Source organism: Mauremys reevesii, linkage group 2, assembly GCF_016161935.1.
Source record: "Mauremys reevesii isolate NIE-2019 linkage group 2, ASM1616193v1, whole genome shotgun sequence".
In the NCBI taxonomy this organism is placed as follows: Eukaryota; Metazoa; Chordata; order Testudines; family Geoemydidae; genus Mauremys; species Mauremys reevesii.
Window position 1 is genome coordinate 255,104,225 of NC_052624.1, and position 72,089 is coordinate 255,176,313.

Sequence of the window (72,089 nt, forward strand, 5' to 3'; positions counted from 1 at the left end):
AGCACAATGGAGTCCTCAATCTTCTTTGTGTTCACCAGGCGCTACTATGATATTTCATCCCCCAAAACCCCTGCATTAAAAGAATGTTAATGTTGCAATATCAAGCACTCAAAAAGTAGGAAAAATCATAATTAACATTGCCTGGACAACCTCAATTTGCCCCCTCATGGGTAAGCATTGAGATACAGTTTTAAATTACAGCAACTCTTCACTTAAAGTCATCCCGATTAACGTTGTTTTGTTGTTACGTTGCTGATCAATTAGAGAACATGCTCGTTTAAAGTTGTGCAATGCTCCCTTATAGCGTCGTTTGGCAGCCACCTGCTTTGTCCACTGCTTGCAGGAAGAGCAGCCCGTTGGAGCTAGCTGGTGGGGGCTTGAAACCAGGGTGGATTGGCAGTCCCCCCATCAGCTACGCTAAGTTCCCTGTGGGGCAGCCAATTGGCTATCAATTGCCGGCAGTTCAGTTGTCCCTCCCTCCACTGCCATGTTCTGCTCCTGCCCTTTGCCTTGGAGCTGCTCTCCAGAGCCTCCTGCTTGCTGGGCAAGGGGGGAGAGGAAAAGGGGGTCTAATGTCAGGGTGTCCCCCTACCCCCTGCTCCTGGACCCCGCTTACCCCATTTCCAAAGAGCAGCGAGGACACACAGCAGGGCTCAGGACAGAGGGAGCTTGCTGGCAGCAGCTGCTGTCTCAACTTGCTGATCTATTTAAAAAGGCAATGTACTTAGAGTGGGGTCAGCTCACAGGAACTGAACAAAGATCCTCAGAATCCTATTTCAGAGCCTTAACCACAAGATCGTCCTGTATCTCAAATTAACCCTCACTGCAGGGCTGTCTTTTTTATTTGTTCTGTAAAGGTCTTGGCACCCTTTAGCTTCTGAATTGATAATAAATAATAGAAATACAACACCTCTTCCCCCTATGGATTATTACTGCTATTGCATAATAATAGTATTTCACTGCTGCTGCATAAGCAGCAACTATAGAAACCTCACTCCAGGTAACTACTGAGAGGTGCATATTTCAGAACCTGAATAAAAAACAAGTTATAACCAACAAACATCTTTTTTTTTAAAGTCTTCTCTTTGTTAAGAATGTGACAACAGATGGTTACCATTTCAGCATCAGATGGCAACAAGCACCATAACTAAGCAATTACAGAGCTTTTTTGATACAGAACCAACTGAATAGACTGGCAGACTCTAGTAATTTCTCCCAAATTAGACACACCTGGCCCACCAGAAGGTGTTGCAAGTTGTATGGTGGAGGTGTGTGATGAAAATATATTCTTTGTGCCACCAGCCACTTCTTGAGGTCAAAGGCCTTAATTTAAGTGGCAGAATACTTAAAAATTACCTTTTTGTTTTACCGTCTCAATGCAATGAAATGTTGTAAACTGACCAGTAAAATAATTTAAGAAATGCTTAAATAGGCCAGATTGTGTTGTTTTTATCTGTCATTTCCAAAATATTTCACCACCTTTTGAGGAAAGCTTGGCAGCATGTGCTTTTTCTGCAGCTCTAGCTTAGGACCTCAGCTTAGGACCGATTGCCTTGGTAAGGGATCTGACTTGGATCTGTAATGTATCCGACTGGACTTGTAAAATGTAACTTTGCCTCTATCTCTTTTTTCCTAATTTATTTACTTGCTGCATAGTAAACTCCAAGTGGCTGGAGCCAGTGGGATTTTACAAACACTGCGGTCAAAACACCAGGGATGCTGTGGCTGGTTCTGAAAATGGGGACAATCCAGGATTTTGGGGCTTCATGTTCACCATAGTTGGCTATTTAAATAGCCAAAAAGTGCAGTTAGACTAACTTGGTTCCCCACTTCCAAATTCTTAGGGCTCATAAACCCAGATAGGAGAGTTCTGTATTGGGGATGCACAATAAAGTTGGCTGAGGGATATGTTTTGTTTAACTTGGCCATTGAAATGGCTAATTCTTGTCTCACGTGGCTGATGTTGTGGTTATCTCATCCTTATAGACAGCATGGCCAAGACAATATTTTTTTCTAGCTTGGCTACTTTCATATGTTTAGGATCAGATTTCAGTTTCATGAAAATCAAATTCAGAAGAACTCTCTGTGTATAAATGATACAAACTTAGACAGCTGATATCTGTACTTTTTCATTTCCCTTGTCCAAATTATATTTGACTTACTTATTTTACGTTATATAAAATAACCTTTTACACTGAATACATGGCAGAGAGATGCATCAAATTGAATGCAATAAACATTGCAATGTAATTGTTTGCTTTGGTTTGAGATTTGGGAATTAGTTATGTTTAAGTGGACTGGATTTCAAGACATGGAGTTGCATGCTTTTGTCTGTTCACTGGAACAACCTCAATAACACAGTAAATTTGTGCTTAGTACATTGTAACTCAATTTGCTCGTTATTTTCTCAAAAAAATCAAATGTATCTGTATACATGTTTTTACTGTCCGAACAAAATAATGCAGGAGGTGGTCAGGCATTCGTCTCATCTCAGTTCTAGGAAGATGCTTAAACACAAATAGGGAAAATTTAAAGGAAACTAACCCAGTGTTACACTGCAACATATTTCCAAACCCATCTTTCACCCCTATTCCAAAGAAGCCCAACCAACCAAAAAACCCTCTACAGAAACAATATGCCTCTATTTCTCCTTAATCTTTTAAACTCCACTACAGTGCTTGCTACTTTTGTCTTTCATGCTTTTCTTTCAACCCAGCATTTTCTTTGAGATAAGATAAAGTATTTGATTTCTGTTCTCAGGATTAGACATTTTGAGATTGTGTGATGTCAAGGCACAGATGATGTTAGCCATTTTGTGATGTGATTAAGTGCCATGATATTGCAGAGCCTGGGGTTTAACCATGAATGCCTGCACTTCCTGATGCAGAGAAGATAGTGCTGTTGAAAGAAAAGCATTTGGAAATCCCCATTAAGGGAGAAGGGATTAAGAAGCAATTGGAGATTTGTTCTTTGAATGAGGTGCAGTTAATGGTGCATATAAATTGAAAGAATCTGCAATGCTGTAGTTTGCTGCTTAAGTCACCAGTTCTCTCATAAAGCAGGTTGAATGAGTAGGGGGAAAAGAAACTTATATTGCTTCCGCAGCAGTCCACATTGATAAAAATAATTGGGAATGGCAGCTTTAGACAGGTGTCAGGCATTGCTGGGGTGACTTGTATTGAATGACAGGTGACAAATCTGCCTGGTGAAATCTGACTATGTTATGATCACAAAACTACAGCAAAGAGATAAGTAACAATCATGCAAGGTCTAAATTGTGTGCACTCATTTTCTTATACCTGGTAGCAGATGCCGTGTCTGACTGGCAAAAAACACTGTTTGTTCTGCTTCCATTTCAAGGATGGTAAATTAGTAATCTAGCAAATTTGCATGATTAACTATGGAACTGGACTGTTATAGCAGCAGCAAGTGAGACATTGCTGGTTTGCATATCTACCAAATGTAATTAGACAAACATCATTGTCCCACTTATCTTTTATCAGAGTGACCCTTCTGCTTCATAAATGATGTCAGCTGTATCGCCATATTTGGTCCACTTCTCCCACAACTGTGTCTGTGCTTGTTTGTGTGGTGCTCCCTCTATGACCAGAATGCTCTTCCTGAGCTGTTCTCCAAAGCTGCTACACTCTCCCCATTTAAATCTTTCCTGAAGATCCACTTCCTCTAGGAATCCTACAAGAAAGTACTTGCTTAAATTATCCAGATTAATACATTAATATATATATTTAATCATGAATGAACTGCTGATACATAGGCTGTGAAGGGTTAGAGGTCCACATCGGCACTGAATGTGAAGAAGAGAGTTAGTCTGGTGAAAAGATGACAGCTGAATTGTGATGGGGAGAGGAGGATTTAGTATATTTAGCTAACTAAAAGAAAACCATATAATTATGAAAATAAGCCTATCATCACCCAAGATGACCTGGCATGTATGTTATACGCTTGTCCCTCATTCTTTGCCTGTGATTGTGAATAGCGTAGCTGAATTTGAAGTACCCTAGTTCGAACTACTCACCCGTCCAGACGCCGCGGAATCGAAGTCCGCGGCTCCAAGGTCGACTCCGCCACTGCCTTTTGCAGTGGTGGAGTACCGGAGTCGACCTTGGCGCTTCCGGAGTTCGAACTATCGCGTCCAGATTAGACGCGATAGTTCGAACTCCGAGAAGTCGAACTCACCGCGTCGACCCGGCTCGTAAGTGTAGACTAGCCCTCAGTGGTTGATCTTGCTTAGCCTAACTAGCAGTAAAAGCCACAACACCTTACCTCACTAGGATTTTACCAGTGGAACAGCTAATGCGCATTAGTTATCCCGCAGTAAAAATATATATTTTTCACTGAAGACCTAGCTTCAAAGTTTTCTTTTCATCTCCATATCTCTTCTATTGAATTTAAAGGTCCTGAAGTTGCTGATTGTAATCTGCTTGGTTCTTAGCTTTGCTGAAATGGTCCATCTGTGGCAATGCCATTTCTTGCAGAATAGACGTCAGAACACTAGGGCAGAAGGGCATTTGCAATAAGAGAATTTTTAACAGCTTATCTAATACCTAGTCCTAACGAGTACAAGGTTTGGTTCCAAATATGAGCAAAGCTTGCTCAAGTCTTCTCTTACTATCAGAAGCACTTCATCCGTCCATATGTGAAAATAAATTTGAATATACAGGACCTGATTTTCCTCTGCCTTGCATCTTGTATGGTCATTCACACCTTTTCAAAGTAAGTGTTAAACATACCAAATTGGAATTTGAAATATGGCCCATTAAATTCTGCCAACTCCTAAAATTCAAGGCCTATTTAAGTGGGTAATTGGGGCTGTTCTCGCATCAAAACTCCCTCCTGGGTCCTATATTGGAAAGATGGCAGGATTGTCATTCATCTTGCATCATGTGTTGCTTGTGACATTCTAGTTTCCTAAAAGCAAACTGAGTAGATTGTATGTCTGTGGCAGAATCTTCTGCCCTTAAAGTCCAAACCAGGGCATGTGTCATATAAAGATCAGGGAAGAACTGGTTACAGAATTATTGGCATTACTCCTGCTTTAAAGTTTAATCTCTACGAAGGAGAGTTGAGTTGGTGCTGTCTCCACACTGATCCTAGTGAAAAGGAATACTTTTTCTTTAGTCCATTAAAACTCACCTGCAGGCAAAATCCAGAGGAAGGCACACTTCAACTGCTCTAACTCCACTTCCATATGCTATGGATTTTTTTTATTCTTAACTTAAAGAATGCTTGATTGTTGTTTGCCCCTCTGATATGTGCATTTTTCTTGGAAGCTGTTCAACATGGAGAACAGCCCCTGTGTTGTTTATGCTTAAGGGACAATGTCAACTTCTCCAGTTACAAAAATCTCAAGCGAGATCACTGGAGAAAGTTTTTAATAGACAACGAAAATAAAGACTTCAGTGTTGTTAGGAAAAATCCAGAATGATTACTAAACTATTAAGAAAAACAGGAGTACTTGTGGCACCTTAAAGACTAACAAATTTATTTAAGCATGAAGGTACATTTAACATTAATGTATTCAAAGCCTCCTTCAGGGAGGCTGCCTGCTTCCCTTAAGAAGTTAAGAGTGGCACTGGAAGCCTAAAGAAGTTGACGGTGTCTCATAAAAGGAGGCAAGTGGTAGGAGACTCAGGTCCTGATCCAGCAAACCACTTAAGCACATGCTTAACCTTACATACATGTGTATTGCCCATGTGTATGTGGAGCACATGCTTAAGAGCTTTGCTGGATTGGGGCCTTAGAAACAAGGTAAAGTAGTCTGGACAAAAGTCTAATTAGGTCTTGCAATTAATCACCAAAGGCTAGAGGTAGCTTAATAGAACGCTACCACGGCAGCTATCTGCTCTCATAAAGCTCCTATGTAAGTCTGATTATACACATAAACATTTCCTTGTCCCGCAATAAACTTTTAATCCAGCAAAGCAGAAATCAAAATAACACACAACAAATAGAGAAATTAGCAAGTACACCTCTACCCCGATATAATGCTGTCCTCCGGAGCCAAAAAATCTTACCGTGTTATAGGTGAAACCGCATTATATTGAACTTGCTTTGATCCGCCAGAGCGCACAGCCCCGCCCCCCCTGGAGCACTGCTTTACCGCATTATATCCAAATTCATGTTATATCGGGGTAGAGGTATAACTAGTAGTTGAAAGCCCATGCTGTCACATGGGTGGCAGTTAGGCCAAGTAATCTACCATCTGTGCAGTCTCCTTCATACAACCAGTGAAACTGTTACATGCAAATAACTTAAGAATAAGGGTGATGATTGGTTGAGTTGCCTCTGATGTCACAAAGGTCTAAGACTCTTGGCATGGCATAGATACATGCCTTACTGTAGCAGTACACTGCATGAGTATAATTCATAAAGTCAAAATGGTGGATAACTTAAAAATTAGACAGTAACAGACCATGAATCCCAGTGTTGATTGAACTTGGTGATATTCTGAACAAAAAGTTCTCAACCATGTTTGTAGCTGTTGCCATAGCTTCACGCTGACAACATATAGTCCAGGCTTCAGAGTGACAATCCTGGAATCTTATTATATGGAGAATATACTTGCTGCTCTTAAAAAAAAAAACCCACCGATTCCTCTCTGTGGGAAAAATGGGTGGACTAGGACTCATTTTCAATAAGCTAGCAGTGTCCCAACAATACCTTGAAAATCCAATGAAGGAAAGAATAGCATTGCTTAATTTTATGAGCAGTGTAACATGCAGTAAATATGAAGAAGTACCAGATATAGTAAACACTCTAGATATAGACTTTAACTTTGTTTAATTTTTTTTGTCTTGCCTCCCATTCTCCCATGAAAGAATGAAATAAAATTCTGGCACCAAGTATTACAGTTATACTGATAAAAAGCTATTGTTTAAAAATGTGGAACTAATAAGTATATGCTAAACAACATAATTCAGTCATCTTGCTTAAATTACATCCATTCCCTGTCTTTATCTGCTTACAATGTAAACTCTTTGTCTACAGGCCTAGACAAGACCATCAGCTACATCGTAAGAAAAGCTGATATGATGCCAACTGACCCTGCTCTTAGAGTATTCCTTAAGCATGGAAGAATCCTATAGTGGCATAGACCCACCACAGTAGCGCCTATGCTGGCTCCTGTGTAGATTGTAGTCTCTGGCCAGCCCCAGGAGCAGATGGCATAAAGCCACATTTACCCTCACCCACCTCCTAAGATGAGCTCTGCTTGGCTGAAATGCAGCCCCTGATAATAATACCTGGTTCCTATATAGTGTTTTTCATCAGTAGATCTTAAAGCATTTTAGAAAGGAAGTCAGAAATAAATGGTCGAAAGATAAAAGTTCCTCTGATCAGTATCAAAGCATCTTGGCAAATAACATCCCCTCTTGTGAGACTGCAGGCAAGGCAAGCTACAGGAATGAAAATCAATAGAGATGGAACCAATCTATCCACTCAGCAAGCTGTGATGGGAACAGGCATTAACATCTGCTTTTGACTGTGTTGCTGTAAGGAAAGTGATGCACTTTGGATTTGACACCTTGAATCAAGCTCTTACACAGGACCCTGTAATAGTCACCAAATTCATTCTTGAACTTCATGGCATGATACAAAGGTGCCAACTTTCTAATGTGCTTAACCTTCCCCACCCCCCGCTTTCCCCCAGGGCCCACCCCAACTCCATCCCTTCCCCAAACCCCCACCTTGCCCCCCACTCCACCTCTGCCCTGCCTGTTCCTGCCCCGTTCCACCCACTCCTCCAAGCGTGCCCCACCCTCGCTCCTTCCTCTTCCCCCAGCGCCTCCTGCACGCCACAGAACAGCTGATCTGCGGCAGCCGGGAGGCACTGTTAGGGAGGGCAAGGCGCTGATCAGTAGGGCATGCTGCTTGGCTGGGGGAAAGACGGGAACTAACTGCTGATGGGTGCTCAGCACCCACCATTTTTTTCCCATGGGTGCTCCAGCCCTAGAGCACCCATTGAGTCAGCACTCATGGCATGATATGATTGTTGTGGGACAAGATGACAACAAAGAGGTCAGTATCATTATTCACATTTTACAGATGGGTAAACTGAGTCACAAAGAGGCAGATGACTTCTCCAAAGTCATCCAGTAGGCCAGTGGCAGAGCTAATAATAAAAGCCAGGATTCCCACATCCCAGCCCAGTGCTCTGTCCACTAGGCCACACTGTTTCCCACAGGCTGAAAGCCAAAGTCAAATTCTCTGTTTTCCACCTAATGTACTGATGGTGCTAGTCAGATCCCTTTGGCTCATTTATAACTTTTAATAAATACAAATAATTGTGCAAACAGCACACTTCCAAAATAGTGGACAGTAAAATGTGTGAAGATTCCAATAATAGCTATTCTGTTGCATAATTTTGTTTTTGTTTTTTAATGTATTGTCCTCCTCTGCCAAATGTAGTTGATTACCGTAGTATTAAACACATTTTAGAAAACCAGTAATAACAGAATCCTTAGATGCTGCTCAAAAACAACAAACAAGTCCCTCCTAAAACTTTCCCAATTAATTATCTCTTGTCATATTTTAATCTACTAGGACTTTTTAATAGTGTTATCATTTCATGTGCACTAATGGACGTCTGGCAATAGATATGTTTGTATTCTAACCTTTTTTGGCAATAATATTTTCTTATTTGAGGAACTGCAGTAAATTCCCTCCCTCTCTCTCATGGAGACAGGGATGAAGTCACAGCATCATGGGCAGTCTCTTAGGCTACAAATCCATTTGTAAGCTATTATTTATACAGAAATTGCGTGCATTTTGTTTTCAGCAGGGAAGGGCAGGCAGAAGGAATTTCCTCCCAGAAAGAAAAAAGAAGTGTAAGGCATCTTTGTTTTAATTAAGCAATAAGTAGCACAGCTGTGGTGACACAATTTATGTTGTAAATGCATGTGAAATAATCATAGTAATTAAAATGCAATAGCTGTAATATGGGACTCAGTTTACTAAAGATTTATTGTAGTGCCTTGCTCCGTCTGGTGTCCACCTGTCCAGGCAGTTATGTACCAGATACATGCTGCGAGTTCCTTAAAGTTTAATGAAATATTATTAACAGCAGGAATTCTTGACTGATGTCAAATTGATCCCAGCTTTTGCTGCCAAAGCACCTCCTGTAATACAGAGTAAGACTTAAAATGAGCACCTCTGGTTGTGCATAGAAGCCCAAGAATGATATTTTGATTATATTTTCCAACTCTGGCCTGAGCCATAAATCTTACCCATACTGAACTCTGTAAATCTGCAAGATAATTCAAAGAAATCACTGCTATATTCAGGCAAGTGTTTTCTCCCCTGCCGCACTATATTGAATTTAGTGTTGAAAGGTGTGGGATTGACTGCTTGACCTCAGCAACACTCCCCTGTCAGGCCTCAAGACCTCCCCTTAATTGTCTGAAAGTTTATAGAAAGAACATCAGAAACAATCTTTGTTTCTGAGAGACACAAATTCATGGTATTTAATGCAGGTGCCAAGCTGCTTTTTCAAAACAACTGGTTGGTGTACCTTGCCCTGCTGATGCTACCAGTCTGCTGATGGGTGTTTGCAGCACTTTTTTATAGACCTTCACAGACATATACTGTAACTCATTGTATAGGACATAGAGTTGATTCCTTGCAGACTGAGAATTTTGAGTACAGTTCTCTGGAAGTCCCATCCCTATGTTTCTGTGCCTTTAATAACAGGAGTGTCTCTTCAATGTCTGCCCACATGACAGAGAGACACCCATTACCCTCCTCTCCCATAGATCAGAACTCATCGGTGTCCCCATATTCAGTATGATGTTTGGACCAAGATGCAGCTGACAATGGATGTTCCTGATGTGTCCTTGTAATTTTATCTGAAACATCATCAGTTTGGGGTAGCAGAATGCTGCAGTAGCCTCACCTGGAGTACAGTCCTGTCCTAAAACTTTTCTTCAGGAGATCCTTTCAGCAGGTGTAACAACCATCCACAACTCACTCAAGAAGCATCTGCATTTTTGGTATCATGTATGGTTCTAGGGTATGACCAAGAGCCTTCTTGGCTTTCTGATGAGGGTTCAAGAGCAGTGAAGGAACATTTTTGCATTTGGCACCTAGTGGGTATAGCAGTAGCTGGGTACCATACCCTATTGTGACAGATTTCTTTTGAAAATTCCCAAGACTAAAACTAGATGACTGTTCAGAGTGACCAGGAGCTCTGGTGGCTAGAGCATGTTCAGAACTTCTGGACCACCAAATCTCAGCTTTGAGAATTCCCTGAAGTTTAAGTGTTTCCATGTAATAACTGTGATTTATATTAAAATGGTGCTGTGAGACCCCAGATAAGATTGGGGCCCAGATGTGCTATACTTTGATATAGTCCCTGCCCTGAAGGCAAGGCAGACAAAGGGTGGTGGTGGGGAAATTGAGGCAGAGAGAGGTGAAGTGACTTGCTCAAGGTCACACAGCAAATCAGTGGCAGTGCCAGGAACGGAACCCAGATCTCCTGACTCCTAGTCCAATGCTGGGCCTGACTCCTAGTCCAATGCTAGGAACACTGGTTCTCTTTCCACAACTGAGTGCTCCAATTCTATGTTATATGCCCCTTTGACAATTGCCTTACATGTGATTTACTCAGGAATCCTGTGGCAGACCTAGCAATGGAACTCAAGCCTTCCCATTCCTGTGGTTAAAGCACAAGACCATGCTTCATCCCACTAGCACAAGAGCTTTGTAAAATAAGAGAATAGGAGATGAACATGCATACATAAAAATATAAATGCATAAGGGTTAGAGATGTGTAAAACTGCCCAGATAACTGACCCACAAATAAGACCTTAACCAAATCTAATTCAGACTGAACCTGGCAGATCGAATTTGATGGTTCAAAATACCTTCACATAATACAAACGAGTAGAGGTGCAATTTTTCATTTCCATGTGGCAGCTCCACTTCTTGGCTGTAGGTGGGGTCAAAAGTAGAAGTGCCAAACACTGCCTAGATCTGCTTCCATGATATGTTCACCCCAATCAGAAGCAGAAAGTGATGGGATTATTCACAGATTAAAATGATACCCGAGGTCATTCATACTTACAGGAGGCAACACTGTGACCAATATGGGCACGGTTATGGAAACAAGATATTAATTGAATTTATTGAGAGATTTATGGTTAAAGCCAGAGATGAAAAATCCTACTCAAAATATTATTATTCTTATGCTGCTGTGGACAGTCCCATAGGTGCTCCTGTGAGAACATCCCCAAAAGGTGTAGCAATGTGATTAGTTGCAACCTATATAAATTATAGTACTGACATATGTTTTTTAATACACTCTTCCGCACTCTTTATTTCTGTTGCTGAGTACAATGACTGTTTTTTTCCTATGGAAACTTTGTCAGACAGTACAAATATTAAGTGGAATGTGAAATATAATGAAAATATAATTTAGTTATGCTTGGCACCAGTGGGTTAAAGAATATCAAGCAGTATCAGCAAGAGATTTTCCTTTTTTGATGGAACATGATATGGTTGTAGAAGAAGGCATGGTAGGAATAGTTTGAAATAACTAGATTGGCTACAGCACTTTAATTACAGATTTGATTTGAAAATAGTATATTTTTAAATTAAGTTTGTGCCTATTTTTAACAACTCCATGTGCTTTTATCTCTGTTTAATGAATCAGAAGTTTTATAGGCATGGGTTATGTACTACAACATATTTATTGCTGAAACTCAGCAGATTCCCTGCCAAATAACATCCCTAGTTGTTATAAGTGCCAATAAGTAACAGATATGCTTTTTCAATGACTTTTTCTCCACTGTTTGGGCCACTGAAAACTTCATAAAGTGAATATAGTTCTCCACTCCAAGTGGAGGTCTCATTAGTCAGAATCCAGATGTTTGCTACTTCAGACCAGCATATCTTAATATTTTCAGTAACATCAAATAGAGCTTTGGTGTGTGTCTCTTCACTGTTTTGCACCTTGTGCAGTAATTTATGCTTGACAAACCCATATTTGAATATGCAGATTAACTGCATATGTAAACAAATACTTATCCACTGAACTCTGGTCTCCAATTAACTTTTTGTCTGCAGAAAGAGGGTTTGTGCACACAAATGTAGGTGCATGTGTGCTCAGATGAGTTGGGGTATTTTGCATTTTAATCTCAGACTTTGGAAGATTTTGCCTTGTAATAATAGCAAATGCATAAATTTAGGGTAGTGCTACATTGCATTTGAAAAATTAAATATATATGTCAGGAAATTCTAAAGTTGTAGTTCAGGTCCCAAATCTGTCTTGTTTATCAGCAGCATATTTTGTTAACCTTACACTTTTTCATTTCCTACTTTTGTGTGCTTGATTTCTCACGCATGCTGTATGATCACTTAATTCCTTCCTTAGAGAAGGAGAAAGGAGATGAGAAAAGCATAACTGAAGTGCTCAAAAGATGCCTCATTTCTGCTTAATGTGATCAAGGGCTTGTCAACATGGTGAGCTAGTATGCATTAAGCTGGTGCGTGACAGCTTTACATGTTGGCATGCTAACACGCTAACTCACAATGGAGGCACGTCACATTGCTAATTCCTTTTACCAGTGCATCCTTAACTTATTAAGTTTATGGAACTCTTAGCAGTTCACATTTCTTCAGCTGTAGATTGATCTTGTTTTATCATTGAGGATTATAATCCTACTAATTTGAAGTTTCTAATTTCAGCTGTTTTTGAGTTATTTGACCACAGAATTTAGGAAAATATTTTGTCATACCTGCATAGTATTATTATTTATTAACAATCTGAGTTATAACAGCACCCATGATGAACTGGGCAAGGATGAAGATATAGTCCCTGCTCTGAAGAACATTTTCTAATGCAAAAAAATGTCTGCATCAGTTTTATTCAAAATGAGACCAAATATAGAATTATAGGACTGGGAGGGACCTCAAGAGGTCATCTAGTCCAGTCCCCTGCACTCATGGCAGGACTAAGTATTATCTAGACAATCACTGACAGGTGTTTGTCTAACCTACTCTTAAAAATCTCCAGTGATGAAGATTCCACAACCTTCCCAGGCAATTTATTCCAGGGCTTAACATGGAAATATTTAGACTAAAAGAGAGCTTTTTTTTCAGAAAGTTACTAGCAAAGGAGGAAGAGGTTTAGTATGGAAACAGCTCTTCAGAGTCAAGTGTTATAATTAACAACTAAAAGGTTGAGCCTTCTAAATATCAGATTTAATAACATGTGGGATTATTTAGCATTTTAAGGGCCTGATCCCAAAGCCCACTGAGATCAGTGGAAAGAATACCATTGATGTCCCTGGGCTTTGGATAATGCCCTAAGAGGGTAAACTAGCATCTGGATTTTTGTTGCATGCCTGCCATTATGTATGTTGTTCCTTCATTTTGAACCTTCAAATTGATATCCACATCACTGCTCAGAATTTCACCGCCACTTGCATTTACTTCAAGGGATTGGTAGGGAGCTGAGAAGTACTAAGACAATCAGCAGTTTTCACTACCTTAGGTTGTGGTTTGCACAGAGCACTAGGTGGTTCTTTCCTCTGTGTACGTGGGTATGCCTGTCTTTGTAACATGCAGTAAATTGAGTGCTTTGCACTGGCTTTTTGTCTAATACCTCCACAAGTGTGTTTAGAGCTCTTCCCCTATAAGTATTCACCTTTTGAAATTAGTTTTTAATTGTTTGTTGTTGCTAGCCTAAAGTCTACAAATAGCATGTAATGTAACTATAGCTTCTGGTCTTTCATCTGTGCTGATGGGGATCACCGTGTAGACTGTTTTATTACCAAACTTGTGGTCTTGTTTGGGGAAGATGGTTATCGGCAGTAATGTGACACCAGGGTCAGTAAGTGAACAGCTCCACTGAATGCGGGTCAGAGATCTGGTTTCTTCAAACCAAGAATGCCCTTGAAAACATTTTTTGCTAACGTTGTGGTCATTGTAAATCACAACCCTGAAGTTTCAATGTTTAAAAACATGCACGTGGGGATCTGCAATAATCACCGAGCAGGATTTTTCTCCTAATCACTATAATAGTTAATCTGTTCATTCTGGAGAGCCCAGCCTTTTCAGCTGGATGGTTGAACATTTATTCCAGAAAGATCCATGTTCTGTCCTGCAGGTGTTCTGTCTTACTCTGTTCCCTTTGTTCGCTCTGGCATCCACTCCCACAGGTTCTTACTTAGGACTTCCCTGGTGTGAGGAAGTCTGCCCAAACTGCTGTAACCTTGGCTGGGTCAGAGACTCAGGAAGCCTCAACTCATTGTTGAGTCTCAACTTCTCCTCTTTTTCCCTCTCTCTTGGGTTGCGGCCTGGGTGAAGGGAGTCATACTTTTTTAGGCACTCTCCTAGCTTGGACAGAGTCATATATTCTGCTCTCCCTGGGATCCTGCAGATCAGCAGGGAAGCAGACAGTGGAGCAACCAGAACTACTATCTTTCCTCCAGAAGGTGGTCAGTGGGGAAACTGGTGAGGTGAGCAGCTGCAGCGGGGAAGGGACATCAGTGGCTCTGAGCACTCCCAATTCACACTAGTACTGCCCCTCTTGGGTCTGCAGGGAAGTGGTGGGAAACCACTGGAGAGGAAATCCCAGGTTGTTAAAGGCATTTGTGTGTTGCTGCGTTCAGCTTTGTGACACCTAATTGATTTAGGAGCCTAAATCTTATTTCCAAACAGGATTTAGGAACTTTGGAACCTAAATCCCATTGATAGCTGATAGGATGTAGGCTCCTAAGTGCCTAAATTACTTTTAAAAATGAAATTTAGGCTCCTAAATCAGTTAGGAATTGCAACATCAAGTGCCGTAACACCTAAATACGTTTAAAAAATCCTGGCCTTAGTGAAGTGACCCCTGTCTTCTCCATGTAGTGACAGGGCAGATCCAGACTCTGCACTTTAACAGTCACAGAGTGAGGTGCAAGGGACACATTTTCAATTCATTATCAAATCTACATTTTCTTCTTAACACAGTCTCCCTTAAGGGCAACAAATTGGACACCATTGATTTATGCAATCAAGTTATTGGCATCTTGATCACTTTTTCATTGGTTAGCTTGCCAGAAGCCAAGCAGGCATTGTTTTTTTAGGAGAAATTTGTAGTTATGAAAAACAGTTAAGAGGTTGTAAACGTCAGCAATTAAGATAATTGTACTTCACCATAGAATTCAAAATCCAGATCCGTATTAGTGTTTGTTAGATTTAGAAAATGAATGTTATGAAAAAACGTGTATTATTGTTAACATTCACAATCACTGGTTAGTATTTTAGACTGTTATAAAAAGGCAGTCAGCAGCGAACCAGCTGAGTGTCGGACAGTGGAGGCTAACAGAGGGAGTTTGTCTGAGAGTTCACCTGGGGAGAGCCCACTGAGGCTTTCATCTTGCAGGCTTCTCTGAGTAGTTACTGCAACAGCTGAGGATGCTCTTAGAAGGAAGGTAATTTGGAAGGTGAGTGATTGGCTGTTGTGACCTGTACAGGATGTGCCATGTTTGTCTTTCTTCCACAGGACAAAAGCGACTTTGTCTGTACAAAGTGCAAGCTTGTCTCCATATTGGAAGAGAAGGTTTGAGGTCTGGAGAAACAAGTATCGACCCTGCGTTGCGTAAGAGAAAATGAAGATTTCCTGGACAGATGTCAGGATATGCTTCTATGGGCACAACGTTCTGAAGAATCAGAGCAGGCTGCGCAGTGGCGACAGATGGACGGTGAAGAAATTTGGCAGCATGTGACCTCCAGGAGAAGAAAGAGGAGCATCCATGTACCAGCAATAGAGACACAGGTGAGCAAATGTTTTCATGTACTCTCCCCAGGTACTAATGCGGAGAGTGTACTAGATGATACATCTGAGGGAAGGGAGCAGAAGGACACACCACTGATTGGCAGACATGAGATGCACTGTCCTAGGGATGGGGGTTCCACGACCACCGCTCACAAGAGAAGGAGGAGGGTGGTGGTGGTCGGGGGCTCCCTCCTCAGGGGGACTGAGTCATCCATCTGCCGGCCTGACTGGGAAAACCAAGAGGTCTGCTGCTTGCCAGGAGCTAGGATTCACAATGTGGTGGAGAGACTGCCAAAACTCATCAAGCCCTTGGATTGCTGCCCCTTCCTGCTTCTCCGCGTGGGCACCAATGATCCTGCCAAGAATGAACTTGAATGGATCGCTGCAGACTACGTGGCTCTGGGAAGAAGGATAAAGGAGTTTGAGTTACAAATGGTGTTCTCATCCATTCTTCCTGTGCAAGGAAAAGGCTGGGGTAGAGACCGTCGAATCGTGGAAGTCAACGAATGGCTACACAGGTGGTGTCGGAGAGAAGGCTTTAGATTCTTTGACCATGGGATGGTGTTCCAGGAAGGAGGAGTGCTAGGCAGAGACGGGCTCCACCTAATGAAGAGAGGGAAGAGCACCTGTGCAAGCAGGCTGGCTAACCTAGTGAGGAGGGCTTTAAACTAGGTTCACCGGGGGAAGGAGACCAAAGCCCTAAGGTAAGTGGGGAAATGGGATACCAGGAGGAAGCACGAGCAGGAGAGCACAAGACGGGAGGACTCCTGTCTCATACTGAGAAAACGGGACAATCAGCGAATTATCTTAAGTGCCAATATACAAATACAAAAAGCCTGGGAAACAAGCAGGGAGAACTGGAAGTCCTGGCACAATCAAGGAACTATGATGTGATTGGAATAACAGAGACTTGGTGGGATAACTTACATACTGGAGTACTGTCATGGATGGATAAAAACTGTTCAGGAAGGACAGGGGGCAGAAAAGGTGGGGGAGTTGCACTGAATGTAGGAGAGCAGTATGACTGCTCAGAGCTCTGGTATGAAACTGCAGAGTCTCTGGATTAAGTTTAGAGGTGTGAGCAACAAAGGTGATGTCATGGTGGGAGTTTGCTATAGGCTACCAGACTAGGGGGATGAGGCTTTCTTCTGGCAACTAACAGAAGTTGCTAGATTGGAGGCCCTGGTTCTCATGGGGGACTTTAATCACAAGAAGATCATCTAGTCTAACCCCTGCTCAAAGCAGAACAAATCCTCAGACAGATTTTTGCCCCAGATCCCTAAATGGCCCCCTCAAGGATTGAACTTACAAACCTGGGTTTAGTAGGCCAAAGCTCAAACCACTGAGCTATCCCACCCCATATCTACTGGGAGAGCAATACTGCGGTGCACAGATAATCAAGGAAGTTTTTGGAAAATGTAGGGGACAATTTCCTGGTGCAAGTGCTGGAGGAACCAACTAGGGGAAAAACTCTTCTTGACCTGCTGCTCACAAACTGGGAAGAATTAGTAGGGGAAGCAAAAGTGGATGGGAATCTGGGAGGAAGTGACCATGAGATGGTTGAGTTCAGGATTCTGACGTAAGAAAGAAAGAGGAGCAGCAGAATACAGACCCTGGACTTCAGAAAAGCAGACTTTGACTCCTTCAGGGGACTGATGGGCAGGATCCCCTGGGAGAATAAAATAAGAGGCAAAGGAGTCCAGGAGAGCTGACTGTATTTTAAAGAATCCTTATTGAGGTTGTAGGAACAAACCATCCCAATGTGTAGAAAGAATAGTAAATATGGCAGGCAACCAGCTTGGCTTAACAGTGGAATCCTTGCTGATTTTAAACACAAAAAAGAAACTTACAAGAAGTGGAAGATTGGACAAATGACCAGGGAGGAGTATAAAAATATTGCTCAGGCATGCAGGAGTGAAATCAGGAAGGCCAAGTCACACTTGGAATTGCAGCTAGCAAGAGATGTTAAGAGTAACAAGAAGGGTTTCTTCAGGTATGTTAGCAACAAGAAGAAAGTCAAGGAAAGTGTGGGCCCCTTACTGAATGAGGGAGGCAACCTAGTGACAGAGGATGTGGAAAAAGCTAATGTACTCAATGCTTATTTTCCCTCTGTCTTCATAAACAAGATCAGCTCCCAGACTGCTGCACTGGGCAGCACAGCATGGGGAGGAGGTGACCATGCCTCTGTGGAGAAAGAAGTGGTTCGGGACTATTTAGAAAAGCTAGCTGAGCACAAATCCATGGGACCGGATGTGCTGCATCCGAGGGTGCTAAAGGAGTGGGCAGATGTGATTGCAGAGCCATTGGCCATTATCTTTGAAAACTTATGACGATCGGGGGACGTCCTGGATGACTGGAAAAAGGCTAATGTAGTGCCCATCTTTAAAAAAGGGAAGGTTGGACTAGATGACCTCCTGAGGCCCCTTCCAACCCTGATATTCTATGATTCTATTCCATTTCAAATAGAAATGTCCGAATATAGGTAAGTATTTTTCTTTGTCAAGTTTCCTCTGCATATTTCCACTCTTGGGATATGCATTGACCAGGGCTGTTGAACGGTGCAGTGTTCTACTAGAAGTGCCTAGTCAATTGCTCACTCACCCCTCTTCACCTCCTCTCTCAGTCACTGAGCACGTTCTGAGGGCATGTCTATGAAACGGGATGTGCTAGCAGTTACCACCTCAGGGTCCTTCCAACTGTTGACACAGATGGATATGATTATTCTATGGATCAAAATTCTTCAGATAGTTATAGTGTCTTGTTCCTTGTTTTATAGATGGTGTTAGATATATTTTAATGTTAGTGTTGTTCTTATGGATGAATCTGAAGAGCAGAAAACATGGATTTAAGAGATATGTGTCATGTTCATCAGTTTCCCAGATTTGGATGCCTATGCTCGCTGCCTAAAGTGCTTAGTAGAAGGACAATCTCCTTCCAATTGTTCGATCTGCAGCACTTTCATACCACGAGCCAGAAAGCAGAAGCAGAATAGAGCCCAAGCTCTCTTTCTACAGTTAAGCCTGATCAAGAAGAACTTCTGGATGCAAGGTTTCTATGGCCCTGGAAGATAAAAACAAGAAGCCTGGATCAGATTTTAAGCCCGTCTGCTTCCAGGAAGGCTTTTCAACATTAACTGTCTAACTTGGCACCAAGCTCCAGTTCTAAAGAGAATGAGCGCTTGGTATCAAAGTCATCTGATCCAATACCAAAGAAGGTGCTAGAGTCAAGGAAAACAGGCATGGAAGATACACGATCAATGCCTAGAACTTCCACAGAACCAGGGCCTTGGGTTCCAAGGAATCAAAAAACCAAGACTGAACACTTGTCTGTAGACTGATTGGATCCTTTGGATTGTGAGCTGGCAGATCAGGGACGCATGGAGTGGAACTTGAAATCCACCAAGCAATCTCTTTGCACAGTTCTGAAATCATCTATGGACCTGGGTATTATACCAGTACCAAAGGCATCTAATGCAGAAGAGCATGGACAGATAGGTTTTGGACACTATGAAGAACAGTTACACCATCCAGTTTGACACCCTCTCTTCAAACCAACTTTCTCTTCCCTTTCATTTGTTTGTGTTAAGAACAGAAATCAATTTTCTGTTAGCAGAGGGAGCAATAAAGGATGTTCCCATAAATCTCAGGAATCAAGGGTTCTATTCCCAGTATTTCCTAATTCCAAAGAAAGATGGAGGACTCGTCCAATTTTGGAACTAAGGAAGCTAGATAAATACATTCCAAGGATTTGCTTCAGAATGGTGACACTAGGTTCCATTATTCCTTCTTTGTCCTATCTAAAGTGGTTTAATGCTCTTAATCACAAAGATCCTTACTTTCATATTTGATTAAGACTGTCACACAGAAAATATCTTTACTTTGCTTCACCAAATGCAAGACCGTTTTCAAGAGAGGGACCTCCCCTTTTGCCATTCCATGGCACTCTGTGTCCTTACAAGTGTTTCTCAGGAGACAAGGGATTTTCATGTTTCTATATTTAGATGACTGGATCCTAAAAGCCGCATCAGAGGGTAAGCTGAAAGAAATCACAAAAATCACATGCTCTCTATTCCAAAGTTGGGTTTCTTAATAAATTAGAAGAAATCTGTACTAACTCCATCACAGAAAATCCTATTCATAGGAGCTCTTCTTGATTCCATAAGAGCAATGGCTTACCTTCCAGAGTAAAATTTCCCGAAGATGAAATATATCATTCAGTCTGTACTGCAGAGTCTGTATCAGAAAGTAAAGTTCTTCCTATCACTAGTGGGTCTGATGGTGTTAACTACATATGTTACACATTATGCAAGATTAAGGATAAGACTACTGCAAAACTGGTTCTCAAAAAACTTCACTGGTAGTTTACAGTATGGATTGATATTTAACATTTCCAGAGAAATCTAAAGATCCCTCTGGTGGTGGATGGATCAGGGTAATCTTCTGAGCGGGTTATGTTCAGTCCTCTCTCCCCATCTATGGTCATCACAACAGATGCCTCAAAAATAGGCACACCTCAACAAGCTTGTAACAAGGGGTCTCTGGAGTTGACAAGAAGATGGTCTTCATATCAACATGCTGAAGTTCATGGCAATTTGGTTGGCATTCAGATTTTCTTCCCAAGATACAAGGGTTAGTGGTTCAAGTGGTCAGAGACAGCATGACAGCAATGTACTATGTAAACAAACAGGAAAGAGCCTGATCATCACAACTCTACCAAGAGGCAATTAAACTTTGGGATTGGTATTATGATGGAGCAAGGCCAGATGGCTATAGAAAAGTAGTGGGAGATAGATATATTAGCCCTAGGTTAAACAAATCCCTGGTATCAGGATAAGTAAATGGCAGTTGCTCCAAGTCAATTCAGACACCTGGGGCCAATTAAGATCTTTCCAGAAGGCAGTGGAGATTGCTAGGTTGATTGGGACACCTGAAGCCAATCAGGGGTTGGCTGAAACTAGTTAAAAAGGCTCCCAGTTAGTCAGGTGGGTGCGCATGTCAGGAGCTGTGATAAGTTGCGCTGTTGGAGAGACTGAGCTGTACACACCATACTAGGTACAAGGAAGGAGGCCCTGAGGTAAGGGTGAAGTGGAGCTTGAGGAAGTGGGGGCTGCTGTGGGGAAGCAGCCCAGGGAATTGTACGTGTCCTGTTCCTAAAAGGTCAGCTACCATAGCTGATACTATTAGGGTCCCTGGCCTGGAGCCCAGAGTAGAGGGCGGGCCCAGGCTCCCCCCCCCCCGTTTGCCCCCTGATTAATCACTGAGGCCTGGTCTACACTAGGACTTTAATTCGAATTTATCAGCGTTAATTCGAACTAACCGCTCAACCGTCCACACCAGGAAGCCATTTAATTCGAACTAGAGGGCTCTTTAGTTCGAATTTGGTACTCCACCCCGGCAGGTGGAGTAACGCTAAATTCGAACTTGCTAGCTCGAATTAGGCTTGGTGTGGATGCTAATCAAACTTAGCAGCTCCGGGAGCTATCCCACAGTGCACCACTCTGTTGACGCTCTGGACAGCAGTCCGAGCTTGGATTCTCTGGCCAGCCACACAGGAAATGACCCGCGAAAATTTGAATTCATTTTCCTGTCTGGGCGGTTTGAATCTGACGTTCTGGTTGCACATCGGGGCGAGCTCCGCAGCACCTGCAACGATGCAGAGCTCTCCAGCAGAGGAGTCTGGGCAATCCCAGAATAGAAAGAGGTCCCCAGCATGGACTGACCGGGAAGTCCAGGATCTGATCGCTGTGTGGGGCGAGGAGTCTGTGCTCGGAGCTGCGCTCCAACAAGCGGAACGCGAAGACCTTCGAGAAGGTCTCTAAAGCCATGAAAGACAAAGGATACAGCCGGGATGCGATGCAGTGCCGCGTGAAAGTGAAGGACCTAAGACAAGGGTATCAAAAAGTCAGAGCGGCAAACGGACGCTCCGGAGCCCAGCCCCAGACATGCCGCTTCTACGAGGCACTGCATGCCATTCTAGGTGGCTCTGCCACCAGTGCCCCACCAGTGACGGTGGACTCCGAGGACGGAATAGTGTACCGGGACAGTTCCCCCTCCCTGTTCGCCGATGGGGAAGATGAGGAAGGGTCTTTTGAGGACGGCGCAGGCGACATCGAACCCACTCCCGCTTTCCCTGACAGCCAGGATCTCTTCATCACCCTCACAGAGATCCCCTACCAACCGTCCCCGCCCGTTAACCCGGACTCGGAATCAGGGGAAGGATCAGGCGGTAAGTGCTACAAACAGGGAAACATTTATTTTTTTAAGAAACAGGGATATATATAAAAAATAGAAATACTATATAAAAATTTTTAAATATGAAACTATACAAACAGCAGGTCTACACAGATAGGAATGGAGCAATAGTCCTCTGGGGACAGTTCAAAAAAGCTCTCAGAGAGCAGCTGGAAAAGCCTCAGCAAGAGGTTTCTTGGGAGAGGTGCTTTATTGGGTGCTCCGTTGAAGCACACTCTTCCGCGCCAGGCCATCCTCAGGTACAGGGGGACCATCGCCTCTACGAGCATGGCAGCGTATGGTCCTGGTCTGTGCAGGGCTTCTGTTAGCATCCGCTCTCTCTGTGTGCGCCTGACACGCCTCAGGGTGATGTCATTGTGGAAGTGCTGCATCTAATTAGTGGAATTAGTGTACTGTTACTATTGTGCATGGTAGACTTTTACTTTGCATAAGAATGACCCTCGCTTAACAGGCATAAGAATGACCTCGCTAACAGCCACGTGTTGCAGGCCACAGAGGAAAAGCATACAGGGGTCTTTCCCGTTCACTGGCGGGAGGTGCCGCATAACGCTCATCTTTTCTGCTTTGCACATTGCCTCCAGCAGGAGAGCACAGCTAAGCACTAACTGATAAGCACTCTGTACTGTAAGGCTTACCAGGACTTTGTGCAAGAGGGATGCAGCTGTCTCTCCTCGCTTGTGCGCTATCCAGTGCAATCGCGCTGCCAATGAGAGCGTATTCCGAAATCTCGGACTAGTTCCGAGATCTCCTGAGACTTGGTTCCGTGTTTGGTCTTCTTAACTGAAACAAACTAGACTGTGTTTACTGTTGGCAAACATGTATTTGTTCAAGGAAATCACCTACTTTTTCGCATCACACAGCTTCGGCTCCTTCCCGGACTGCCCCGCCATCCCCCTCGCAGAGGCTGGCTCAGATTAGACGCCGAAAGAAAAAGACAAGGGATGACATGTTCCAGGAACTGATGGCCAGCTCCAGAGCGGAGGCGGCAGAGCAGAGACAGTTGAGGGAGAGCCTGTGTCAGCAGCATCGCACACACATGGAACGGGAGGATAGGTGGTGGCAGGAAGACCAGCAGGCGACTCAAACGCTGCTTGGTCTAATGAGGGAGCAAACGGACATGCTCCGGCGCCTTGTAGATGTTCTGCAAGACCGCAGTCAGGAGGAGAGAGCCCCCCTGCAGTGCATCTGCAACTGCCCTCCAACGCCAAGAAGTCCTGTCCCCCCCTCACCCAAAGTGACAAGACGGAGGGGCGGTAGGGGCCGTGAGAACTGTCCCTGCACCGCAGCACACCGATAATGTTCGAGACAACTGTCGCGCTGTAAATTTGTACAAGCTCTTTCCTTAAAGCATCAACCAGTCCCAACTCCAAGTTCAAACCCCCCACTGTTTACTACATTATTAAAAGCGGTTTTGTGTTACTGACTGTTTCCGTCACGTTTCTGGTGTCAGAAGACTTTCTGTTGTTCTGTGTGTGTGTGTGGGGGGGGGATTGTAATTTCACTGCATAGCCCACAGTGCCATGCTACAGACTTGGCTGCAGGGTCAACTGCAGGGCACACACAGACTGTAGTCACTAGGCACCAGGGACAGTCTGTGTGGTGTATGCTGCCCCGGGTCTTTCCTTGATGTGTATGCTTGTGCAGGGTCCTGGTGCCTGACATCCCAGAATGTAAAGGCAGGCTTCCCTTCACATGCACTTGGACCGTAGTCACGATCCTCCCCGGTGCCCTGAGCCCCAAAAAGAGACCTCATCCAGGGGCAGATACTCACCCTTCCCCCACACCCCTCACCCCTTCCAACGCCCAAACCCACAGCCGTCATGTTAACCCCTATCCAAAGACGGCACCCCTCGCCCCTTCCTGCAAACCCACCCATCAGTGCACACCTTAACCAGCACAGAATGCTTCCATGTTTCAACGAAGAAAGACAAATGCAAAGTCAACGAAAGATTTATTATTAATTACTAAAACATGTCCTTAGTTTTAAAACGTCCTTCGGAAGTGGGGGAAACTTGGTTTATGATCAGGCTCTCTTAAAATCAAGTGGACAGTCACAGGTTACCCTGCTCTGCGAGGAAACTCGCTTTCAAAGCCTCCCTGATACATATCGCTTCCCGCTGGGATATTCTCTCAGCACGGGTGTCTGGCTGATCGTAAACAGCAGCCAGGCGATTTGCCTCAACCTCCCAAGTGGCCAAAAAGGTCTCGCCCTTGCTCTCACAGAGATTGTGGAGCACACAGCAAGCAGCAATAACTAAGGGGATATTCTTTTCGCTGATGTCCGAGCGAGTCAGTAAGGTCCGCCATCTCCCCTTGAGACGTCCGAAAGCACACTCCACCACCATTCTGCACTTGCTCAGCCGGTAGTTGAAGAGTTCCTTTTCACTGTCCAAGGCGCCTGTATAGGGCTTCATGAGCCAGGGCATTAGCGGGTAGGCCGGGTCCCCGAGGATCACTGTAGGCATCTGCACATCCCCAACCGTTATTTTGTGGTCCGGGAACAAAGTGCCTGCCTGGAGGCGTCTAAACAGACCAGAGTTCCTGAACACACGCGCGTCATGAACCTTGCCCGCCCACCCAACGTTGATGTTGGTAAAACGTCCCCTATGGTCCACCACAGCTTGCAGCACCATTGAAAAGTAGCCCTTTCGGTTAATGTACTCGCTGGCCTGGTGGGCTGGTGCCAGGATAGGGATGTGAGTCCCATCTATAGCCCCACCGCAGTTTGGGAATCCCATCGCGGCGAAGCCATCTATGATGACCTGGACATTTCCGAGAGTCACTACCTTTGAGAGCAGATGCTCAACGATTGCGTGGGCTACTTGAATCACAGCAATCCCCACGGTAGATTTGCCCACGCCAAAGTGGTTCGCTACTGACCGGTAGCTGTCTGGCGTGGCAAGTTTCCAGAGGGCTATGGCCACTCGCTTCTGCACACTCAGGGCTGCTCGCATCCTTGTGTCCTGGCGCTTCAGGGCAGGGGACAGCAAGTCACACAGTTCAAGGAAAGTGCCCTTACGCATCCTGAAGTTTCGCAGCCACTCTGTGTCATCCCAGACCTGCAGCACTATGCGGTCCCACCAGTCTGTGCTTGTTTCCTGGGCCCAGAATCGCCGTTCCACACCATGAACTTGACCCATTGCCACCATGATCTCCACTGCCCGGCGTACCCTGCTTTCTGAGAGGTCTGCGCCACTCTCCTCACCGTGCTGCCGGAGCCTCCTCGCCCGGTTTCTCAGCATCTGACTGTGGAAGAGGTGGACGATAACGTGCGAGGAGTTGACAATGTGCAGCGATGATCGCAGCGGGCTCCATGCTCGCAGTGCTGTGGCGTCCGCGCTGTAACCGACCAGACAAGGGCGCGAACAGATTTCCCGCCGGCGCTTTCAAGGAAGACAGGGAGGGCGGGATTGACGGTTCAATGACGACACATTTTTCCCCCCAGCATGCATTGGGGGGAAATCCCACAATTCCAATGGGCAGCGGGGAGTGCGGGAACTGTGGGATAGCTTCCCACAGTGCACCGCTTCCAAAGTCGAAGCTGGCCCCGTGAATGTGGACTCAGAAGTTCGAATTTGTGTATTTAGTATGGATACACAAATTCGACTTATTAAGGTCGAATCCACAAATTCGACTTAAGTAGATTCGAAATAGTCCTGTAGTGTAGACAAGCCCTGAGACTGGGACACAACGGAGACTGCAAGGGAGGATAGCTTCTCCTCACCTCCCTCGCTGGCTTATGATGAGAATGGCTCAGTCGACTGTGACCCTTGTCTCTAGAGAGAGAAGGGTTAAGGGGAGGGTCACAGTGAGCCTCTGAGGCTAGCGAAATCCTTCAGGAAATGCAGGACCCATGGAGACAAGGACAGAGCTTTGTCACAGTATACACTTCATGAGGTATATTCACTAGCTCTGCATTTTGCCAGATCCCTCAAACAGTTAGTGGACTGACTGGGTAGGGAATCTACCCAGCTGCACAAATGGTCCTTGAAAGACTGTGACCTGAGACATCTTTGCTCTTTATGGTACTCCAAAGATAGATCTGTGTGCTACAAATTTCAGCGCAAGTGAATCTCGCAAGAGTGTCCAGGGGTGCTGAAGTTGGCAATACTAACTGTGACATTACACTCCATGTTCTTCATAGAAATATTGTTATGATATGAATATGGCATAACTAAGACATGTTCTATGCAAGATGGGTCATGTGAGATATCATTGGAAAGGTTATGATTTACTGAATGTGTTTATCCAGTTTGTATGCATGTATCATTTCAGTATCTAAAGTTAGGAATATTGGCTATGTAACAATTACAATTGTGTGTGTACTTGGGAAATACCCACCAGACAGCAGGCCATCAGCCTTGATGTGCCATTAGGAAGAAACAATAAGATTTTGAAGATACGAATCTCTCTCCTTCCTGAGAAGGTGATGGTGTTTTTACATTAACAATGTCAGGTGGTCATGTCACCTGGTACTAAACACCATCTTGGACTTCTAGTGATTTTCCACAAAAAGGAGGGGGACATCAAGACTGGGAAACAAAAGATTCCTGCCTTATGTAAATTCTATTTAAGGTTGGGGAATAAGTTGATCTTGGTACACTCTTCACTGAATCCCCATCCAGGATGACAGCTGGAAAAATCTGAGAAACAAAGACACGGGGGGCGGGAGGAAGAGTTGGGCCAGACTGGAAAAGGGATCTGGTCTGTGAATATGGTGTCTGAAGATTTAAGCTGCAAGCAGGGTAGTTAACCTTCAAGAATTTCTGCAACCTGCCCAAAAGCAACATTTAGGGTGAGAAATTACTTCTTGAAACCAGTCTCTTTAAGATCTTAAGCTTAGTATGTGTGTTTTGTTTTGTTTGATCAGTAATCTGCTTTGTTCTGTTTGCTGTCCCTTATAATCACTTAAAATCTGCCTTGTGTAGTTAATAAACTTGTTTTTGTTCATTATAAAACCCAGTTTGTGCAATTTATAACTGGGGGGGGGAGGGAAGAAGTTGTGCATATCTTCCCCCACATTTAGGGAGGGGGTAAATTTATGAGCGTACGCTGTATAGATTTCTCTACAGTGCAAGACAATATTATTTTGAGTGTACTTTACAGAGGGAAGCTGCACTTCAGTGCTGGGCAATTTCCTAGGTAAGTCTTCCCATAAAGAGCTGTTTGCAGACTGTTTGACTCTATAGCTGGTGCATCCCTACCGGTGGGTGTGTGCTGCCAGAGGCCAGAGACCCTGATTCAGCAAACAGGGAGAGGGAGCCCAGGCTAGTGGAACCCCAGTACATCAGGTGGCACCCTGGAAGGGGGGTCCAACCCATTCACTGATCACAGGTTGCTCGTGGCCATGGGGAAACGGAAGCTGAAGGCAACTCAAACCACACCTTCCTTTAGCCATTTAGGGTTACAGAAACTAATTGATGATGCTGTCAAAATGAAATTTGCTGAATGATTTGATGGTCTAGCCCTTGCAGATGAAAGCCTTGAACATGAGTAAATCAATTTGTGGGATGGTTTCCAGTCTTCTGTTATGGATACTACTAAGTGCTAGGGAAAAGGTGCCTCAGTTCTAAACATCAATGTCAGCAGACCCTGTATGTCATAGATAAACAATGTGCGGCTCACTTAAACAGAAATAATCAAGAATACTGATGCCCCAAATGCCTTGCGTAACGCAGCTTTAAAGCAGGACCATGAGATGTTTTGGGCAAATAAGTCTCAATTCCTGGAAGCTGCATCAGCCAGAGATGACTGGCACTGTCTATAAAGAATTGTGCACCTTAAAGCCAGTCCACGAAATAAATCCTCACTTGTCAAAGCTGGACGTGGAAACATACTGAACACCAAGGTGGAAAGTCTGAGTAGATGGAAGGAACACTTTCAAAAGCTTCTTAACCACCTCATCAGAGCTGCAGATCCACAGCACCAGGAGGATGCGAAGAAGTCCAGTGACCATGCAGAGACCAAATAGAAGTGCGTGCAATGTAGAGGATGTTGTTGTCAAGGAGGTTCGAAGCCCAGCCTCTAAGCTTATGAATGGCTGTGCTGCCGGTGTTTGTGGTATAGGTGTTGAGCTGATCAAGCATGGTGGGAATTCCATCTTGAAGTAGTTGTCCTATATTATCAACAAAGTATGGATTCATGAGAAACTACCTGATTGGTGCTGTGGGCTTATTCTCCCCCTTTGGAAAGGGAAAGATATGCTGTAGTGTGTTCCAATCACCGTGCATCGCTTTGCTTTCCATTCTAAACAAACTGTTTATGCTGGTTCTTTTTGAGCATGTTAAGCCCGCCATAAGGAATCTGTGCTGACTGCAGCATGCTGGGTTTATTCCCTGGCTGATGAACCATGGAACAGATTTTTACTAATAGACAAAATATCAAAAAAGCCTGAGTTTTGGCTCAGGAAGGATGAGGTGTATATAGCCTTTATTCATTTAAAAGCTGCCTTTGACTCTATTGATCATCACTCCCTTTGGCTGTGCTTGCAAGCTGCTGGTGTGCCTGGCAAGCTCCTCAACCTTCTTGTAGAAATGCGTCATCAGAGTGAGAGCTGCGTCTGCTTAGGTTCTAGGATGTCCCACTGATTTGAATGTAAAGTGGCCTCCATTCAATCTATTCAATACCATCATTGTCTGAATGATGGAAGCCATCACTAACGACATACAGAGGGTTGTACTGGATGACTTCTGCATAACAGACCTGGACTATGTGGATGACATGGCTATGTTTGCATCCTCACAAACTAATCTCATCAATGCCTTGAATATATTTACAGAAGAAGCAAGCAAGTTTGGACTTCATGTCAATTGAAAGAAGACCAAACTGTTGAAAGTGGCTGATGGACCTTTACATTTATTTATTGTAATCGATGGACAAGAAGTTGAATTTGTCAATTCATTTGAGTATCTTGGCTCCGTTGTCAACAAGGAGCCAAGTGCCTTGCTGACACAAGACGCTAAATCAGCAAGGCTATGAGTCTTATGCAAACTCTTTGATAACCTCTGTGGTATCAACACCATATAGCAACTAAGATTAAGTTACATATCTATCAAGCAGCAGTGGCTTCTGTCCTCTTGTATGGCTGTGAAACCTGGTCACAACAGAGATGCATATATGCCATCTGGACACTTTCAATGTGAAACAGCAACAACGTATTGAAGTTACATCATGGTTTCATCATGTTATAAATGAGGTCAGGCGTATGACAAACTAGCCTCCCATATCTTCCCAAGCGACTGAATGCTGGATCAGGTGGCTTGACCATCTGCTCAGTATGCTGGAGTCCATATCAGCCCACCAGCTTTCTCTATTTGATCCAACAAAAGCTCGATGGAAAAGTCCCTGCAGATGGTCTCTCACATGCTGTTTATGGCTTCCAACATCACTGTCTCAGCCTTCACCTAGAACAGGCCGCAACTTTGGCAGGAGAACAGGCTCTCTGGAATCTGGTGATCTAAAGCGTGTACTTTATGCTCCACAAGCAGGAGAATGAATGAATACAGGAGTGGATACTCAGTCTCTAACAGATGTTCCTCCTCAGCTGAGGGACAGAGCTTATATATGCTTTCCTGCTTTTTCCTGTAATGGTGAAAGAGGTGGAAAAAATCAGACAGGACGTGGCCAGGTTGATACTGATTGCCCCAGTGTGGCCGAGAGAACAATGATACACGGACTTGCTCCTTCTTTCCAAAGGAAACTACAGATGCTTACCAGTGTTGACAGACCTTCTGATGCAACAACAAAGACGTGTATCATCCAGACCTGTTGTTCATCACATCTGACAGCGTGGGCAATATGACTCCAATGAAGTTGGAGAAGTCTTTCTCTACAGATATTCAACATGTTCTACTTAATGTTAAAAGGAAATCAACTAGAAAATGTTATGAATTAAAATGGAAATGATTTTCACTATGGGTATCTGATAGGGGTATAAATCCTGGGTCAGCCTCATTCCATTTAAATTAGAATATTTGCTATATTTAAGCATAAGAGTTAATCTATTTCATCACTAAAGATATATGTAGCTGCAATAACAACTTCTCATTTAAATGTATGGTAAATCAGTATTCTCACCTAATATTGTTAAAAAGTTTATTAAAGTGTTACTAAATTTGTACCTACCAGTGAGAGATCCTGTTGCACCCTGGGATTTGAACTTAGTGCTACCACAACTTATGTCTTCACTCTTCAATCCCTTATCTTTGTGTTTCTTATTTCATTTTCAGTTAAGACTGCTTTTATTATAGCAATAACATCAGCTAAGAAGATTAGTGTTTCATGCCTTAATGGCTGACCCTCCATTTACGACTTTTATAAGGACAAAGTAGTTTGTCCACATCCTAGATTCAGACCAAAAATCGTTTCTAAGTACCATGTGAATCAATCCATTGTTTTTTTCCAGACCTCATTCAAGTAAGGGTGAATCAAATTGCATTGTTTGGAAGCAAAAAGAGTTTTTTATCATTCTATTTGGATAGGATTAAGGACTTTAGATCTGTGCATAACTTGTTTGTTTCATATGCTGGTAACTGTAAAGGAAATCATATTTTAGCACAAACATTAATGAGATAGGCCTGAGAGTGTATAATAGAAAGTTATGTGTGCATCATGCTCTCCCCATCTTCAGCTGAGAGTACATTCTACTAGAGTGATGGAAGTCTTGGTAGCATGTCTGAGACATGTTCCACTATTAGACATTTGCAGAGCAGCCAAATGGATTTCAATACACATGTTAAACTAAATATTATCTGTTAGATATTGCAATCTGGTCAGATGCAGTTTGGTAGGTCAATGCTTCCGTCTTTGTTTAGTTAGGACTCCTTACCCTTCATCTGAATTAATATGTACACTACTGACTAAAATATCCCAGTAGTGGTGAATATGCAGAGGACACTCAAAGTTATGAAGGTTTCTTTACCTGTAACCGAGGTTCTTTGAGATTGACTCTGCATATTCATACTCCCCACCTTCCTTCCCCTCTTTTGAGAAGTTCTATTTTCTACTGGGTTGGTATTAGCGGTGCAAGGAATGGAGACAGTAACCACTGCTGTGCCCCATTTTATAGCCACACCCTCAGAATGTGCTCAGAGGCTGGGGGTGGGGTTGCAGGGCTGTATGTGAAGAACCTTGATTATGGTTAAGTGACCTTCATTTCTTGATGAACAAAAAATTAGTCTATGCTCATTTTGTTCAGAACTGATTTAGAAATGAATAATTCAATATTAAATCACAGAAAGGTAAATATATGGATTTTATCTCTGTTTATACAGATATGCACATATATGTACATTATAGTTTGTAAATACATACATATATAAATATATATGTGTGTGTGTGTGTGTGTGTGTGTGTGTGTGTGTGTGTAATTTTAGTCTGTTTCAAATCCAGCACAATAGAAACATCTTCAAATTTTCATCTTTTCACAGTTATTTTGTTTACATCAGTTTTCAGTTGATGGGAATAACTTCTTGTGTTTAAACCAACACTTAAAAATATATATACCTATATATAAAGTTGTTTTCATTTTGTATGGTTTTAAATGGACCCATTTTCCATTTACATTGAAATGGTAGTAAAAATATTTTGAAAACCTGTATTTTGGTCTATGGTTTTCTATAACACTTTCAATAGTGTTTTTTTTAATATGTGTAACAAACATTCACATTTTGAAATTTTTTGTTTTTGATTTAATTTTTTAAAAATATTTCAACCAACTCTAGTCTCTAGGCGTCTTTGACAAACATCAGTAATATGAACATATTCAAAAGCACGTTCTCCCTCCTGCTAATAGTTACAATTAATCAGACAGAGAATTGGGAAAAAAATCAACGGTTCATTCTCGCTATAATTTTATTCCTTATCACCTCCACGCCTCCCCTCAAAACTTTACCTATATATATATATATATATATATATACACATCACAAAGATGGGAATGGTTTAAGAAGTTTGATGGGTAGATTAGATGTTTGTTCAATGTTTCTGACATTTTTTTCTGCCTTTCAAATATATTAAATGACAAGAAGTAAAATTGTATAAAGTGAAGGATGTGACATTTGAAAATATGTATTCCCAATGAGCTCCCTCATCACTAAACATTGGCATAGGCTCAAAAACAAAGTTTTAGCCCATCAAAAATCAATCTCAACTTGTGGATATGAAATGGGACCTTTGGGAAGTGAGGAAATGTTTAACACAAAAACAGTCTCATGAAGGATTTAAAAATGATGTACATTAAGCCATATTCTGAGCTGGGTAAGATTCTCTCCCAGATGGTGTGCCTTTGATCTCCATTGGTGATACTGAAGTGGGACAATGCACTCTCTGATCGTGGGATGGCGTACTCTATGAAAACTGATGCTGAATAGACATTTGACACATCCTAGATTTGTGTTTGTTCTGAGGATGGTTGCTGTAATGAAAGCCTTATGTTCTTACTTTGAATGTGGCCTAACATTGGCAAGCTCTGATATTTACATGATCTGATGTTGACATGCTCCAGTATTATTAATCTGATTCATCTGTGTTTGCGTTTTATACACACACACATGCATCCTGAGGATGAAGGATGTGTTGGGCTTTTTTTTTTAAGCCAAATATACTAGCCTGAGGGGTAATCTGTTTTGATGGTCATTCCTCTGCTTCCCATATTAGACCGGAAAATGCTTTAATACATCAAGCAAAAAATACTTTACATTTCCAACTTATCCTAGTAAAATACTAAGCGAATGCTGCCCCTACTTTTGTTGCTTGACAGGTTCTTAGACCATAAAAACTGCCATACTGAGTTAGACCAATGGTCCATTTGGTGCAGTATCCTGCCTTCATTCATTGGGCAGTACCACAGCTTCAGGGGGAGTGTACAGAACAGGGCAGTTGGAGTGATCCACCCCCATCTTCCCCTCCTGGCTTCTGCTAATTAGAGGTTTAGGGTCACCCTGAGCATGGGGTTGCGTCCCTGACCATCTTGGCTAATAGATGGACCTACCTCCATGAGCTTAGCTACATCTTTTTTGAACCCAGTTACATTTTTTGCCATGACAACTCTTGACTCTTAATATTATTTTTCTTGGCACAGATTGGTAAAGTATGAAAATAATTGGATTAAATTTAGAAGTATGAACAACAAGGGTAATGTCGTGGTGGGAGTCTGCTACAGACCACCAGACCAGGGGGATGAGGTGGACGAGGCTTTCTTCCAGCAACTAACAGAAGTTGCTAGATCACAGGCCCTGGTTCTCATGGGTGACTTTAATCACCCCGATATCTGCTGGGAGAGCAATACAGCAGTGCACAGACAATCCAGGAGGTTTCTGGAAAGTGTAGGGGACAATTTCCTGGTGCAAGTGCTGGAGGAACCAACTAGGGGAAAAGCTCTTCTTGACCTGCTGCTCACAAACAGGGAAGAAATAGTAGAGGAAGCAAAAATGGATGGGAATCTGGGAGGAAGTGACCATGAGATGGTTGCGTTCAGGATTCTGACATAAGAAAGAAAGAGGAGCAGCAGAATACAGACCCTGGACTTCAGAAAAGCAGACTTTGACTCCTTCAGGGGACTGATGGGCAGGATCCCCTGGGAGAATAAAATAAGAGGCAAAGGAGTCCAGGAGAGCTGACTGTATTTTAAAGAATCCTTATTGAGGTTGCAGGAACAAACCATCCCGATGTGTAGGAAGAAAAGTAAATATGGCAGGCGACCAGCTTGGCTCAACAGTGAAATCCTTGCTCGTCTTAAACACACAAAAACAGCTTACAAGAAGTGGAAGATTGGACAAATAACCAGGGAGGAGTATAAAAGTATTGCTCAGGCATGCAGGAGTGAAATTAGGAAGGCCAAATCACACTTGGAGTTGCAGCTAGCCGGAGATGTTAGGAGTAACAAGAAGGGTTTTTTCAGGTATGTTAGCAACAAGAAGAAAGTCAAGGAAAGTGTGGGCCCCTTGCTGAATGAGGGAGGCAACCTAGTGACAGAGGATGTGGAGAAAGCTAGTGTACTCAATGCTTTTTTTGCCTCTGTCTTCACAGACAAGGTCAGCTCCCAGACAGCTGCACTCTGCAGCACAGTATGGGGAGGAGGTGACCAGCCCTCTGTGGAGAAAGAAGTAGTTCGGGACTATTTAGAAAAGCTGGATGAGCACAAGTCCATGGGGCCGGATGCGCTGCATCCGAGGGTGCTAAAGGAGTTGGCCGATGAGATTGCAGAGCCATTGGCCATTATCTTTGAAAAATCATGGCGATCGGGGGAGGTCCCGGATGACTGGAAAAAAGCTAATGTAGTGCCCATCTTTTAAAAAGGGAAGAAGGAAGATCCGGGGAACTACAGCCCAGTCAGTCTCACCTCAGTCCCTGGAAAAATCATGGAACAGGTCCTCAAGGAATCAATTGTGAACCACTTAAAGGAGGGGAAAGTGATCAGGAACAGTCAGCATGGATTCACCAAGGGCAAGTCATGCCTGACTAACCTAATTGCCTTCTGTGATGAGATAACCGGCTCTGTGGATGAGGGGAAAGCAGTGGATGTGCTATTTCTGGACTTTAGCAAAGCTTTTGATACAGTCTCCCACAGTATTCTTGCCAGCAAGTTAAAGAAGTATGGGCTGGATGAATGGACAGTAAGGTGGATAGAAAACTGGCTAGATGGTCGGGCTCAACAGGTAGTGATCAATGGTTCCATGTCTAGTTGGCAGCTGGTATCAAGTGGAGTGCCCCAAGGATCGATGCTGGGGCCGGTTTTGTTCAATATCTTCATTAACGATCTGGAGGATGGTGTGGACTGCACCCTTAGCAGGTTTGCAGATGACACTAAACTGGGAGGAGTGGTTGATAGGCTGGAGGGTAGGGATAGGATACAGAGGGACCTAGACAAATTAGAGGATTGGGCCAAAAGAAATATGATGAGGTTCAACAAGGACAAGTGCAGAGTCCTGCACTTAGGACAGAAGAATCCCATGCACTGCTACAGACTAGGGACCGAATGGCTGGGCAGCAGTTCTGCAGAAAAGGACCTAGGGGTTACGGTGGACGAAAAGCTGAATATGAGTCAACAGTGTGCCCTTGTTGCCAAGAAGGCTAATGGTATTTTGGGTTGTATAAGTAGGGGCATTTCCAGCAGATCGAGGGATGTGATCATTCCCCTCTATTCAGCACTGGTGAGGCCTCATCTGGAGTACTGTGTCCAGTTTTGGGCCCCACACTACAAGAAGGATGTGGATAAATTGGAGTCCAGCGGAGGGCAACAAAAATTATTAGGGGGCTGGAGCACATGACTTATGAGGAGAGGCTGAGGGAACTGGGATTGTTTAGTCTGCAGAAGAGAAGAATGAGGGGGGATTTGATAGCTGCTTTCAACTACCTGAAAGGGGGTTCCAAAGAGGATGGTTCTAGACTGTTCTCAGTGGTAGAAGATGACAGAACAAGGAGTAATGGTCTCAAGTTGCAGAGGGGGAGGTTTAGGTTGGACATTAGGAAAAACTTTTTCACTAGTAGGGCGGTGAAGAACTGGAATGGGTTACCTAGGAAGGTGGTGGAATCTCCTTCCTTAGAGGTTTTTAAGGTCAGGCTTGACAAAGCCCTGGCTGGGATGATTTAGTTGGGTTTGGTCCTGCTTTGAGCAGGGGGTTGGACTAGATGACCTCCTGAGGTCCCTTCCAACCCTGAGATTCTATGATTCTATGATAAGTGCCTTAAAATCAGTTCTGGAGTACAGCTATTTAGATAGAGGCAATGGGTAAATTTTTCAAAAGTATCTAAGTCCCAAATTTACCTGGATTTTTAAACTTGCATTTTGATATGAAGATAATTATTCATAACTGTGGCTGTTAGGGGTTGTGTTCTCTAAAGTAACTCAGCTACTCGCCTTAGGCTGTGTCTACACTGGCAATTGAATTACAAAACTTTTGTCTTTTGGAGGTGTTACCCCCCCAAAAGACAAAAGTTTTGCTGCGACAAGCGCCAGTGTGAACATGACATTGTCAGCAGGAGCGCTTTCCTGCTGACAATGCAAATGCCACTCGTTGGGGGTAGAACAAACAGTGGCTACACTGCACGACTTTTAGCAGTACGGCTGTAGCGACACAGCCATGTTGGTAAAAGCTGTTTAATGTAGATATAGCCTTAGTGTTCATTTCAGTTCCCTGCCTTCTGTGTGAGTAATACATAACCATATACTCATTTATTCTACAAGACCCCTGTCTTATTCAATACACAGAATCGACAGTGAATGAGGCAGAGGGTTGCAAGAAGTGAAAGGATGTTCTCTTGTTCTACAATCTACGTCTTAACCACTAGAATTCAGAAGTGCTGGGTTCTAGTGTTGACTCTGCCACAGATTTCCTATGTGGTATTGGGCGAGACTATCGGCACTTTGCTTCAATCATCAATAAAGATGATAATGTAGAATGGTGGGGAGGGGGCAAAAGCAGGATGGCTAATGGGAGTGAGTGCATTGAAATAGAAATTAACTCATTTGAGGTGATAGTCTAAATCAAAACCTTTAATGCGCTCAAATTGGGGGAACTGGATTATCTCCATCCAGAATATTGAAAGAAGTGGCACATGAATTGCAAGTCTAGTAGCAAGGATTTTTAACCAATATATCAATTTGAGGGGGATTACCATATGACTGGAGAATAGCAAATATAACTATATCTAAGAAAGGGGAGGGAAAAGTGATCCAGGCAACTACAGACTTGTTAGCCTGACCTCAATAGCATGCAAGGCTTTAGAACAAATTTTGAAGGAAAGACTAATGTCTGGAGGTCAGTGAACAATAGGACAAAATGCAAAACATGGGTTTATCAAAGGTAGATCATGCCAGCCAGATGTGATATCTCTCTTAGATAACTATTAACTGATTTGTTTTAGACAAGGGCAGTACAGAAGATCTAATGTAAAGTATTTATTTGACATGGTACCATGGGGGAAATTATTAAAGCTTGAGAAGATGAGAATTAGTACAGCAATTACAAGGTGGATAAGGAACTGGTTAAAGGGGAGACAACAGGTTGTACTAAAAGGGGAATTATTGGGCTGGAGGGGAGACTATTAGTGGAGTTACTCAAGAATCAGTCTTGGGACTGATTTTATTTAATATTTTCATTAATGACCCTGGTGCAAAAAGTAGCATTGTCAATAGAGAGGAGGATCAGAATATTATGCAGGAAGAATTGTGTGGGGTTCTCAACCTTTTCCTTTCTGAGCCCCGCCACCCCATGCAATAAAAACTCCATGGCTCATCTTTTCCATAACAACTGTTTTCTATATATAAAAGCCAGGGCTGGTGTTAAGTGGTAGCAAGCAGGACAATTGTCCAGGGCCCCATGCCACAGGTGCCTCACGAAGCTACGTTGCTCAGGCTTCTGCTTCAGTCCCAGGTGGCGGTCTCAAGGCCCTGGGCTTCAGCCCTGCCCAGCAGGGCTTAGGCTTTCTGCCCTGGGCCCCAGTGAGTCTAACACTGCTGCCTCAAAGCCAATCAGAAGTGACCCCTTCCACTTCCTTACCAGTATAGTTATTTCAAGCTAATTTTATGCAAATCACGCATCGTAAGGGAAAAACAAGTGTCGTAGGGGCGAAACGGGCAGTCAATTGAAAACTGTTGTAAGTGGTGTCCGACAACTTCCTGTACACTCAAAAAAATTGCACACTGTGTCACCCTAAGTACATTGACCTAAGGGCTAAGCCTCTCACTGAGGTGGAGTTATTAGGTCAATGTAGTGGGCGACATACATCGACGGGAGCACCATTGTAGTGTAGACACTTACATAGTTAGGTCAACATAAGCTGCCTTATGTTGACTTAACTCTGTAGTGTAGAACAAGCCAAAGTAACTTCTTTAGCAACTGTAGTATGCTCCTATCTGCTTTTGTTTATCTATCTCTAGAGGGGGACAAAGACACAATTTAGCATTAGTTACACCAGCAGCAACCAAGTTCAAGACTATAGTTTTGCTCTGCGTTGACAACTAACGTATTTTGTAGAAACACATTTTTCTCGCATTGAGCGTGGTTTTGAGTGAAAGATCACAGAAGATTAAGCACCAGATTGTTTTATGAAATATTAAAAAAGAATTCGGAAACTTTTTCCAAGTCACCATCATATTAACACTTAGCCAAAATCATACACGGGAGAATAGCAAAAAAAAAAAAAAATTACATCAGTCAAAGAAATTACAATATTTGCATGAGCGTGCTGCAAAAAAGAGAAGCTAAAATACTGATTGACCTAATTTCTATCAGTTGACTATTCCACCCCATACTGTATTAGACAGAAATCCTAGCCGAAGATCGCCAGTCTAAGTAAATAAAATTCTCTCTATCATGCCAACAACATGTTGTCCTTTTAATACTTATGGTTATTGTATTTATTGTCTTCCCATCAATATTTGTTATGAGATTATTAATATTGTAATTATCTATTGAATTAAAATTTAGATTAATTGAAGTGAAAATAATTCTTTGTTAAACAGAGAGATTAGGGTCAGACAGCAGCTGAACTGAATCACATAGCAAGTTTTGCGAGCTTTTCTGTAGCGTAAAGAAAGGATGGGACCCCAATTATTTGGAAATAAGGAGAAAGAGAAATTCTTGTGACCCCACCTCACCCATTCCGACACAAAGCCACGATCACCACCACTTCCAAGTCACCTAAATTTAAACGCACTTCGCTCTAATTTTAAAACATTTACCTTTGATTCATTCCCCATCGCGATCCAGTTAGCCTAAGAGGTAGTGCTATATTAAAACACCTGGGATTTGTCAAAAATATTATTTTACCCACTGGTTTAGTTTGATCAATCCAAGATGCTCAACAGCTAAAGTTACATATGAATTTGTAAATTGTTTTTGGCCAAAACCAGGTTCAGCTTCCCATACCTTAAAAGTGGAAGGACTTTAAATAGGTGTGTTAGAATCAAAGACATTAAAAAAAATTTTTTTTTCAAAGTATAGATGAGCTGGTCAGGTTACATCAGTTTGTATAGTTTTACCGGCAGGACTGGTAGCTCCACCTATCATCAAAAATGCTTGACACCTTCCATAAGACTCTGTTTTCTGTTGCTTATAATTTTGTCAAATTTTAACTATTTGGACTTAAATTTTCCATGCTGGGTATCCATCTCAGGCTGAATGTTTAGAAAAATTTCAGTCAAAATAGGGACTTGAAATCTGGGAGAGGGTGGGCTTTGTGTCAGGATTGTGCCTTTTGCCATCCCCATTAAAAAACGGTCCAAATCTGGCCAAATTATAAAAGGTCTGAATTAGGATTGCCCAAGATGTCAGCCTGTTTTGGGGCTCACAGTGGGAGCTCTCCCCCTCCCCAGGGCTGAGAGCTCTAGCTGTGAGTCTAGTGCTAGGCTCAGTTTCACAGCAGGGAGCCTATCAGCAGTGAAACTGACATTCTTGTCAGTTTCACAGCTGCTATTATTTCACATTTGGTCTCTGGCTTCTGCCCTCAGCCCTGGAGCTAGGCGCTCCAGCTGTGAGGTCTGGGTGGCTGTCAGTGTCCCATACTCCAGCTGTCAGTGCCCCACAATGTCCCATGTCAGTTGGTGCAAGAGTTCCTGGTGAGGATGCAAACGACTGGCAGAAGGAGGGTAGTATGGACGCCAACAGCGGATTCAATTACTGTGGTGCCTGTAGGTCATCCTAATTTAAGTCGACCTAATTTTGTAGTGTAGAAAGCCCTTAATAAGTAGTGGATGCTCATGCCTTTAATGCTGTCTGTCTTGAGTTTAAACCCTACTGTTGGCCCAAGCTGGGTCATTATAGTACTGGCACCCAAGTTTTACAATTGTACATTTAGTTTTACCCAGCTTAGGCTGAGTGAGGAGTAGGCCTGAGGCCTACAAAATTAAAAGCAAGCTATTCTTATGGCTTGAGTTTACAGCTCTCGAATACATTTATCATTTATGTGGACTAACAACTAGAAGGGATTAAAAATTCCCTTGTATCCCCCACCCTAGTATGGCTTACACTGGCATGAGTCCAGATGCTTGTGGGAATCTTTCTCAAAATTTTAGGGCACATCTTTGCTCAGAGGGACCTCTTTATTTCTTGCCTTATTGTTTCTGTGGAACGGTGTTTCCAGAGCCATCTCCTAATACTCTGCATCTAGGTACCCCAAATCTCTCTCATTACTTTTTCTTTTGCTGCTGTTTGAATCTTTTGCCATAATCTTATTCATTGTGATAGGGAGCTGTCATTCAACTATGCATGTGTGCGCTTGTCCATGCACACACACACACGCCATCCCCTGAAGTTGTATTGAAGAGAGATTTTAACATCATGTTGTTCAGTTTCATTTGAAAATGTCAGTGTTTAAGTATGTACTGCATCATATATAAAAGCAAAGTTTTATTTTCTAGGATGGACTGGGGGGATATACTTAGCATTTGTCTAGATAGGCAAGCAAGTGTCTCTTCCGAGAACATAGCAATTCTGTCCCATGTTAAAAGTAAAACTTTTGTTTGCAAAACGTTTTTAAAATTGGCTTATAACAGCTAAGACATCTCACAGTGCTGCCGTTTTTAAAAAAATATAAAAGTGCATATTGTCAAGAGAAATGCAAGAGCAAATGTTATCTACAATCTGATTTGGATAAAACCACTGCAAGGATACATTTCAAATTAGATTAAAAACTTGATCAACATTCCAAGAAATTTAAAGCCAATATATTAAAATAAGTAAATCAATCATGGCAACAGAAATAAAATATAAATACCATGAACAAAGGTTGTGTTCACTTTCTATTAAAAGGAGACCAACTTTGTTATAATATTAAAATGATATTTTAAAATTAACATTAATGATCTAATAAAAAATGAAAAAATCAAGATAACTCCAAGATAAGACTGTACTATCTCACCCTGTTGTTTCAAGTCTCTTGGAGTAGTGAGTGATTTTGTATAAATTTATGATGTGATGCCCTATGTATAATAGAATGAGGATAGGCTGGGAATTGCAGACATGATGTTGAATTTCCTTGGTTGGTTATTTTGTTGGACTCTCAAAGCCTACATTTCAGACTGAATGCTAATGTTTGGCGTGAAGATTTAACACTTTCCATCATTTGGATAATTGTGCTCCTAATTGTACGTGTCGCAACCTTTCGAACACCTTAATGTGTAATGAGTGTCAAAACCCAAAATAAAGTAATGTAACTACAAAAATGCTTGAAATTTCACCACTGATGCAATATCTGAGCAACTTGAAATTGTATTCATTTTTGTCCCTTTTTATGCTATATAAATTATGTTAAAAAATTTAAGATAAGGGGATCCGTGGATATCCTTGTAAGAATCTTATGAAATATTTTTGTTCCTTTTTACAAGCACTACAAATAGTCACACTGAACTCAGTGTGATGACTCACAATGCCTAATATTAAGCATGTGCATATCTTTGCAGCATATAGTGTAGTTATAGCCATATTGGTGCCAAGGATATTAGAGATATATCTTTTGCAGGACTGTGGTCTTAGTAATTGTAATGAAGGGGGGAGGGATAGCTCAGTGGTTTGAGCATTGGCCTGCTTAAACCCAGGGTTGTGAGTTCAATCGTTAAGGAGGCCACTTAGGGATCTGGGGCAAAAATTGGTCCTGCTAGTGAAGGCAGGGGGCTGGACTCAATGACCTTTCAAGGTCCCTTCCAGTTCTAGGAGATTGGTATATCTCCAATTATTACCTTTATAAAGATGTGTGCAGTTCACCTTTCAATGGACAACTTGCCACCATTTCCATTGAGTGCCATTATAACGAAAGACGAAGCCACTAAAAGCACACAGCACTAATCAAATCAGACTTGTGTTAGGGCTGTTATGTAATGCTACACAGAATCAGAACAATGCAACACTAATGTGATCGTGCTGCTGTTATAAGCAAAGCTGATCCCATGCTGATGCCATGGAGTGCTTTGTACTGGAGCAGACTGCCAATAATTTAGTTGCCATAAAAATGTGAAGCGTTTATTAGGGGGTTACTTAAAACTGTAATCTTACCCCTGAGGGATTATATTTCATCTAGTTAGACTGGTTTTGTATTAAGCGAGTAATTGTTCTCTCTGTTTACTTTAACTAACTTTGCTTTGCCAGTAAAGTTTAGAAAATGTCTCTGACTTATTTCTTGAGAAGAATCTTTATGGCACAGATTTATCAGGGAAACATTTTACTGCAACACAGTTTTGTCACCCTACCTTAAACATCTGCTTAAAATTGCCCCTTCATTTTTTCTGCTTAACCAAAACTACCTGATGCACGGTGTTTTAACACCGCTAGTGCTGGTTGACTGTCCAGGAAAATTAGACTTTAATAATAGCAAGTATGACTTTGCATCTGCGATAGCTGCCTTCAGCAAATACTCGGCATTTCATGTCTTTCATACACTTTCCAATACTTTCAGATAGTAATCCCTTTTTATTTTTTTGTAATTTTTAAAGAAAGCAAACTGAGTTTTGAAATACGTCTTTCTTCCACGCTTCTTTTTCTCCTTGGAAGATGGGCATTGGTAGAGAGGATTTCAGTTGTAAATTGTATACTTGCAATATTTGTTGCTATTTGGACAGTAAGATCTATGGGACATAGTTTGTCTTTTATGGTAATGGTTGTACAGTGCCTAATACAATGGTGTCCTGATCCTGACTGGAGCTTCTGAGCACTACGTAATACAAATAACCGTTTCTATTGTGTTATATTGGTTCATATCCTAAGAAAGATATGACCACATTTTGCTAAGCACAGCATTTGAATATTTTGCTTTTTTTCTCTTTATAACGAAATCACATGTTTTCAGCCAAAGCTTGGAAACAAATATTGTCCCTGTCTATTGCATCAACCAGTTGGTTTTTATCTTCTATAGCCATCTCCTTGGGGCTGGGATTGTGTTTTTGTTAAGTGTTTGTACCATGCCTAGCATGATGGCACTGGGGCCCCAAGGCAGTACTGCAATAGAAAGAATAACTAAACAACGCTGATACAGTATCCTCTAAGTGGACATGGGAAGTTGTGTGAGTTTAACAGTTCTGAATAGATGAATAGAACAAAGAGGAAGGTAAATTTGGTGTTTTTCATTTTCATTTTTAATTTTTCTAACTGGGGAAATCCTTGAGTTTTCCAGTGGTATAACTGCCATCAGCAGCCTGTGCTCAGCAAACTCTTCAAATTTGTTTTCATGGAACGTCTACTGTGCCAAAAAAACTCAAACAACAAAATCCCAACAACATGACACTTAAGGGAAAATATAGCGCAAAAGATTCTGGAGTTTACATTTGCCACTATGCTATATTATAGTAACAGTATGATTTGCTTTTATCCAAGTAGGCTAAATGACATCATTATTATTGCACTGTGTGAGAAAGAAGTAGGTTTAACTTGGAAATGGCATTATACAACATCTTATCAGTCCTATTTATGAAAGTACTAATATTACCTTGGGGAAAAAAATTGAACTGAAATCCTGAAAAATGTGTTTTATATTATAAACTTCCATAAGCCATAGACGTTAAGCAGCATTAGCATTTGGCACAAATGTTTTCTCTCTGAAATCTGTTTATGGCAGAGGAACAAAAATTTTGTTTATCATATTTTCTCAGTTCTCAGATTTCTGTATTATTGATTGATTGATACATTTAAGGCATCTGTGTGCCGTGTGTGTGCATGTATGTATAGACATATGTAGACAGACTTCAATAATTCAATCGTTTAATCACATACTGAGCCCAAGGACCCTGCAGGAGGTTAGCTAGAAACATGAGAAATTAAATGGTCTTGATTTAAGCTGACCCCAAAAGAACAGCATGTGTCATTTTTCAAAACTCACAGAAGGACTCTTCTCAGTTTTCTTAGGGAGTTCCTCGGACCTACCCTCCAGTTCTGTCCAGACTGAACCACAGGTGGTAATTGTTTGTGCACATTTTGGCATCCTCAGTGCCCTCATTCACATTTTAAAAAACATTTTATTTAGCTTTGTATTACAGTTTGCTTCCTCTATAGAAGGGCCTTCTCTAAATGTGTTAAATCAGTGCTTGTTGTTGAACTGAATGTATCAGGCCAATGGTGCAAAAGTCTTTCATTTTTTTGTTCTCAAAATAGGAAGTTAAGGTTTTTAAGAAGAGAATGTTATTTGGATGTTTTAATTAAAGTTGACTGGTTTTATTAATAAGCCAGAGCACCAAAAATGCTTGAGACATGATTGATGGGCAACATAAAATAACTGTCTCCTAAAAAGATCTTTGGTAAATTAATGTGACTGTGTAAATTAGAGCGAGACACTGCCCACTATGACACAGGGATGCAAATAGCTGGAATGGAGAGGAATGCAGGGTGCACACTAGACAATAGCAGAACTGGCATTGAGACATGCTGTCCTGTGAGCCTTAGAATTTCTACTGGGACTTCCACTTCAGTGTGGTTTGTTTTTTATCCTGTTTCCCTCTTCCCCCCTCATTTGTGATACTAAGGAAATGAAATAAGGGTAGATTTAGGAGCAGAAATTCTACTGAAAATCAATGTGGTCTGTGCTCCTAAATCCCTCTAAGTGCTTTTGGAAAATCCTTTTGAATTAATATCCTCATTTCCCATGGTCTGTTAACTGGCACACACAAGCTTGAGTATTGCCTGTGTTGATGATATCCATGGTTACTGTGTGCTGAACTCTAGAAAAGTTTGGATTCAGATTTGCACTCTGTGGCTGTGGTCAGTCTAATTTTAACTTCAGATTTATGACCAGATCCTGCAAAGAACTGTTCTCTTCAAGTGGAGTGTGGCTGGATAGGTGACCAGATGCCTTAATTTTATAGGGACATCCCCACCCCCGTCCCAATTTTTCACACTTGCTGTCTGGTCACCCTGTGGCTGGCATCTCCGAGGAGGTGCTCAGCACCCCACAGCTTCTTGCTGTTAAAGGACCCCTTTTTTTCCCCACTGATTTTCACCTAGACCATCTCAATCGGTTTTCAAAACTTCACTTCTTAAATCTCTTATGCTTTTCCTACTAGTGGAGATGTTTATTCAGTTCAGGTTGAATGGTACATGAGATGGGAGGTCAATGCTTATGTCATGTATGGGGAAAAGAGCCTGATTATATTTCTGCTGGAAATAGCTATTATTGATGATCTAAGAGATCTGCCCACTGGTGAGCTCAAGTATCATGTTTCCATGTATTTTTCATGCTTGTTACTTGACAAGTATCTGTGAAAGTAAAACCACGTTCTTCACCCTACTAACACATTTCTACATATACTGTAATGTGCAGGTTTGGGGAATTGGCATAAGAAAGGAATCGCAAGAATCAAAGGTTCATTGTTCCCCCTATGGCCATACTATTGGACCAGGAACGTCCATTTGCAGGAAATACATTAAAAATTTATCAAAGTACAGTAAAAACTGCACTCATGTTTTATTAGCACTAGAGGTTAAAGGACTATTTCCACTTAAGAGCTAAATAGCTTAATGCTGTCATAGATATAAATGAAGGGTGGGAATTTAAAAAATGCCTATGGCGCACAAACATCATTTGATTTTTTTCACAGGACTTGTTTTCCTAAGTCAGTTGCTTTTGAAAATCTCACACTAAAGTCCTTTTTGTGTGATTAATTTTTATTCCTGTGAAAAATCTTACCTTGATCCTGCAAGGTTCTGACCTTTCTGATCCAACAAAACACTTACTGTAGCTTTAAGCATGTGAGTCGTTCTACTGCAGTCAATGAGACTACTTGAGTTTAAAGTTAAGTATGTGTTTAAGTGCTCCGCTGGATCAAGGCCAGAGTGCTCAGCACCTTGCAAGATCAAGGTTATAGTGAGGTACTATCCGTACACATACTGTGATCAAAAGACTTTCTCAAAAGTTGGCCCGTGTGAAGGGTTGGTAACTCAGACACAAGAAAGCTGAGATACCGTTCGCACACTACATCATTTGATTGAGCACAGGACCGGCTCTAGGTTTTTTGCCGCCCCAAAAAACCTCCCAGAGCGCAAATGCAGAAGCAAAAAAATAAAATAAAAATGCCGCCTCTGAAATTGTGCTGCCCCAAGCACGTGCTTGGTTTGCTGGTGCCTAGAGCTGGCCCTGATTGAGCAGATGCAAGGAATAAGCAGAACAAAAATAATGTGCACAACAGAGAGAGAGAGAGAGAGAGAGATTTTGGATTTCAGTACCTATTTCTATCTCCAGTGCAACAAGAAAGAGCCCTTAGTTCTCAAGGTGCCATCTGCATCTCATGCCAGTGTTCCTGTGACGTGTTGGGGATTCACCCAAACCAGTGAGGGGTTCTGTCTCTGCCTGCCCTGTAGCCTCGTGTGCCTTTAGGCTATTCAGCTTTGTCTCAGACCATGACGCCAGCAGTACACCCTCAGCATAAAGGTCTCTCCCTGAGCTTCCAGCAGTCCAGCGACTCCTTGCAGGGTGACCCCAACAGCCCTTCCAATCCTGAGTCTCCTCCAAACTGTCCCTCTGTAGTGTCCAGTCCCTCCTACCGGATGCTTATAGAGGTAACACTAAGTTTGCTGCCTCCTCCAAAGAGCCAGTACGTGCAACAGATTGTTAGCTTAACTGGAGTTATACACTCCACCTTAATACACTGCACTGAGGTGTCTGTTAGTAAAACTGAGAATAAGTTTATTAACAAAGAACATAGATTTAAGTGATTTCAAGTAAGAGTGAAAGACACATAATAAAAAATAACAATTTACTGTCTAAAATTTAATTCTAGCAAGATATAGCTTTCTCTAGCTCCCTTTCATAGTCACCAAGTTTTCAGCATTCTCCAACTAGTTTTAGCAGGAGGCTCCCTCTTTCAGAGATACAAAGCGCTGGCTTTTTTTGTTCTCCCAGGTGATGGATAACCCCAAGTCTCTTTGTAGCTTCTTATATCCTCCAAAGTTCATTGTCCTAGTGGTCAGAGCCATGAAGACCTGTTAGGAATCAGTCCCAGTGTCCCCCACTGAGCCAACACGATGTTACTCCTTTTGCCCCTGGAGATTTCAAATGCAGATGTTTCTCCTACAAATTCTGCTATAGATGTCCCTGGCTTCTTCCTGCTCTATTTGCATGGGAAATGGCTGTCTCACCCCTTTGTCTGGAAGGATAGTCCTTAATCTGTTTACAGACTCCAAAACATAATATTGGAGAGTGCCATAATTTCACATGCAGCATTTTTACATACATTTCATGGTGCTAGTAATCACCAGCATGTTGTTAGTTTTCAAATGATATATTAAAAGGCACCTTTTAAGTAAATACCATGACAACAGGGTGTTGGGGCACTCAAGGCATGTGTCAGGGCTGATGTAAGGTATAGTAAGGAGTGCCCTCTGCCAGTTGGTACTGAGGGGCTTCCAGGGTCACAGCTCCCTAGAAAAGACCCCAAGTCTTCCAACAGCTCTCTATTAAAGCTCAGCTTGGAAATCCTTGACCAACTTGACAGAGCTCCCATTGAAACTCAGCACCATTTGGCAACCATGTTTGACACTTTTGGTATTCTTGAACCAGCTATGTAAGTCCCAGTGTCCATTTTCTAGTAACACGGTGTCATAAATAAACAGATCAGGGTTAAGGTCTCTTTTACCTGTAAAGGGTTAACAAGCTCAGTAACCTGATGAACACCTGACCAGAGGACCAATCAAGGGACAAGATAATTTCAAATCTCTGTGGAGGGAAGTCTTTGTCTGTTTTTCTTTGTTTGGAGTTAGTCTCTTTTTGGATTTAAGAGAGGCCAGTCATATCCTTCAAGTTCTCCAAGTTTCCTGAAATAGTCTCTTCTATTCAATATAGTGAGTATTAGTTAAAAAGGCGGATTAGTCTTTTGAGTTGCTTTCTGTATTTGCAATTGTGTGTTTGCTGGAAAAATTCTTTATTTCTGTTTGCTGTTACTGATTATTCTGAGGAGGAGGGAGGGGGAAGTCTCTCCAGGTTTATAAGTCAGACCCTGTGATATTTTTCCATCCTGGTATTACAGAGATAGTGTACTTTCTTTCTTTCTTTCTTTTAATAAAATCTTTTCCTTTTAGAATTTGATTGATTTCTTCCCTTGTTTGGATTTTCAGGGGAAGGGGAGGGGGGGGGGAAGTGAATCCCTCTTTGGTTTGATTCTAGGAATTTAAATCCAGGTATCTCTCCTAAGCACTAGGAGAGGGGAGGAGGGAAATGGTTTGTTTCCCTTTGTGTTGAGATTCAAGTTTGAATTTGTGTTCCCCAGGGAAAGTTTTGGGGGAACAGGGAGTGTGTCAGTTTGTCTTTTATGGTAATGGTTGTACAGTGCCTAATACAATGGTGTCCTGATCCTGACTGGAGCTTCTGAGCACTACGTAATACAAATAACTGTTTCTATTGTGTTATATTGGTTCATATCCTAAGAAAGATATGACCACATTTTGCTAAGCACAGCATTTGAATATTTTGCTTTTTTTTCTTTATAACGAAATCACATGTTTACTGACTTCATTCCCTCTGACTTTGAGTTAGAAATCACAAATACAGATGTGAACACTGTTTGATGCCTATAGTGTTCCCCCCACCCCCTTCATTAGCTGAGATTTACCCTCCACTTCCTGTCTTCTATTTTAATTTCTGAACATTGGAAGAGTGAGTATTTTTAGTATCTCAAGTGCAAATGTAATAAAGTCAACATTGTTGATTTAAAAAAGTAAAAAAGATTCTCAGCTGAAAGGTTAACAGCAGCATGTATCCTTGCCTGCAACAACTTAAGGAGAAAGAAAAATGGAATGAGAAATCAAGATCTGTAAGAAGCACTGGCAAAGATTTGCTGTAAATTTATAGTACCGTTATCACCTCTATTTAGGTCATGTAGAAGAGCCAAAGAAAATGGAGAGAGCTGGGGATTTGGAGTTAAAGTATAATTTATATTATTAATACATCTTCTCAGAAGAGAATCTATTGAAAACCCCATTTATCTATTATGGATCACATGTATTTTGCTTATGTTCAGAAAAGTTAGCAAAGAGGTTCATATTACAAACTTTATTCATAGCCAAAGTTCACTTTTAATGTAAAACAAAGATCATATAGTTTTTGGCTCTTTGTGAATTATTTGTAGATGCACTAAACAGTGTGAAAGCAAGACTTGAGAAGTCAATAGATATAACAGATATTGAAAGTAAAATTCCTATTAGCTGATGCCAACAAATAAAAAATGCAAAATATATCCCCAAAAGAGAAGACAACTTTATGTTTACATCAAAAAATCCATGTAAAATCCTTCATCGAAGTGAAGGTAACATGAGAGACTGAAAAAGATCTGCTGGATGACAACCTCCAACATCATCTCTTGTCTGTCACTGTTTTTTTTCTATGAGAATTCTCAAGGTCTGATTACCTTAGTATCTGGGTCTTTGAGTAAAAATATAAAAACATACAATTCAGAAGTGGACATTCATAGTGAAGTGACAGCAGGAATATCCTAGGAACTCTTAAATAGGCTGACAAGGCATCATGTAAGAAGCAGTTTCTTAGGAAACAGGTCTTAGACCATTTATGAATTTAATGATTTATAATCAGCACCCTTTGAAGTACACATGGAAAAAATGGGTAGCTAGTGTCATGTGTACTCAGGTCAACCTACAGCACCCAACAGGCAAACAGCCACCTTCTGACCTAGCTACAGCTAGTAGTTAAAGCCTAGTTACAGCTTCAGGACAATCTCCAAGTTTAGCACTAAATAATGAGCATGGAAGTAATCCTGCCTGAAAGTGACAAAGGCTCGGACGATTTATAAAGACTACATTAGAGAGGAAAATCTCTAATGCAGTGGTGTTTTAAGTGTGTTGGTCCCAGGATATTAGAGAGACAAGATAGGTGAGATAATATCTTTTATTGGACCAACTTCTGGTGGTAAGAGAGACAAGCTTTCGAACTACACAGAGCTCTTCTTCAGGACAAGAAGCTTGAAAGCTTGTCTCTTTTACCGGCAGAAGTTGGTCCACTAAAAGCTATCCCCTCACCCGCCTTGTCTTTCTAAACTTTTGGCTGGCAGTTGATGTGATGGTGGAGAGAGCACAACAGGTTAGCACTATCAGTTGAATAACCAATACAATACTATGGCCCCTGTCATTGAAAAACAATGTTTCCTTGCCAGCTTGCCCCACTTTTAAAAATTGCAGCTTTAATTGCTACATCATTCAGGTAGACCTTCCTCTGATCATGCTATCAGCCAAACACCGGTTTTGTTTTACATTGTTTTATTATCTCTGTCCACTGATTTGTGGAAAGTTCCAAGAGTCAGGCACCACACGTTCCTCTGGGCTTAATTACAGTGCAGTCCACAGAAGGCCGAGCTATCCTGGGGAGAGAAGATTATGGCTGATGGCCTTACAGTCTTTGCAGTGGAAACAGCAATGAGGAAAAGCTCTCGCTATAACTATGCTCCTCCAGAGCTTATTGGTGGGTGATATCTGGTGCAGATGTGGTTGTGATGATGACTCTGCCTTCATCTCGTGTCCTTTTAAAGGCCTCTGCTATCTCTGCAGATAATACTGCCTGGAACTCCAGAGTTCCTGCAGCTAAATTATGGTGGCTTTCTGCAAAGGTGGACTTGTGAGGAAGAGATTGCCTGTGTCCACTTCCCTCTAAAATTGAAGAGATGATTAATTTGCTTCTGTGTTTTGTGCAGCATTGAGCACAGTCAATACTTAATACCATTAATATTAATAATAGAAGCTACAGCATAACTGATCTCACTAAGTGGAGACCTGTTGCTCCTCTGTGATGCTATATTTGAACTTATATTGTTACTTTTGATCTTGTTTTCAACTGGAATCTTTTCATTTTACTTTGTGGGTGTTTTCAGGCTCTGTCTTACCTTGACTAACATTGTCTTTATTTAAACCTAATGTATGTTCTTGATTTAATATTGAATTATATGCTTGCTTGTTCTCTAAGCTCCAGCACTGTTGGGGTGCTGTCAACACCAACCTTCAAAATGAATTCCTTTGGATAGCCTACCTTCAACTGCTGGGCCCCTCAAAGTTTGCCCTGGTGGAGGGTTGTCTTGCTGATTCAACGTCTGTGTTTAAAGCATGACTTTAATTTTGTTTTCCTAATGGCTTCCACTTATTGAGTTACTGTTTTCTTTGTAAATCACCTTGGAAGGCCATATGAAAGGCTGGTTATAGAGAGAGTTCTATTGTATACAAGGATCTGAAACTGTAAAGGTTTTATTTACCCTCCTGTATCTTAAAAAGTATTCTTTAAAATGCAATTGTACAGGCTCTTATTCCATACCTTAGAATTAAAATTAAAGTTTAAAATAGTCAAGAAATCAAAATTTAAAGGGTTTATGTATGCCCACCACCTCACTTAGTATATATTCCCATAAGTTCAGTATTAATTTGTACCAATACTGAGCAAAAATAGTCCTCATTGTTGTAGTGAACAGTATACTTTGGAAGTATTAGAAAAACCACAGAAGTAAAATTTTGGGTTGACCTGCATAAGTCACTTGTGATTTATCCACTCATGGGTAACCTAACCCTTCCAAATGAGTGTCAATGAAACCTTTGTGACAACCCACACCACCCCAGTTCTTTTAATTTTCTTCCTTTGCTGATTTACTTTTCATTACTCTCCCCTGTGCCAAACTGCCATGATAATATTCCTAAAGTTGCAGAATGCGGGGGGAGAGGAAATTATTTGAACTTAAGAATATCTGTCCTACATGATAAGATATTTCTTTGAGGAACAAATTGAAAGACAAGTCAGTAAAATATAATGGGACAATTTTTTTTCTCGGATACACCCATACAATTTAATTGAACTGAATCATCTTGGATGTAAGTTAGAAGATAATTTTGCCGATTATTGACCCAAAAGATTAATACTGTGCAGACTTCAACATCAAATTGTATTTCAGAGACTATTGTGGGAATGTGTTTGTTAAAACACCCCCAACCCTTGGTAATTACCAAAGCTGAGTGTGGCTGTCGAGTGGCACAGTGGCAGCCCATCTGCCAGTGGGGAACACAAGATGCATCCAGAGGGAGAGACCAGTCCCGAAGAGTCCCCTCTATCTCAAGCTTTTCCCCCTTATTTATACATTAGTAATACAATAACATGTCCCTTCAAGAAAACTTGTCAAGCAAACAGTTCCAATGGGCAAGCAAGAGGCTCCTTCTGATTATTGATTAACCAGGTGTGGGTTTTTCCAAAGTCTGTAGCCTTGAGACCCCAATAGATATTCCTGGGGCATATCAGCAACTTCAACACAATTCTTATCAGGAAGGACATAGGGTCAAGCTACCCTTTCTGTGGCACCCTAAACCCCCCTCCCCTCCTGCCTTGGTCAAGCTGCACGGCCACTTTACAGCCTGCTGACTAGGTTGCTTTTTAACAATAAGCCACAGTGGTTTTAGGCACTTCACTGGTTTGCCAAAGTCTCCCCATACATGTGCATGTCTCAATCTTGTATTAAAGAAATGATTAAGAGAAATATAATCCAATCACGTTCTGATGTTTCTTAGAGGTGGGAATAGAAAGAAGCCTCATATTTCTTCATCTATTTTTTTATAGTCCAAAACCACCCCAACACCAACCCTCTGTCATCCCTGTATTAAGGATGGGCAAACTATTGGTTTGGATAAAATAATAACTGACCTGAACCTTTGCCCTGTACTCAAACAAAACTGAAGATGTGGCTTTCAAGAGAGACTGGGAGAGGATACGAAAATTATTTATAACTCAAATTTTTAAAAATTATTTTGGGTGTGTATGTACTTCTTGCTTTCACCTGGGATCTGACATAATGCTACTCTGGCTGTTCTTGTAGCATATCCAGCCAGAACCAAACCAGGAAAACTCCAATCTTGTGAGATTTGTATCTTGCTCTTCATGCCACCATGACAAGGTTTTGTCTACATTACAGCTGGGAGTGAGTTTCCCAGCCTGGGTAGACAGTCTTGTGCTAGCTTTGTTCAAGCTAGTGCTCTAAAAATAGCAGTGTGCATGTTGCAGCTCTGGTAGAGACTCAGAGTAGCCACCCAAGCTCAGATGCAGGAGGCTGGGTGAGCTTGCGAGCCTGAGCTGCCCCCAAGATGCAACATTCATGCTGCTATGTTTAGCACACTAGCACAAGCCTGGGTGATGTGCTACCAGCTGCAGTGTAGACGTACCCAAAGACAGGTTCTCACTTGGATGGCAGCAAAATGCTCAACTCTCCTGAGCCAGAGTTCAGAGCTCCCTCTATGAGGTTGCAAGAGGGGTTGCAGAGACTGGGGCCATTTGAGGCTGAAATGCTAGGGAGTGGGAGCATCAGGAGCCTGAGGCTAGTTACAAACAGGACAAAGCCCACAACTGATGTATGTCTCTAGCAGATAAAGGTATAGCATGATCCAGTAGCTGAAAGTTGAAGCTAGGCAAATTCAGACTGAAAACAAGGGTTATATTTGTTACAATGAGGGTAATAACTGGTTCCAATGGTTAACCGTGGGTCATGGTGGATTCTCCTATCACTTGCAATTTTAAAATGAAGATTGGATGTTTTTCTAAAGTTATGTGCTAGGAATTATTTGGGGAAAGTTCTATGGCCTGTGGTATATAGAAGTCAGACTAGAAGATCATAGTGGTCCTGTTTGGCCTTGGAATCTGTGAAACTGTGATAATCTATGAATTGACGGTTTTCTGTTCTGAAAAGTGACTACACTATGCAAACAATAGCATCTTATTGAACCGAGCTGCTCTCTGTGTGCACTCAGTGGTGTGCCTGCTTATTCTGGGCTAAATTGTGCTGCTTTGAGAGAGAGCGGGGAGAATGGAGTTGTGTGTCAGGATGCAAAGTGGCTTGATTCCCTTTTGACTGCATTGACTTCCCGAGAGGTTCAAGAACATCATCCCTCTTCCTCTTTTCTATTCATAATTCTCTTTGGCATGTGGTGCAGTCCTGCGGTCACAGAAGGATAGTCCTTGCACTGCTTGAGTGGATGGACTGCAGTCGTCCCTTGTTCTTGGACAGGACTGCATGCGGCTGGCAAGCCTTTTGTATCCTCCCACTCCTTCCACACAGCCATAAAAGGGTCAATGACAACTAGTCTTTTATTGAGAAGAAAATATTTGTAATTCTTTGCCATTACATTAGTGGTTCAGAGTCAGTACTGCTGAGACAGAGCAGGCTTTATTCCAGTCTGGCTTGCAAAGCTAAGTTCTGTTGTCACCTACATCTGAACTTTCTAGATGTAGCAGGGGGTTGGATTAGGTGCAACAGATGGAAGAATTTAGGCTGAGGAATAATTGCTGCTGGTGGTGATGTGTGGGCTTGCTTAATTGCCAGATCCCTGGGTGAATTTGGAGGGATGAAGGTAAAATCCTTAAGCCTTATTGTTCACTCTATTATTATTTATTTGTTTTAACACCTACTTGTGCTAGATGCTCTCCAAACACTTAAGGAGGATGGTCCCTGCTATGAGGATCTATAGTCAAAAGATAAAGAAGTAGACAGCGGTCAAAGGGGACTATGTTGAGTTTTTATGCTGGTGTCGTTATAATGAAAACAATGTAAAACTGGTGTGAAAGAACAGAGACTGTCTCTTTTTAGTTGTAAATTGAGCAACTGTGAGCTGGATATCTTGGAGAGAATAAACATTAAGCCTCGCGATACTATTCTTGCAGAGACCCTTTGCAGAGTAGAATCTCACTTCAAGATGCTAGGGTTTTATTCTCATCTCAAACCTGGATTACTGTACATTCAATTTAAGCAAAAATAACTGATACAGATATGAAATTCTCCTGAACTATTGTGCAATTAGAGGTAGAAGAAACTTGGCTAGACTATGGATTAAGGGGCCAGTACAGGATAGGACAGGAAAGCACAAGTGATTTATTAAACTGCTTCTGGGAAATATCTTAAAACCAGCTAATGAACACTGGGAAATTATTCTGGTGTTTAAGTATGCCCTCCTCCCCATTTATTATCCTCTTGCTGGTATTTTTATTCCTTCCCCCCCACTACTAAATTAGTAAATTACAAGAAACTGTCATTCATTTATGTATTTTTATCAGTGCAGAATGACATCATTTTACTTTCATTGCTCGTACTCAGTGTGACTGAGCTTCTTTATATCTGTTTAGTGTCTTGTTAAAGATATGGATCTCTTGTTCATTATTGCAATAAAGTATCATTTTTAGTGCTAATTAGACACACACACACGACTGTTTTCAGTGCTATTTTAAAGACAATATTAACAAGTTTCTTTTTTTCAGAAACAAATTGATTAAAACCTAAACCAAGCAAACAAAAACAAAGAAACAAAAAACAAAACAATCAAAACCAAAAGCCAAACACAACCCTTCCCTAAATACAATTCCCTGCCACCTTTCTATTGCCATTAAGGAAAAAAATTTCAGAAGTCCTGTAAGTGCTACATTTTGCCTGTTCCATTTGATGATCTCAAATAACTTTAAAACAATTTAGGTAACTCAGAAACAATTAAGCCTGCAATAAGGAAGTGACTTGCTCTGTGTTACAGAACAAGTCACTACTGGGTTCAGGAATAGAATTCAGGAATCCTGACTCGCGATCCCTTGCTCTAACCACTAGGCATGATTTCTCCTCCATTGAGTGTACGGTACTTATGAATTTCTATATATTTGTTTTAAATTCTACATTTTTCTTTTCCTTTTTTTTAAGAGACTGAATTGAGGCTACTGAGTTCTTTTTAAGTATCAGAGGAGTAGCCGTGTTAGTCTAGATCTGTAAAAAGCAGCAAAGAGTCCTGTGGCACCTTACAGACTAACAGATGTATTGGAGCATAAGCTTTTGTGGGTGAATACCCACTTTGTCAGACATGACATTGTGTCTGACGAAGTGGGTATTCACCCACAAAAGCTTATGATCCAATACATCTGTTAGTCTATAAGGTGCCACAGGACTCTTTGTTGAGTTCTTTCTAGTCATGTACATTTACAAATGGACAATGAACATTACTAGATATTCTGTTACCCATAAAATGGAAATATGACTTCAATGATCATCATACAAAGAAACTAGATTTTCAAGGCACCATCCAAACAACTGCTTTTGTTTGGCATTGGTGAAAATTGGCTCCAGTGGCAAGGACTTCCCTTTATAATCTGCAACCTAGTACTTGGAAAAGTAGCAAAAAATACCAAAATAAAGAGTTGCATCCTGGCACTAACCAACTGGGCATAATATGGTTGCAAAAGAAAGACCTATGCCATATGTATCACTGAATGAGGCTGCTTTCAATATACTTTGAAACCATGGTAAAATTAAAAGATAATAATCATTCTCTTGTATCCCTCAGGTAGTTTTTGGTGTTTCCAACTTTCTTCAGATTAGTTTCTTAGGCTATGTCTACACTACCGCGGGATCGACGCTGCTGCGATCAATGCACCAGGGGGTGATTTAGCAGGTCTAGTGAAGACCCGCTAAATCAACAGCAGAGCGCTCTCCGGTCGACTCTGGTACTCCACTGGGAACAAGAGGAGTCAGGTAACTCAATGGGAGAGCGTCTCCTGTCGACCCAGCATGGTGTAGACACTGCAGTAAATCGACCTAAGCTACGTTGACTCCAGCTACATGAATAACATAGCTGGAGTAGTGTAACTTAGATCAACTTCCTGCGGTAGTGTAGACATGGCTTTATTTTGTGTGTTAGAAGTTGGATGGAGCACTGGTGATACAGTGGGCAAAATGTATTGTATGTGACTGGAGACCCCTACATACAATACTATACATATACTTTTCATAGTGAAGTGTTCCAAATATTACTTTAATGTCTAATGAGTTCCTAATGGGTTTCTATCTATTTTTAGATGGTTTTCAGATCTGTATAGGTAGCATGAACAAACTGCCTCTTTTTCAGATCTAGCTCAGTTCTTCAGGAGACCCAGCTAAGGATGCTTTTCTTCCAGAATCTGAATATTTTCATCCTGCTAGACTGAATTTTCTTTCTTTGCATTCTCCTCTTACTTGTCTAGTCCAGGCAATATTTACCCCAGCCATAGACTGCGAACAGCCGCTCCCCATGTTCCATTTGCAGATCACACATCAGAACATATAATTTTGGGGTGACAATATGCTGCAGTAACCCAGTACCTGCTATATAATCCTCTTCTGCAATATTTTCTTGCACCTGGCTTGAGAAGGGTATGAGCAATGTGAGGGATTGTCCAGGTCAGTCTGAGAATTATTTGCATCTCTATTGTCTTGTGTGTTTACTGAATCTTGCTATTATTCAGTGCTTACTACATTGGCTGTATATGGCACCCTACTGAGAACTTGAACCCACAGCAGGAGAGAGGCGCTGTGGCAATAAATGACATCACCTCCTGAGTATCATAGCCTTGTGTGACTGCTGACTCTTCAAGGCCCAGGTGACTGAGTGCAAGCTAGAGACAATGTGTCCAGGCAGCTTGTGTTCCTAAAGCAAGATCTAAATTTTCAAAATCTCCTCACCTTTGCTAGTTCCTCAAGTGAGTGAGCAAGCTCCCTGCAGCACATCCAGAGCATCCCTTTTAAAATCCATCTGACAGTGGTTAATTTCTCTTATGTTTGAATCTAATAACCAAGCGTAACAACATACTGGTTTTCTGATTTGAGCTTTTGTGTGTTTGTCACCTTTACTTCTAAAATAAATAGGCTTTTGCAAAAGGAAATCTGGCTTAGGAAGGCTTGGATATTGTCTTTTGTTAGCCACTGTCTCAGATAAGAGATCATATTCTTCAAAATAAATTTCCTTCTACATGTGGAAAATGTTATGGATATATTCCATGTATAGAAAATCACTAAGAATTTGGGTCTATTACTATAGGTATTGGTGGTTACAGATATTAGGTAACTCTCAGGTTGAGTGTTGTGGATGCTGATTCCAGTCTGGCTTAGGTCCTAGCTCAGAGTGACATAGGATTGATAGTCTTATACTAGTTCTTGTGGGATATCTGTCTGTATCATAAAATCACCACACAACTGAGCACAACTGGCAGGAGTTAGGTACTTGGCTTACATAGCATTTGCCTGTGAGATGGCTGGCTCTGGCTAGTGCTGATTAGATTCTCACTACAACAGATGCCAAAACTATACAATCAATCACCAATTGATCATATAAAAAAATTAAAACAAAATCAGGTATTTTCCATTCTGCCTTTATCAGTTCTCTCAGGTGATGAAAATATTACAGAAAATGAGATCTTGTCATACAATAATTCCTGAACCTAATGTACCAAAAAGTAGATCCTAATGTGATAGGCACTTTGTACAACTCTTAATCACTGCATTTATCCTGCTATCTTTATCCATCCTCTGGCAATATTTTATCCAATACCTATCTGTGCATCACTCCCTTTGCACTGATGAGATAACTTCTCTTTGTTTCTGATGCAATCTCTTAATCCATTACGGATGAGATAAACTGTTCAATGGAAAATGAAATGATGGCAAATAGTATGGTTGAGGATGGAGCTTGAAGTAGTGTACTATTTGCTCTTGAAATCTGCTTCCCCCATAAACCCTTCTTTATTTTAGAAGAAGGGGCTTTATAATTGAGATCTGGTAAAGATTAAAATAAAAACCATGGTGCTAGATTCTAATCTTACTTACATTGATGTGAACTGGCAGCACCTCCACTGAAACTAATGGAGTTACAACTGCGTGAAACTTCTGAGAGAGCAGAATAAGGCCCGTTAATTTAAATGTGTTTTTTCTTTGACTCCCATTTTAATTGCTTAAACAAACTGTTCACTCAATATAGCAAATGAAGAATGCTTGCTGGAACTGGAAATATTTCTAAATATCTTCAAATAATTATTTTAGTACCTCTGCTACCTGTCTCTTTCTGAAATTGTAAAGAGCTCTCACAGAGTGTTTGAGTGAGAATAACTGTAGGTGAGTAGTTATTTGGAACTGCCCCTACATCAAGAAGTAGACAAGAGGATCATTGGAGTCTCTGTTATGCCAGATAATTTTTTTTAATTTAAAGGTTTTAAGTTGTTTGGACAATCAAACAAACAACTGGGCTGTGCATGGACAGCTGTTATTTTTTTCCCCAATCCTTGAGGAAATAGGAATCCTTCCATTCAATCTAAATTTTGACAAAACCCAGAAATCATTTGTGAGACTTGACAAAAGAGATTTTCTTCTTAGCTCTATTGAAACTGCATTTTAAGTAATTCTTGAAACACTCATGTACTGGGATTTATAAACCACAATATACTATAGCAGGAGTGGCCAAGCTTACCGACCCTCTGAGCCACATACGATAATCTTCAGAAGTTTGAGAGCCGCAAGACATGCACAACCTTTACACATGTATTTTTAAAAATATTTTCATCCTACTTACTGTATCATGGCTAGAGCTTACTGCTAGAGCTAGATGCCTTGTAGGTCTCCATCCTCGTTGTATGACTTTGGAAATCCGGTTGATATGTTGTCAAGGTGGTATGGAGGAGATTGGTCAGATGTTGATTTGTAAGCACTTCATGATGTTTTGACTTTATGAACTTTATCACAGAGTACAGCGATTTACTGCAGCATTTTGTGCTGAAAATTGTCATCTTAACACTTGTCTTCTTGAGTTGAGGATACTTCGTTCCTGGCGCTTGCTTCCAGAACTCAATTGCAGACTGTGATTTATGTATTGTCTTTAGAGCCTGGTCCTCCTGGCGTTCCAATAGTTCCATTTCTACAGTAGATGTTTCTGTAATCATGGTTTAGGGAATCGGACAGCCGTCATTGATCACATCAACCATAAATGAGTTTACAAGAAAGGTGAAGCAGGATCTCACCTTCTGCAAGTCTTTAAATCCTGGGCCAAAAGTCATCAAGCAGTCCTTGCAATTTACTTCTGTATTCCTCGAGTTTGGGATCTTCTACTTCATTGCAACATCAGCACTGATCTGGGAGATATGCCTTTCCGTAATGTGGCACAAAATTAGAATTTGCTTTATTAGTCGTTGAAGTTTTGTGTTATTAGGATCTAAAATTACAACTACTTCTGCAATATTCTTAGCAAATTCTCCATCACAATATGGACGTTTAGCATGAGCAATATTCCATGACATAACAAAACTAGCTTTGGGCATTGTGTCAGTTTACTTACTGAATGCCAAAAGTAGTGTCTGTTGACTGTTTAGGTGTAATTTTAATGTGGTTAGCTGTTTTTTTTCTTAATTCTGATTCAGGAGGGTATTTAGATGAAAAGTTATTGTGATTCGTTTTGTAGTGATGTTTCACATTGTTTGCTTTGTAGTGAGTGAGTGATGTATTGCAAATAAGGCACAGGGGTTTGCCACCTTTAACAGTATCAGAGGGGTAGCCGTGTTAGTCTGGATCTGTAAAAGCAACAAAGAATCCTGTGGCACCTTATAGACTAACAGACGTTCTGCAGCATGAGCAAGACTTGCATCTGAAGAAGTGGGTATTCACCCACGAAAGCTCATGCTGCAGAACGTCTGTTAGTCTATAAGGTGCCACGGGATTCTTTGTTGCTTCCACCTTTAACAGTGAATGCAAAATCTTCCTCCCATTATGGCTTAAAAGTTCAGTTTTCTTCTTCATACTTGCAGTTCTTACAATTTGGAGATGTCATTGTCATTCATGAAATTAAGATAGAGTTAACACTTCAGTCTAAAACTATTCAAATGTGAATTATGAACAGTAAACACAGCTTGTATTCTGCAGAATGCAGGGAGATTGCAAGCATACGAGGTCTGCACAGCACAATGTCTGAATATAGAATGATGCAATTTCCTGATATTATGCACATGTGTGAACTTCTCTTTCTGTTGGTTTCACACACACACACTATCTGGTTCACCAAGGCTTAAATTCTCTTGAAATATTTCCCAGAGGAACTCCCTGTGATGAGTTCAGTCACAGAGACCCCTTTGAGGCTGTCACCTGACGTTATGGAATTACCTCTGATCCCATTTTCCACTGCCAGCTTGGGACTCCAGAACCCTGCCTTGTTGAGCCAAATGCACTAGCCTGCTGCAACACAGACCCAGGTCTGAACCACACTCCTAAAGCTGCAGAATATAACCAAAAACTGCTTAGCAAGTCACCTATCTCCAGCACCCAGACACAAAGTTACCAATGGGATCCAAACCCCAAATAAATCTGTTTTACTCTGTATAAAGCTTATACGGGTAAACTCATAAATTGTCCACGCTCTATAACACTGATAGAGAGAGATGCACAGTTGTTTGCTCCCCCAGGTATTAATCACTTACTTTGGATTAATTAATAAACAAAAGTGATTTTATTAAGTATAAGAAGTAGGATTTAACGGTATTAAGTAATAACAGACAGAACAAAGTAAGTTACCAAGCAAAATAAAACAAAACAAGCAAGATTCAGCCTAATACATTTAAGAAACTGAATACAGGTAAATCTCACCCTCAGAGATATTCCAATAAGCTTATTTCACAGACTAGACTCCTTCTTAGTCTGGGCCCAATCCTTTCCCCGGTACAGTTCTTGTTAATTCCAGCTCAGGTGGTAACTAGGGGATTTCTCATGACTGCAGCCCCCTTTGTTCTGTCCCACCCTCTTTTATATCTTTGGCACGAGGTGGGAATCCTTTGTCTCTCTCTGGGTTCCCACCCTTGCTTCTAAATGGAAATCACCAGGTTTAAGATGGATTCCAGTACCATGTGACATGTTCACATGTCCTGTGAGACTTCATTACTCACTGGCTGGCACCCACATATACAGGAAGGCTTACAAGTAAACAGAACTATTTACAACCAATTGTCCTAGTTAATGGGAGCCATCAAGATTCCAAGCCACCATTAATGGCCCACACTTTGGATAGTTATGTTTGGACTTCAGAGTAATACTTCATATTTCTAGCTTCAGATACAAGAAAGATGCATTCATACAAATAGGATGAACACATTCTGTAGATTATAAGCTTTGTAATGATACCTTACAAGAGACCTTTTGCATAAAGCATATTCCAGTTACATTATATTTACACTCATAAGCATATTTCCATAAACATATGGAGTGTAACGTCACCCTCCCCCTGCCATTCTCCACCTACTAGACTCAGGAGGAGGGAAAGCTTGGGGCTTCTGCCCTGCAGGGAGGGAGATCTCAAAGGGTGTGACAATATCTGACTAAAATATAACCGTGTAGGTCATTGTTGCTACCACTGTTATATAATTGCAACAAATCTTAGGCCTGGTCCACACTGGGGGGCAGTGTCGAGGTAAGATACGCAACTTCAGCTACGGGAATACCGTAGCTGAAGTCGAAGTATCTTATCCCGACTTACCTCCCGTCCTCACTGCTTGGGATCGACGTCCGCGGCTCCCCCGTCGACTCCGCTACCACCACTTGCTCCGGTGGAGTTCCGGAGTCGACGGGAGCACGTTCGGGGATCGATATATTGCGTCTAGATGAGACGCGATATATCGATCCCCGCAAAATTGATCGCTACCCGCCGATTCGGCGGGTAGTCTGGACGTACCCCTATACAAAGTATGTTATGTAGGGTGTCAATGCAAAAGTTATGGTTTGCTGAATGTGATTATCCTATTTGCATGCATCATTTTTGTATCTGAAATTATGAATATTGGCTGTATACCTATATTTCAAATGTTTGCTCCTGGGTAACACCCACAAGGTATTTACATCCAGTCTAGCCAGCACATTGTGAAGGGAATATTTAAGTTTATTATATTTAATATTTCAGTGAACACAATCAGACATGGAAGAAGCTTATCCACACCTGATGGGCTTTCCTGAGAATGTTTAGCAAATGACTAGAGGATAGCTAATGTGACACCAATTTTTAAAAAGGGCTCCAGAGGTGATCCCGGCAATTACAGGCCAGTAAGCCTGACTTCAGTACCAGGCAAACTGGCTGAAGCTATAGTAAAGAACAAAATTGTCAGACACATAGATGAACATAAAATGTTGGGGAAAAGTCAACATGGTTTTTGTAAAGGGAAATCATGCCTCACCAATATACTAGAATTCTTTGAGGGGGTAAACAAGCATGCAGACAAGGGGGATCCAGTGGATATAGTGTAATTAGATTTTCAGAAAGCCTTTGGCAAGGTCCCTCACCAAAGACTCTTAAGGAAAGTAAGCTGTCATGGGATAAGAGGGAAGGTCCTCCCATGTATTATTAACTGGTAATAGATAGGAAACAAAGGGTAGGAATACATGGTCTGTTTTCAGAATGGAAAGAGGAAAGAGTCCCACCAGGGTACTGAACTGGGACCAGTCCTATTCAACATATTCATAAATGATCTGGAAAAGGGTAAACAGTGAGGTGGCAAAATTTGCAGGTGATACAAAAGCTACTCAAGATAGTTAAATCCCAAGGAGCATGCAAAGAGCTACAAAAGGATCTCACAAAACTGGGTGACTGGGCAGCAAAATGGCAGATGAAATTCAATGTTGATAAATGCAAAATAATGCACACTGGAAAACATAATTCCAATTTTACATATAAAACGATGGGGTCTAAATTAGCTTTTACCACCCAAGAAAGAGATCTTGGAGTCATTGTGGATAGTTCTCTGAAAACACCCACTCAATGTGCAGCGGCAGTAAAAAAAAAAAGTGAACAGAATGTTTGGAATCATTAAGAAAGGGATAGATAATAAGACAGAAAATATCATATTGCCTCTATATAAATCCATGGTATGCCCACCTGTTGAATACTGTGTGCAGATGTGGTCTCCCCATCTCAAAAAAGATGTATTGAAATTGGAAAAGGTTCAGAAAAGGGAAACAAAAACGATTAGGGGTATGGAACAGCTGCCATATGAAGAGAGATTAATATGACTGGGACTTTTCAGCTTGGAAAAGAAACGACTAAGGAGGGATATGATAGAAGTCTATAAAATCATGACTGATGTGGAGAAAGTAAATAAGGAAATGTTATTTACTCCTTCTCATATCACAAGAACTAGGGGTCACCAAATGAAATTAATAGGCAGCAGATTTAGAATAAACAAAAGGAAATATTTTTTCACACAACGCAGAGTCAACCTTTGGAACTCCTTGCCAGAGGATGTTGTGAAGGCCAAGACTATAACAAGGTTAAAAAAAGAACTAGATAAGTTAATGGAGGATAGGTCCATTAATGGCTATTCGCCAGGATGGGCAAGGATGGTGTCCCTAGCCTCTGTTTACCGGTTGCTGAGAATGGGTGACAGAGGATGCATCACTCGATGATTACCTGTTCTGTACATTCCCTCTGGGGTACCTAGCATTGGCCACTGTTGGAAGACAGGGTACTGGGCTAGATGGACCTTTGGTCTGACCCAGTATGCCTGTTCTTATAGTCTTTAATATGTGTAGTGGCCCCTATTATGACGCATTGAAGCATGGAAGAGGATGTGACTAGATCATATGGTACTGAACTGCATCTTGTGTACCTGTACTTTTCCACAAACTGTGCTGAGGGCTCTGCTTGGAACAATGAGTTTGCCTCCATGTGGGAGAAGCTATAAAAGGCCCTGGAAACATCTCCATTTTGCTTGTTTCCTGCTTTGTTCTCTGGACTATGGACTTATACTAATGGGAGCATTCTAATCAAGGGACTGAGAGCCTTCCAATCATTTGGAAGCAACCAGAGACTTGATTGAAGCCAGCAGTTTATGCCATCACTACTTCAAGCTTGATTCAAGTGCTTTGCAATTATCGTATGTATTTGATTCTTTTAACCAATTTAAACTCTCAGCTCTTTCTTTTCTCTTATAAATAAACGTTTAGATATTAGATACTAAAGTATTGGCAGCAGCATGATTATTGGGTAAGATCTGAGTTATATATTGACCTGAGTATGTGGGTGGTTCTTTTGGGATCAGAAGAACCCTTTGTTTGATGAAACTGGTTTTAAATAACCACTCATCATTAAGTCTAGTGTCTGGGTGTTGAACCCAGGACTGGAATACTGCATTTCTGACTTCTAGTGTGGCGAGACAGAAGTTTACTTTTGTTGCTGGCTTGGTATAGCTTATGGAAGAATAACCACACGTTTTGGGGTGTGTCTGCTCTATAACTTAGCAGTTTGTCCTGAATTTGGTATTCTCAGTTGTTACCCACTTGTGCATGGTAACAAGGGGCTTTAGCCTGGTGGGAGGGGGCACTGGGGTTCAGGGCTTCTGCACCTACTGAGCCCTGGCTTCTGAGACCCCCCCCTCCCCACAGGGCAGAAACCCTGAGATCCCCCGCCCAAGTCTGGTAGTAGAGAATTGGGGGGGAATGGGGGTCTCCAGGAAATAGTTCAAGAGAATTTAAGCCCTGAGTGGTGTTACTAATTCTAGCTGCAAAGTGTGTTGGACCATAATTTCTCCGCAAGCTGCAATTTAACTGTAAAAGAGCCACACGTGGCTTGCTTGTAGAATGGGGAATGGATGCATTATGACTATTATACATCTATGTGGAAAACCCTGTTTTTAGCATATAGAATAATGGAGCAGAGTGGTGCCAATTCTACGTCTAGTCCATGAGTCCTCCCACTGGTATAAAGCAGAAACTCTCAGGGAGATTTGGGGTGAACGTGCTGTCACATATACTTCCCTGATCTGTTAAAAGGAATCTCTGTTTTCTCTGAGCACATGGGGGCTGCCCCCAACAGCTTACACACCAAGGAGAGGGTGCTTTCCTGCAGCTCTTCCAAGCACCAAATCTGGCCCTATTGTTGTGTAAGCCACGTTGCAGGTATGGAAAGAGGCTCCTTAGCCTTTCATTAACACCACAGGGCAGGATGTGGTGCCAAATGAAGGGAGAAATCTCTTCACAGTTGTCATGTGTGCATATTTCACAATGGTCAGAGGGGTAGCCGTGTTAGTCTGGATCAGCAAAAGCAGAAACGAGTCCTGTGGCACCTTACAGACTAACAGACATATAGGAGCATGAGCTTTTGTGGGTGAATACATCCAACGAAGTGGGTATTCACCCATGAAAGCTCATGCTCCTATACGTCTGTTAATCTATAAGGTGCCACAGGACTCTTTTCTGATTTCACAATGGATCATTCAGTGCCCTCTGTTGTTTGTAATAAATGGTTAGGAAATGGTTTGGTAGTGTTACAGTCTAGAGTGACATTAGACTTATAGACTGCAATACCGTGCATTGCCAATTTCCAAGCGTTAGGGAGTATTCCATCTTGTAATGGTATATTGGAAAGGAAAAAAATATATAAGGAAAATAGATAGTAAGTGTAGCCAGCATCAACAAATGAGTTTCCAACTCTTCAGGACCTAAGCATCTATTTCATTTCATTCTAACCAAATGATCCAAAACGTCATTCCTCAAATTCTGTGAAATATAAAGAAATACGTGAGAATAAGATCATTTAGCTAATGTACATGACCAGCAGAGCTGGTGTAATATGAGAAAAGGCCAGACCATATGGAGAAAAATGTGGGCCAAGACCCGAGAACCTGGGTGAGTAAATGTTTTCATTAAGCACAATAATTAGCCCTGCTGTCTATTAGTTATTGCTCCGCGAAAAATCCAGGTTAGTATCTAATGTCTGATACAGTGGCTCCACCTCAACTGGCGTAAATCTGATGATTAACCCCAGCTGTGGATTTGGTGATTATTCTGTGAAATCTTTCATTTACCTAGAACTCTACAAAATGAAATGTCTATAGTAAATGTTTGAAAGTCAAACATTTATTCTTTTCTCATTTCATACCAATGTTCTTGGTGAATTTAGTGCTTGTTGAAAGCAAAAAAAAAATAATAGCACTGGCTAAAGCAAGGTATATTGCTGGCAGATGCTGTACAATCTTTGGAACTCTGTCACAGTGTTTCAGTCCTGACCTGTATTGACCCCGCTAGTTAGATGCACACACTGCCAAATCAAAAGGTGAATTTGAGGTGTTGACAAATGGCTAGAGACAATAATGACGCCATCATATAAGTGCTCACTAGGTGACTTTGGCAAAGGAGAAAGTTGATGGTCTTTTCAGTCTCCAGCTAAGTCCATGCACACTTAAGGCCTAAGCAGGACATAATTAAGCAGATGTCTCTGGGGTGGGAGGTCTAAACAATAACAAGAACTGTTACAATAGCTGCCAAATCTTAGGATTTATATTTATTCATCTGAACATTCATCTGTTACACTTACTGTAAAGAATGCGGACATATTCAGTCATTTTCAGTTGACAAGATGGGTCTACATTCTAAGTATGATCTAACCAGTAATCTAAATTGTTACAGAAAGCTATTACCCACATTACATTTTGCTAATAAAGTAAGTATATTAACTCAGACAGAGAAATACAACAAGGAACAGAGAACATACATTGTAAATGAGATTATATATTGACAATAAAAGAAAAATTGATTAGGTATGGAAGCAAGTACAACTTCTTACAATCAGCAGAAAAAACATTGAGACTATTGATCATAAGGCATTGGAAAAATGATGTTTTAAATCCAGATCCTGTTTTCATAGCTTTAATAGTGAATTCAGAGTGAAAACAATCCAACAGCTGTAAGATATGGAATATAATTTTGTCATTGTTACAAAATATATGGGCTGTTAGCCACAGAGCTGACCAGTGTGAAACTGTGTGAGGAATTACTCCCTCCATACATGATTGTATGATAGTGCAAGTCCATAATATTAATTACAGGAAGTCAGGTTTACTTTTGTAATTGTGGACTATGTACTCTGTAGAAATGAACTAGAAATACCTAGACATCACTTCCAGCCCTAGCTGCTTTGGAGAGGCAAGAGGGTTAATAAGCATTTTTGGCTGCTACTAATGCAAATTTAATACCTTATCTGATTACGTATGGCCAAAGGAATTTCAGAGCTCTCCATCCCCTGACACCATCAAGAAGGGTGGATGAAGAAATGGCTACAGTTCAGTCAAATGTAGCCAGAATTAAAGATCAGAAAGAATAGAAAGAGAACTTGTATAAGCCTATAACTTTTGAACAATGTTCTTTTAGGATCATACTGTATCTGGTACAAATGATAGGGTAATGTATTGAAACAAATCTAATTTTAGTTCTCTTTGGTTGCACTTCATAAATACATTAGCTATATTAGGGTACCTTCCAAGTAAATGGTAGACGTTTTAAAATTTGAGCTAATTCATTGTCCTTTCTTTTGAAACATCTTTGGCGCCTGGCTATTATATTGTAATTCATGGAGATTTTCTTACTGCCTTAAATTGATACTTACTAAATATGAGGATGAGAGGAAGCAGAAGCACTGCAATGCTGGGCCTCATTATGAGGCGGGTGCTCCAGGACTGTGAGTTGATTGCACTATGTCAGGGCTCCTAGCCCAGAAACATCCTTCAGTGCCCCACCACCCTTTCAAAGGAGATTGGAGAGGGTGATTGATCTTCTTTACAGCTAATCCCATCCTACTGCTTTGCAGATCTTCACAATAGGGCCAGCTAGCTGTGGGCTTTTGTAGAGAAGCTAGTTAACCCTTTCTTGACTTCCCCAGGGATGAAGTGTACTCGTAACTCCCTCATAGGAAAGGCACTGTGCAGAAGTGACAAGTCCACCTAGGCATGGTCCTTCACTGGCTGCCAGTGCACTTGGAAGGAAATTCTATTATATATAGGTTTTTATTAAGGCTGTCAATTAATCGCAGTTAACTCACGTGGTTAACTAAAAAAAAAATTGTGATTAAAAAAATTAATCATGATTAATTCCAGTTTTAATCTCACTGTTAAACAATAGAATACAAATAGAAATTTATTAAATATTTTTGGATGTTTTTCTACATTTTCAAATATATTGATTTCTATTACAACACAGAATGGGAAGTGTACACTGCTCACTTTATATTATTATTTTTTATTACAAATACTTGCAGTTGAAAAATAATAAACAAAAGAAACAGTATTTTTCAATTCACCTCATACCAGCACTGTAGTGCAATCTCTTTATCGTGAAAGTGCAGTTTACAAATGTAGATTTTTTTTCTGTTACAAAACTGCACTTTTGTAGCTGGCATTGCAAGGTATTTACATGCCAGATATGCTAAACATTTGTATGTCTCTTCATGCTTCGGCCACCATTTCAGAGGACATGCTTCTATGCTGATGATACTCATTAAAAAAAAAAGTGTTAATTAAATTTGTGACTGAACTCCTTGGGGGAGAACTGTATGTCTCCGGCTCTATTTTACCCACATTCTGCCATATATTTCATGTTATAGCAGTTTCGGATGATGACTCAGCACATGTTCTTTTTAAGAACACTTTCGCTGCAGATTTGACAAAATGCAAAGAAGGTACCAATGTGAGATTTCTAAAGATAGCTACAGCACTTGACTCAAGGTTTAGAAATCTGCAGTGCCTTTCAAAATCTGAGAGGGATGTGGTCAGGGCCGGCTCCAGACCCCAGCGCGCCAAGCGTGCGCTTGGGGCGGCATTTTGCCGGGAAGGCGACAGGCGGCTCCGGCGGACCTCCTGCAGGCATGACTGCGGAGGGTCCGCTGGTCCCGTAGCTCCGATGGACCTCCCACAGATATGCCTGCGGAGGGTCCGCTGGTCCCGCGGCTTCGGTGGAGCATCCACAGGCATGCCTACGGGAGGTCCACCGGAGCCGCAGGACCAGCGGACCCTCCGCAGGCACGTCTGCAGGAGGTCCACCGGAGCCACGGGACCAGCGACCGCCAGAGCACCCCCCACGGCACGCCGCCCTGCTTGGGGCGGTGGAATTCCTAGAGCCGCCCCTGGATGTGGTGTGGAGCATGCTTTCAGAAGTCTTAAAAGAGCAACACTCTGATTCGGAAACTACAGAACCCGAACCTCCAAAAAATTAAAATCAACCTTCTGCTGGTGGCATCTGACTCAGATAATGAAAATAAACATGTGTCAGTCCGCACTGCTTTGGATTGTTATCGAGGAGAACTCGTCATCAGCATGTACGTATGTCCTCTGGAATGGTGGTTGAAGTATGAAGGGACATATGAATCTTTAGCACACCTGACATGTAAATATCTTGTGACGCCGGCTACAACAGTGTCATGAAAAAACCTGTTCTCACTTTCAGGTGACATTGTGAACAAGAAGTGGGCAGCATTATCTCCTGCAAAGGTAAACAAACTTGTTTGTCTGAGTGATTGGCTGAACAAGAAATCAGGACTGAGTGGACTTGTAGGCTCTAAATTTTACATTGTTTTTTGTATGTAATCCTACATTTGTAAGTTCAACTTTCACGATAAAGAGATTGCCCTACAACACTTGGATTAGGCGAATTTCTTTTGTTTTTTACAATGCAAATATTTGTAATAAAAATAAATATAAAGTGAGCACCGTACACTTTGTATTCTGTTATAATTGAAATCAATATATTTGAAAATGTAGAAAACATCCACATATATTTAAATAAATGGTATTCTATCATTGTTTAACAGTGCGATTAATCGCGTGATTAATCGTGATTCATTTTTTTAATTGTACGATTAATCACAATTAATTTTTTAATTGCTTGACAGCCCTAGTTTTTATACTATGCTCATCACCATAGTATCCGAGCAGCCACTGTTCCACTGGTGCTGTATGTAACATGACTACACATCTGTGTAGAACTCTAGGACCAAATACAAAAGCATTGTGCAGTGAGTCATATTCATCCTCCATTAATAACAGTTTGAACAGTGTATGGTTGGTAATGGGATAGCCCAGAACATGGTAACAGATGGAGTCAACAGCCCACTTGATAGTCTCTGTAACAGAATAATTTTTTCATGAAGGAAGGGTTTGCAGCTGAAGTATAGGACTGGGGGTTCTGAGGTCAGTTTTGGGAGTAATTTAGGCCACCATCTTTAAATTTGGGAAAAGTGTTCTGGTTAAAATCTGAACAATCCCTGCTTCCACCCTCACTTACATATGTCACTTTGCTGTGGGCCATCCTTCAATGAACATACCGTGGAGGAATGATCACTTTTAAGAATCTCGATGGTTTGTCAGTAGATGAAGCCTTAAAAGATGAAGGACCTTACTAAGCTATAAAGATGGGTGTGATTATTATTTTGTATTCCAAAGTCCAAGAAACTTCAATGTAAATGAATATACATTGATTATAGATATGGCTCTAAAACAAAGAACTAGAGAACATTTTGTTTTAACAGTGAAGTTCCAACATTGTATTACATTAGTACCCTGAAGACAAATCTGATTTTGGCTGGTTTGTAAGTATTTATTAAACTGTTGATTAAGTGATATTCACATTTGCACATTTCTTTTATTAATTACTGTCATTTGGACAAAGTCATAGAAGGTGTATTAAATTTACAAATATCTGTTCAATAAACTTTGTAATAATTAACATGAATTTATCTGCCAAGACTAGATTCATGTTCAACAGTAATTTGGAGAGTCCATGGGTGGCAGGTGGAACCACACTTCAGGGAGGCTAGCCCACAGTTCCCCCCTCCCCCTCCCACGGCTGGAGCCCTGAGACCCACCCCCCACAGCCAGAGGAGCCCCAGGCAGCTGGAGCCCTGATCCTGCCCCCAATCTTGCCCAGAGGAGCCCTGGGCCAGTCAGAGCTACCGCAGCTGCGTCTCCTCTTGGCAGACCCCAAGCTGCCCTGCGGGAAAATTTAAAAGCTCTTCTCTTTTCTGGAAGAAGAACCTGAGCTTTTGATATGCCCCAGGCAGCTTCCAAGGAGGCTGAGGATGTTATGTAAAGTCTCCACTCAAATGCAATTGTAAGATCTGTAACGTGTATCATTAAGTTCTGCAACCTTTTTGCAGACTTTGTAACTTCAGTTATTGTTAGCATAGCCTTTTAAGTTTTGTAACCTTTGCAAGCTCTGTGGCCTTTTCAGGTTGCCACTTGTATGAACTTCCAAGCTTTGTAACATCCCATCCCTCAGAGAGAGTGTGAACAAGGGAGTGTGTGTGGGACTGGGCGGAGAGACACTGCAAGGAGCCAGGAGCCAGGTGTGTCTGATATAATCTGCCCTGAGAAGGCAGTCATGAAGTGCTGAAAAGAAAAGAAGAACCTGGTATGCATGAAAGGAACTGGTCTGGGAATGCTTCTCGGTAACGGACACAGAAAGGAAACTCAGTGTACGTGACAGGAGCCGCCCAGTTCCAAAATAAGAGGAAGAAGGCATGCACACAAGCCCCTGCTTCTTGACCCTCTCAGCA